The sequence below is a fragment of the Pinus tabuliformis genome, chromosome J (genome assembly GCF_031772625.1).
Source record: "Pinus tabuliformis cultivar Carrire ecotype Pingquan chromosome J, CPIR1, whole genome shotgun sequence".
Lineage (NCBI taxonomy): Eukaryota > Viridiplantae > Streptophyta > Pinopsida > Pinales > Pinaceae > Pinus > Pinus tabuliformis.
The window spans coordinates 360,607,865-360,679,953 of NC_142295.1; the positions used below are offsets into that span (position 1 = coordinate 360,607,865).

At 38.6% G+C, this 72,089-nt stretch overlaps 1 protein-coding gene across 4 annotated transcripts; it reads right to left on the reverse strand.

Annotated features, from left to right (window-relative positions):
- Nucleotides 1-23,234: 23,234 nt before the first annotated feature.
- Nucleotides 23,235-57,767, reverse strand: LOC149227236 (uncharacterized). Of its 4 annotated transcripts, none has more exons than XM_089377721.1 (3): nt 57,304-57,767; nt 56,869-57,169; nt 23,235-23,530 (listed from the first exon to the last, which is right to left on the reverse strand). In XM_089377721.1, exons 1-3 carry the CDS (start codon nt 57,587-57,589, stop codon nt 23,515-23,517), a joined length of 603 nt encoding a protein of 200 aa, XP_089233847.1. In that variant the 5' UTR covers nt 57,590-57,767; the 3' UTR covers nt 23,235-23,514. The 4 variants fall into 4 exon arrangements, with proteins under 4 accessions (XP_089233847.1, XP_089233850.1, XP_089233848.1 ...); XM_089377724.1 differs by having other exon boundaries at nt 56,864-57,169; nt 57,304-57,766; XM_089377722.1 differs by lacking the exon at nt 23,235-23,530 and adding an exon at nt 55,943-56,260 and having other exon boundaries at nt 57,304-57,766.
- Between the last annotated feature and the right edge of the window lie 14,322 nt (nt 57,768-72,089).

Below are 72,089 nucleotides of genomic sequence, written 5' to 3' on the forward strand. Positions count from 1 at the left end.
ATGTGATTGCTAATCGGTGGAATATAATAAGAAAAAGAAGTAAATTGTTATAAGCATAGAACATACCATAATTTAACACACAATGATGATGGGATACCCACTTGGTGATCTACTCAGTCGAATGACACCATGTTCCAATAGATGTTGCAACTTTTTCTTCAATTCACTTGCTTCTATAACAAACTACCTATATAAACCAATGTTAGGCATGGGGAGTCTGGAAATAGTTGGATCTCATGCTCCATGTCCCTCTTGGGTGGTAGGTTTTAGGATTTTGGAACACATCCCTTTATTCCTATAGAAAATATTCCATTTTTTGTTTCTATTTCTTAGTACACCCCTCCAAGGATGTATTTACACTCACTGACTCTTCTGCACACTGAGCTTTTCTTAAAAATAGTAAAACATACTTCTTGCTAGAAATGATCAGTTTCTTGGCTTGGTTGGCACTTACCAGTGAAATTTTCGACTTGTCTTTATGCACATTGATGGTGAACGATTTTCCATCCTTTATAAGGTAGTATTGGTTGGATCTCCACATGAAAATTGAATCCTACATGTACATATAGAGACGTCCAAACACCACTTCACATGCATCAAAAAAAAATACATCTCGTTCTACTTCATCAATAAAATCAACATTGATAGCAAATCTAATTTTGCACTATTATGATACCTTTATCTTTGCATCCTTATTTACCCAACCCAATGGATATGGACTTGAATAATCACAAACTTCTAATCCCAATTTGTTGACCATCTCTAATGCAATGAGAGTTGTCTATGATCCTGATTCGAATAACGCATAAACATTGGTCTTTTTAACTTGTATTTTTATATGGAAGGGTCTAGTATTTATTCTCTTCTTGTTGCTAAAGGCTACTCAGATTCACCTCCTTCTAGACTGATGTACATATGATCTTCTCATTTGTTTCTGATATGTTTTTAACCTAGTTTCTCAAATTAGTTCCCATGAGATTGTTCTTCTTGTTATCTTTCTTTATGTTCATTAGGTTAAGCTTTGGATGAAACTTCTGGCACATCTCCTCTGTATGATCGTCAATGTTATAGTAGTTGCAGTGGTTGTTGGGATCTTTACACTGGTTTGTTTTGGTTGCCACCTTTTTATATTTCCCCCCTTTCCACTTCTTCTTCCCCTCATTAAAACTATCTTGGTGCTCCTTCTACTTCAATCCACTTGATTTCCCTTTTTTCTAGTCTATGTTCTCTAGGTATTGTGCATGTACACAAGCCTTGTCCATCGATCTAGGCTTGAAGAACAGCACTTGCTTCCACAGATGGTTGTATAGGCCCCATATATACTTGAGGAGTACATATGGGTTCTTTAGGGAGATACCCAACATTATGGCCATCTTTATAAATTATGTGGTATTCTCTTGTACACTGTGCCCCTACTTCTGCCTAAAGTAGTACCACGGGAAACATTAGTCCTCTACATACCTAATAGGGTAAATTTTGACTTTATGAGGATTTCAAAGTCCTCCCACTTAGTCACTAGAGGATATCCTCCAATCTCAAGGTCTTCAGAAAGGTTTTCCCACTAGGTCAAGGCATGGCACTCTAATTTCAGCTACATAAATGAAATTTTTTATTCTTCCTCTATAATGAACACTGAAATAAACTTCTAATTACTAAAACTAGTGATTAAGCCTCAGAGGATCAATATCAACCTTTTCTTCCATTCTAAATAGGGATTGTGAATGGTTCACAGCTCTCAAACTGTGTTGATTTTGTTGGACACCTAATCCTCAATGGGTTAGTGTGGAAGCGGAATAGACAAAAGGAAGTCCAAGAGACCTTGGGATGTGGAACCCAACGATCAAACCATGTACTATAAATGTATATTAGTTGTTAATAAAAATGTACTCTCATGATTTAACTTTCATATTTTGTTGCTACCCATGTGTGTGTTTAACATGGTATCAGAGCAGGTCTATTCCTGCCCTACATAATTTCTTTGAGCCATTTGTTTTATGGTCTTTATGAGCAAGTCCTATTTTTAGTATTCTTGCCTTTGTAACTCCTTGTATCAGTCTTTCTACCATAATCATTGTCTGCGCCCTCTGCGCTCCCTGGGCTGTCCATAATTGTCCTCTTTGCGCTCTGTGGGCTTTTTGCCATAATCATTGGTGGCACGGTTTTTTCTGGATGGGTGTAACGTTTTCTTTACCCACTTCCATCTCTCGGTTTTCCAGAAGAGGCGCAGGTTGGGGTTTGAGAGTAGCAAAATCCATTAATTATTGACGAGGAGGAATCTGCACCTTCTCCAGTCGAGCGAGTTTCGATTTGGCTTTGGGAGGGAGCAGCGTTTGGAGGTTGTGTTTAGGAGCAGGCGGAGCAGCGTTTGGAGGTTGTGTGGTATACGTTGTGGTATACACCATTCTACGATTCTCCATACCCTGACCACTCGCATACATCATTCTTTGCCGCCATTACCATACCTGGCGCTGATTCCACCACCGCTACCTGCCGGAGCAGATTCCACTTGTGTGACTGCTACAGAGGAACTCCATGTCCCCATGGCGGGAGGGTTGAGCAACTCTACAAATTCGGATTACCATACCTGTTGTGCCTGTTACGCTGGAGCGAATGCCTGTTATGCCTGGTGATGTTGAACCTTCCTTCATTATGTTGATCACACTGGTATCTACTCCCCGTTATCTCATATTACGATATTGACTATCTCGTGAACGTAGAGTGACTCTCATTTTGTTATAATCGCGTCCATCAACATCCATCCATTCGTACTCCACATGCCGCTTATTAAGCCGATGTCAGTTTATTACAATAATGGTTGTATTGTTACTAAAATACATAGCACTTCGAATATTGGATCAGTTCCTCAATAGCATCTTCACTGTGGCTCCCAAAAAAAACTTTGATGCATGAGTTTCTCAAGTAGGAATGTAGGGAATGTAGGCAATGCTGGGCAACCATGATGACAGTTCGAATGTCCCCAGGCACAGTGTTTTGAATAGCCTTCATAACTTCCTTCCCTGAAGGAATGTTCGGCATTGCGTCAATAAGGAAAGATTCGCATTGTGTTCCCCGCAAGATATGCAGATGCAAAAGATGCACGAATCCAGTTCTTATTTTTTCTGTTTTCAACATGCCGGAGCTCCTGATGATCTCCTCCACCTGTACGAAAAGCTCTGCGAATTTTCGGCATTCTGAAAAGACTTTTGAGCAGCATTGGTTTCGTCCAGTGCTTTCTTGTTGTGACTATTTTGCAAGGGTGGAAAATGTGTTCCTGTATATCTCGTGTGGAAAATGTCCATGTTCCATGCTAAGAAGGTTGCTCCAGCTGCAAGAGGAGGAACATGATCAAATATATGTGCTCCACCATTTGAGTTTGAATTGGAATTATTCTCCATGTATGTGAACCGAGAAGGGCAAGAGGCATCTTGTATTGCGGTAGTTGCACTTGAAGGAATGCTAGTAGATGCAAGTTCTTCTAGCTTTTGATCATAAAGATACTCCTTTGGCTTAGTTGTAAGCTTTTTTTACACCAAGCCCACCAGTTTTATTTCTAACAATTCTATTTGCTACCAGTGGTTTTTAATTGTACTTGCAATAGCTGGAGGTGGAAGACCTACTTCAGCTTTAGAAGGAACTGCTTTAAGTGCATTAATTTCATCGTTGAAAAAGAAAATCAGTTGCTAAAGTTGAACTCTTCCCAACATTGTTTTTGAGTTATTTTGGATATAACTGCAAACAAGTTGTATGATCGTTTGGTTCTTTTATAGAGACATTGTTGCAGTTTTTTGATATTCTATAAGACTTATATTCAAGAGATAGTTTTGATGAGTTAACGAAATTGGGTGCCAAAACTTGGTCTATTCTAGATGCTATTAATGAGATTATATGGCTATATCAGGTGTTGAGATATAAAAGTTTTCAATAAGAACCAATCTGCATTATCTAGTTTGTTGACTCCTTGCAAATTTTGAGAAAGAAAGAATTATAGTGTTGAATGAATACTTAAGTTGCTTCCTGGTATGCTTCAAGACTCTCTTGGACTACTGTAAAGCAATTCAAGTTGATCCAGTTGCAACATCTTCGAATCTGGCTGGGAATAACCGGCAATGACTGGATTGACTCCTCCTTCCTGTATTGACTAGCCACTTGGTTGGCCCAATCAAAATACATAAAGAATACCTTGCCCCCCGGAGGGACAAGCGGCTTCGCTCCTTCTTGATTCCCTGCCTGAATGGATGAGTGGATACTAGTTCAATCATGATAGCAGCCCGCTAGTTGTTAGTTGGTTAGTTGAGATAAATAGTAAAGAAAGGGTAGTGTCCACCGCACACCCAACATTGGAATCACCATACCCCTACCTATAGAGGTCTCGGGCGGATCATTTCACTGGCTTAAACCCTCCTTCCTGTCTATACATAATAGATAGTTGATGCGGTTCACCTATCAAATAAATAGAGGCGATTACCCGATCCGATAGATAGCACCTTCCTATATGAATCATGGCAAATGGATAGTTTCATCTCCGAGCAAGCAACAGGGATGGTGACCCGCCTGCCTATGGTTTTTATATGCATGAAATAGCATTCCATGGGTAGTGAGGGGACTCTCAGTTATACTATATAACGACGTATATATATATCCCACCCAATGAAGAAAGAATCGGTAAGTGGCACTGACTGACCTTCACTCAAGTACTCCCGACGAGTACTCTTTCCTGTCTATCGGAACTTTCTGGGAATGATTGATTGGGAATGATCTTCATTCAAGCGCAATGACAACAGGCTATCAGTGACCACAGGCTATTGATTATGATCAATTACTTGGCACAGACTAGAGCTATATGCCCTGAGTATACCTTTGATGAGTGTAGCCATTATGAGTATAGCTTCCCAAGAGTATGGCTTCTACCTGTTGCTTCTTGTTGCACACTGATCATTTGTTGCACATTTATAAGGATATTACTGTGTACTGTGAGTCGGTATTACTTTTATGCATTGAGTAGTAGTTGTGATCAGTTTTTAAGATATAAATCTGACATAAACCAACCAACCAAACAAAAAAAAAAAGGCCAGAATCAATGAAGTATTAAAGTTCCTCAAATCTCTGATATTGTCTACCACTCATGATACATTAAAAATCAGCAAAGTTTCTCTCACATACATTCAGGTCTGTCTACAAAATGCACAAGAGAAAATTGATTTTTTGCAGCTCGAATCTCAGCTACAGCAAGAAGAATTAAAACAAAGGAGTCATTCTGAACATGTTTCTGTTCAGAACATTGAGACTGCGACCCATCAGAAGCAAGTCAATAATGTTAGTATTGGTTCAAATTTAGTATCCAATAAAGCAATAGTTGTACATGCAGATGCAGAAACTCAATCTACACTTCCCAAGCCCATCATCGGACCTTGGGAACAGCTTGTCCACAACAAGCACAGAACTGGTCTTGGATATGACAAGGACTTGTCCTTTCATATTCCATACTACTCAAAGCCCATTCAGTTTCAGAGTGTTGGATTCATTCATGACAGTTCACCGCCAGCTGTTCCAGATTTTTCCCCTCTTCCATAGCAACAACAACAACAACAGATTGTGAAATGCCAACACTGTGACCGAGTTGGCCATTTGAAATATCACTATTTTGATCTTCATCCATGTAAGCACTGTCATAAAACCACCCATTCTTCACACAGATGCTTCAGAAACAAACGTCCTGCAAGAACAAAGATTCATCTTGGATGGATCGCTTCTTGGCAATGGGCATCAACAGCCAAGAAGATATTCCAATCACATGTCAGAACTTGTTCCATAGTATTTAACAGTCTTGCAGTTGAGTTTTCTCCATCATCTCACCTTGTATCTGACAGGGGGGGGGGGGGGGGAATGATGGTCATCTACAAGCTTCAAAGTCACATCAAGCGAGCCTGAGCCACAACCTGCCACACCTGTTTCAGAGTTGTAGCCAGAGAGCATGCCCCTGAGCATGCCTTCAGTTGGTAATCTAGGACACTTCCTCTAGCAGAAGACTTCAACTTCTTGCCACTTTTGCAAGTATTCCAGGAACGAAATTGAGGACACTTCCTCTAGCAGAATACTTCATCTTCTTGCCAGATTTGGAAGAGTTCCAGGAATTGCATTAAGCATTCTAGAGTTGTTGGTCATCCTTAAACCATCACAGGTTGAGACTTCCCTTTTTAGGTTGAAGTTCTCCCTTTTATGTAGGGTAAGACCTCCCTTTATTGGTTGAAGGTTTCCCTCTTCAAAACAATAGGAGCAATTCCTCTAACAAAATACTTCAGCGTCTTGCCAGTTTTGGAAGAGTTCTGGGCACTAAGCGTTCCAATGTTGGTGGTCATCCTTAAACCACCACCCTTTATACCAACATTTCAGAGAGCACATTTAGCCTAGTTCTGCCATGCATTGTTGCACATTTTGCATTACAACTCTCTTCTTGGACTCATACATAACCCTTCGGATTAAGGGGGGGAATTTTGGACACCTAATCCTCAATGGGTTAGTGTGGAAGCGGAATAGACAAAAAGAAGTCCAAGATACCTTGGGATGTGGAACCCAACGGTCAAACCATGTACTATAAATGTATATCAGTTGTTAATAAAAATGTACTCTCATGATTTATCTTTCATATTTTGTTGCTACCCATGTGTGCGTTTAACAGATTTTTTGGGGGTTTTTTCTTCATCTCCTTCTCTGTTTCTTCATAATCTCTTGGTCTTCGTTCTTATCGAACTTCTACATTAGAACCCCCATCTTTTATGAATAGCCCAAGTTTATTGGTCAAGGTTGCCATGAGAAGGCTCACATAATGGTTTATATCTACAGCTTGTGCTTCCAGTTGTGAAAGCCTCTCCTCTACAAGATCATAGGGTTATTCAAAGATTCATCACTATGACTAGAGTTTTGTGAATTTCAGCTTAATCAATATGGATCCTATTATGAATATAATTCATAACAATTAAATAAATAAAATAAATATAAATATTAAATAATTAAATATTAATTAGGTTAAATAGTCATTAGGTTAGGTGAAAAGGCATGTCTAAAAGACATGCCCATTCACGAAAGGTCACCTGCTGAGGTATAAACGTAGGGCCTCATTGTAACATTCAAATCATCTTATATCATCTTATACAATTATATATATATATTAATAAATTATTATTAAAATACCTCTCGTGTTTTTTTAACAATTAAATCTACAAGCTATCAGTTTTCATACTTCAGCCATAGTTTTTATGCTTCAGTGGTATCAGAGCCATGGCGCACAATATAATGATGCGAGTCTTTGAACGTTGTTCGCCGCACAATGTACCATTACGTTCACGTCCTGATTGCGTTGAGCAGTTTAGTATTCAAGAAGCATTTCAGCGATTAGAAAAATCATTTGCAGAAGTTAAAGCATGTCAAAAGGAAATCGATAATAAGGAAGAAAACCATGATCAAAATGATGAGATTAAGGCACAAAACACTACTTTTAATAAAGGTGAAAATAAACCTGGTCGTAGTGAGAGAGAGCCACATGAAGAAAATCTCAACAACGGTTGTGATGAGGAAGATAGTAAAAGTAGTTAGTTATATGAAAACTGGAAATGATAAATCTGAAAGTTATGTCTTCAGTGGAGATTGTCATGAGTATAGTGACGACGGTAACAGTGATGAGGATAGTGATGTGAGTAATTTTGCTATGGTTGTCTCCATTCAAAAAGTGGAACTAAAAGAGCCTGAATCTTGTCCAATTAAGGTGGTGCCTGTTACTGACAGCAATGTCGTGGTATCTATTCCACTGCATGATTCCACAGCCACTACCATATCTGAGAATGCAAGAAATGCTCAAGTTTTGCATAATGCTAAAGAAGAGTGGAAAAAAACCGTTGGTCAGAAAAACAAAACTACCTTCCTACAAGCACGACATCTTAACACCAAATATTGTAAAGCAACTCAAGGAATGTTGGACAAAGATAAATTGCCTGTTTCAGGTCTTGATCAGATTTATTCTGCAACCTCTCCCAAACAAATATTTATTAAAAAGGATATTTGTAACATTCCAAGGCTGCAACACCACAGATTTTTTCAAGCTACAAATTGGCGTGACGATAAAAATGAAAATAGAAATACAGAGATCATTAATAATGACCATAATACAGGATACTTTTTTTTCGAGCGCTGCTGCCATCGCTGCGATCTGCTCTGCGCAGACTGAGTCTGGGCTCTGCCCTCTCGGCCGACCCCGCCCCTGACCCTGGTCCTCCTGACCGCGGGGTTGCTCGGATCTGCTAGGTCCCTACCTCCTGCTCTTTTCCAAGATCTCGATGAGCCTCCTGCTCTTGCCAGATCTGCTTGGATCGGTGCCCTCGGCTCCTGCAGGGTCTGATCGGATCCCTTTTCCTTCTTTCCGGTCTTGAGATGCCTCGCTTCCTGTTCTTGCTTGGTGCAGATCGGTTTTGTTGATTTGTGCTTTGCCATGGAGGCCCAAGGCTCGCCTATCGGTCCCTCGCAAGCTCCATCCCCAGAAGCTGAAGCAACCTTCTCCTCTCTCCTTGCTTCGCTGCCTAAAAAGAAGAAGTCCGAAGTCTCTAAATTCGTCAAAAGGCTCGACGATGTTCCGGAGGTAAACCTCCCTCCTGAGGGCCCGATCCAGGTCGCTTTGTCCCTGGCAGATCGTGCCCTGGTGGGTCAATTCACGGGCCTTTGGCCCTCGCCAAAATCGACGGAAAACTGGGTCATCAAGAACTGGGTTCCGCTGATCGAAAACAATGTCACCTCTTATTTTCTGGGTAGAGGCTTCTTCCTGTTCGAGTTCAACACAAAGGAGGACAAAGATCTGATCTTCAGGAATGGGCCATATTTCATGGGACCTCAGGGTCTCTACCTCAACAAATGGACCCCTGACTTCGATCCGACCATGGATGTCCCAACGGCAGTCCCTGTCTGGGTTCGGCTCCCTAATCTTCCAGTGCATTGTTGGAACTGGGAGTCCCTCAAGCACATAGGAAATACTTTGGGAAAATTCATTGATAGAGCAAACAACAATGATCAGTACGATTGCGCCCAAATCTGTGTCGAGGTGGACTTAGAGGTGGGGCTTCCGGAGGCCATCAAATTAAAGGTTGGCAGTTGGACGCATGTGCAAGTGCTGGACTATGAGCAACTCCCTTTCAAATGTCGTAAATGTCATATCTATGGCCATTTTGCAAGAGGGTGCCCGAACAAAGGGGAAGCAGAGAAAGGTAATGAAGAGGGCTGGAACCAGGTCAAGAGGTCAAAGACATCCCAAAAGAAATCTGGGGTACATGGCCCCCAACCTGCCTCCACCCAGAATGCTCCCCCGCCAAAAAGCCAAGAAAACAGGTATGAGGTCTTAAGCTCCGCTGAAGAGACTCCTCGGGAAGAAGATAAGCAAGATAAAACTCCGGAAAAAACAACTTCGGCAGATGCAAGACCTGAAGAAAGCGCCACGGCAAGAAACAAGCTAAAGTAAACAGAAGCATCCGAGGAGGAACATGACTTGGAGGAGTCTGAGGAGAATGGAGAAATAGGAGATATGCAGACATCAGTCAGAAGATCTGCAAGAGGCCGCAAATCTGCTAGAGAAAAGAGAGATCAGGAAACTTACAAAGACAAGCTTCAGGGTAGTCAGCGCACTCTGGAGAAACTCCTTGGCAAAAATCCGAAGATGACCAAAAACCAAGTGCAGGGCTCCAAGGGAGCCCATCATCATAAAAATAAATGATGAAGATTGTCTCCTGGAACTACAGAGGAATGGGGAGCAAAGTGAAAGAAGAAGCAACGAGAAGCCTTATAAGAAGAGAAGCCCCAGACATTCTTCTGATTCAGGAGACCAAAATGGAGGACAAGGAGTTTCTCCAAATCAGTAAAAAAAATTGGAAAGGAAGCAGCGGACATGCAGTTTCAGCACGAGGAGCCTCTGGGGGTCTGGGCTCCCTTTGGAATCCTCTCAAGTATAGGCTGGTCACCGAGTTGCACAACACCCACTGACTTTTTTTTAAGCTCCAGCCTTTGGACTCGAGGGAGGCAGTCAGCCTTTTCAATGTCTATGTTCCAACAAATATAAGGGAGAAAAGGGAGTGTTGGGACTCCATCAGACAACTTTCGGAGTCAGAAAATTTGGAAAACATCATTGTGGCAAGGGATTTAAACTTTACCATGCGCATGGAGGAAAAGTGAGGAGGCACAAACATAAGTGATCCTGCAAGGGAATGGGTGGAAGACCTCATGCAGGACTGGGATCTGCTTGACATCCCCCCAGAAAATGGTAAGTACACCTGGTCTAACAAAAGAATAGGTCCTGGTCACATTGCTGCTAGACTTGATAGATGTTTGGTGCAGAGTTCCTTCCTTCTGCTGGGCTTAGAATCCAGATTGCATATCCTCCCATGCAGTGTCTCAGATCATAAGCCCATTTTGCTTGAGATGTTGGGCCACAAAGATCTTGGACCCATCCCCTTCAGATTCAACCCTCTTTGGGTCAAGGAACCAGAGTTTCTGAAGCTGGTTCAAGACTGTTGGAATTTGCCAGTGAAAGGTTCTCCTTTCTTCATTTGGGAAGAAAAACTTAGAAGACTAAAAGCAGTCCTTAAAACTTGGGCCAAATCCCTCCCCTCCCCTGCAAAAGAGAGAAAGCAGGCCCAAGACAATCTCGCCCAGCACCATGCTCAAAGTGAAGATGCAAAAATCACTAAAGAAGTTCTAGACAAGGAAGCTGAGCTCCAGCAAATCTTCCATAAAGCTTGCCTTTCGGAGGAAGAGCATTGGAGACAGAAGTCTAGGAGTTTATGGCTTAAAGCAGGAGACAGAAATTCTGCCTTCTTCCACAAACAAGCTCAAGCCAGAAAGAGCTTCAATTCTATCGCAGAAATCAAAGATGGAAACTCAACTCACAAAGACTTTGATAGCATAAAAAGAGCAGCTTTCAATCACTTTCAAAACCTGTATAGAGAAGAGGGTGTGACGGACCCAAACTCCAAATTTTTGGAGGCGGTTCCCCCTAGGATCTCTCCTTCAATGAACCAACAACTCAAGGTGAAGATCTCTATACAAGAAATAAAAGATGCTCTCTCTGATATGGAGCCTGACAAAGCCCCGGGCCCGAATGGCTTCACTGCAAGATTCCTTCAAACCTGCTGGCAGATTGTGGAGAAAGACCTCTACAAAATGATTTTGAAATCCCAAACTTGCCAGAAAATTGGGGACAGCACCAATTCAACTTTCCTTGCCCTCATCCCCAAGGAAAAGGGTGCTAAAGAATTCAATCGGTTCCGCCCCATCTCTCTTTGTAATATTGGATACAAATTAATCACAAAGGTTATTGCCAACAGACTAAAAGGCATTCTTCCAGCCATCATCTCGGAGAACCAAGGCGGATTTGTTCATGGGAGACAGCTTGCTGACAATTTCATCCTGGTGCAAGAGGCGATTCACTCGAGCCAGCTTCGCAAAGAGAAAGGTATGGTAATTAAATTAGATTTAGCTAATGCTTTTGATCGGGTCACTTAGCTTTCTTTGGGAAGTCCTGAAAAAATTTGGTTTTGGAATGGACTTTTTAAAATGGATCCGTGCTTGGATTGTTGATCCTTGGATCGCCCCTCTGGTGAATGGGAGAGCAGTTGGTTTTTTTAAAGCCTCAAGAGGGCTTAGGCAGGGTTGCCCCCTCTCTCCGCTCCTCTTCGTCCTTCATGTTTCTGTCCTGAGTTTCTACCTGGATCAGAAATTGGTTGACCAAGAGATCTTGGGGCTCAATATAGCAAGAGGGGTTAAAAATGTTAATCACACCCTGTTCGCGGATGATACCCTCTTGTTAGGGGCTGCCTCCGCCAGATCTGCTTCAAGATTCAAGGAGGTCCTGGACGACTACAGTGAAGCTACAGGCAGCAGTTTAAACAGTGGTAAGTGTAAAATCTTTTGTTGGAATATTTCGGCTTCCACCCTTTCTGCCATTTCAAGAATTCTGGGCTTTACTGCTTCCCTCAACTGGTCCTCCTTTACATATTTGGGCCTCCCCATCTTCCGCAAATTGGCTTACAGCAGAGATTGGGTCCCTCTGTTGGACAAATTTAAGGCCAAAATCCAAGCTTGGGGGTTCTCATGGCTAAATCTCGCTGGCAAAACTGTCCTCATCAAATCCGTTCTCAGTAGCCTCCCCATTTTTCAATTCTCTGTAATTCTAGCCCCTTCAGGCATCATAAAAAAAATGGAAGCCTTCATTCGCAAGTTCTTCTGGAAAGGGGGCAATCATAATGACAGGAAAATCCCTTTGGTAAGTTGGGAGAAAATCTGCAAGCCCCAGAGCGAAGGAGGCCTTAACTTTAAGGATCTCAGCCTCCAAAACATAGCCATGGGAGCCAAGATCTTCTGGAGAATCATTGGACCACACCCAGGTTGGGCGCAAAGAGCTCTTTGGAGGAAATATTTCATGGGAAAGAGGAAGAGATGTTTGGACGCCCTTCTACCCACCACAGGCTCGCAGCTGATCAAACTCTGCCACAAAGCAGCCCCTTTAATCAGAGATAGAGCGTATTGGATTCCAGGAAACGACAAAGAATGTAAGATATGGGAAGACAGCATTATGATGCACCCCCCTTTATCGTCTCACAGCTCTCTTCATGCGCTGCGTTTGTGGTTGGACAACGCAGGTTGCAACACTCTTTGGGACATCTCGCAATGGGAAGGCAGAATCTAGTTGCGCTGGAGACTCCCTCCTGTCCCTCCTGAGCTGTCTCAAGCACGCGACCTTCTTCTTTCCTTGTTAAATGGTATGGCGCCTCTGCGCGTGGGTAAGAAGGATGCCCGTGGATGGGGAGCCGCCCCAGGGCTTTACATGGTGGCGCAAGGTTACAAGTGCCTTCATGATCGTCCTTACGTCCCCCCTAATCCTGTTGTTTGGAACGGGATCTGGAACTTCAAATCCATGCCTAAGGTCGATTCTTTTTGCTGGTTGTTATGCCACAGAGGGATTTTAACAGCTGACAGATTGCAGAAGAAAGGATTTCATGGTCCCTCTCGATGCCATTTATGTTGTGACAGTGAGGAGAACGCTCAGCATATCATTCTGGACTGTAAATTTTCAAGAGAAATCTGGCAAGGCCTTTTGAGTTACTGGAAATCTGAATTCATTTTACCCATGTCTATATCAGATCTTTTTGCAAATTGGCGGAATTACTACCCAGAAACGCTCCCAAAAAATGAAAGATTCATAGCTGCATGGCTCTCCTTGCCGAAATTCGCTTGCTGGCAGATCTGGCTCGAGCGTAATAGAAGAGTTTTCAGAGATGAAAGTCTAAACTCACAGTTCATCATCACCAAAACAAAATGCCTTTGGAAAGAAAGCCTTGGGGATTATCTGTCGGATTTGAATCTGAGCCAGCATGACTTAGATTGGGGTGCCTCGATGGACCTCCATTTCTCTGGCGAAATAAGGCATCACAAGGCCATAAAAGAGTGGCAATTCAGAGGGAAGGAGAATGATCTTTCGGATTTGCTCCTCAGGCAATCCAGATTCTCTTTGTTCTTCGACGGAGCAGCGAAAGGCAATCCTGGATTGGCTGGGGCAGGAGGAATTATAAAAAATAAAGAGGGCATAACAGTGGCAAAGTTCGCTTGGGGATTAGGGCAGTCCACCAGCATGCACGCTGAAGCCTTGGCACTTTTGCAAGTCTTAAGCAAGCAAAGGCTATTGGTCTCTCAGAAGTCATCATTATAGGAGATTCTCAAGCCATTATCAAAGTCTTAGTAGAGGATTCCTCTCCTGTAGACATTAGACTGGCAAGAGTCATTTCAAGAATCAGAACCTTGATGAAATCTTTCCGGACTACAACTTTCCTCCACGTTTTGAGGGAAAACAATAAAGCTGCTGATTTGGAAGCCAACAGGGCAGTTCCTCTTTCCGCTGGCTGTCTCTTGGCAGACGGAATTGAGAGCTGGGACTCCATTCCATAAAGATTGTCATGTTTTTCTGCATTTTGCTGAATCAGTTTGTTTGCCTATTTAAGATAGGGAAAATAACGGAGATAGACTCGATAGTCTCGAGTAAATCTGGCAGGTACCCAGGATTTGGGGCCTTTGATCAGTTAGTGGAAGAAAGTTTAAGGGCTATGCCCGACCAAATGTAACCGGTGAAAGGCATTTTGGCCAAAGTCTAATATAATCCCATACCCGTTCTTGTAAAAAAAAAATGACCATAATACAGATGTCTCTTCTTCAATTCTGAACATGGAAGACGTGGAGAGTTTATTCTCCAGTCTCATTACGGAGGAGTTAACGGATTTATTATTTTATTTGAGTTTGGTGTCGTTCCAAACGGCAGCCATGTACCTACACATGTTTGACGCTTACCAAGTGCCAATCGCTCATGCAGCTTATTCTCATTTCTGCGTGGGAAAAATCTTGGGAGATGTTTCCGCCTCGTTAGGCCGACTGCAAGATCTCGGTATGCAGGGCATTCTCAACTATGGCGTAGAAGGCGCCCCAGACGAAGCTGTGTGTGACTCGAATCTTAGCCAGTTTTTTGGCACTGTCTCTTCATTGTTTTTGCTACCTCAAGCATCAGTAAATTTTTTTGTGCGTGATGACAACATTGTGCACTCCTCCACGATCTTCCTATGCCACCGTCCGCTGCCCCTTTTTCCATCCACTCCAGCAAAACCGCTACCATCTTCACCGTTGATGCTGCTCACCACTCCTAAGCCACCGCTGCTAACTCTCACAAAGCATCCACCGACAACCCTACCATGTTGCACAACCGCGCTAACACCAACCACGTCCACCATCCATGTGTCCCGCGACCACTATCCCTACGTCCTTTCGTTGTTGTTGTTGTTCCGCTTCCCTGTTCCCACTAGCCCCTACCTCTTCTTTTGTCTACCGCCGATCCTATGCTCCAGCCGTCCATTGTCGTCCTATGTTGAAGCCATCCACCGCCCATCCTATGTTGCAGCCGTCAACCGACTAATCTATCTACCTATGCTCGGCTCCAGTCACATCGGGCACCAAAGATGGTTGGCCAACCCGACTATCAAACCCGTCCAGCCACCTCTCCGACTCGGCGTGACGGTCAAACGGTCAGACATAGTCGTTCGGACACTACGTCAGTTTAAATTAATTATATTTATACAATATATGGATTATATATATATATATAACGTATATATTTATAATTTAATTAATTAATACATTTTAATTATTAAAAAAAATCAATTAAAAAAAAAAAATATATATATATATATATATATATATATAGATATGATTATAAATATATATATATATATATATATATATATTTAAAAAAATATATATTATTATTAAAAAAATAATAATAATAAATTAAAAAATAATAATAATAAAAATAAAAATAAAAAAATTCAAAGTTATTTACAAAAAGAAAAAGAAAAAAAAAAAAAAAAAATATATATATATATATATATATATACAAGGGAATATCACTAATGAGTTACATGACGAGAGAAGATGGTCAGATTATATAGATCGAGACGATAGACACTAAGTGAAGAAAATCCACAGCGATATAGCTTTGAGGACAAAGCTTCCGAAGGAAGAGGCTATGTTATGAATATAATTCATAACAATTAAATAAATAAAACAAATATAAATATTAAATAATTAAATATTAATTAAGTTAAATAGTCATTAAGTTAGGTGAAAAGGCATGTCTAAAAGACATGCCCATTCACGAAAGGTCACTTGCTGAGGTATAAAAGCGAGGCCTCATTGTAACATTCAAATCATCTTATATCATCTTATACAATTATATATATATTAATAAATTATTATTAAAATACCTCATGTATTTTTAACAATTAAATCTACAAGCTATCAGTTTTCATACTTCAACCATAGTTTTTATGCTTCAGATCCCCTACAAATCCCCACAATATACCTAAAGAAACCTACTCTAATACCAATATGATCTTTAAACTGCCATGGATATTATTGAAAATATGCAGTTGTGGTCGGTATTTTTATCAATAAATTCAAAGGAAAAATTAGTATTCTTTATGTTGTTCAAGTTGGACCCAATCTGACAGGTTGACCCCACCTCAAGAAGGGGTTTGACCCTTGGTCAAAACCACTTGTTTGGACGTATATATATTAATGAATTGACCTCCTCATTAGGCATCTAATTTCATCTTATCACACAAAATTCGGATATGCTCAACAAGAAGCTCTATGTTCACACGTATGAAGGAGGAAGAAGTCTCTTTGACTAGAAAAGTTTGACTATCTTATCTTTGTTTGACTAGCTTTGAATTTGGCATATTTTGGTTGCTTTGACTTGGAACCTTTGACTGGCCAGGCGCAGCATAAGGCCAAATTTTGGCCTCTTTGACCAAATCTGACTTGTCAACATAAGTTTGGCTTTCTCTCTCCTTTGACCAAAATTGACTTGAAAAGTGGTATGGTTATTTTGACTATGTTTGACTGGGAATTTAAATGTACAAATTGATTGAATTGGACAATTTTTCCTAAGAAAAGGTTGCTAGGTTTTTCCCCTGGTTTGGGATTTTCTCAGGGTAAATTTTGTGTCTCTAGTGCATCTTTATTTTTCCATGTTGCATTTATGGTTGAAATTTTCTGAAGTGTAATTGCTTTATGATATGAATTGTGTTAAAGAAGTAATTGTATCATTGGAAGTAATTATCTGGCAGAAATTTTTTTTCTTGATATTAATTGCACTACAAAAAATCAACATGGTATCAGAGCTTTGGCGAAGGAAAGGGAATTGATATCACTCTTAAGAGACGTACTTCTACAATCTGATAATTGTCCAAATCTATGACCATGGGTTCCTTCTAAGACACATAACAACTTGGAAGGTACTTCAAAGTTCAGGGCTTGAATAAAAGGATTGATCTTAGTCTTATAGAAAATGATGCCTTCGATCATGTTAAGGGAAAAGTGATTGAACCTCAAGACATTTAAGGAAAGGAAAGGTTCAAAAAGAATGAGATCACTGCGATGAGGATCATTGTTGAGTCCATCGGAGATCACTTGATCCCATTATATTTCATATTCAAAAACTCCAAAAAGCTATGTATGATGCTTTAGGAGGATTGTACTCCATCAATAACATTGGCCAGAAAATGAGTTGGAAGAATCAACTTTGTGATGTTTGAATGGCAAAGGATGATATTGTGGTTTCTTATTTCATGAGGATCTCTCAATTGAAATATCAACTTGAAGCTATTGAAGAATAAGCTTCTGATGCAAAGCTTGTAACTACGGCACTCAAGGGTTTTCGTTTTTCATGGGATTCATTTTCATCCAGCATTTGTGGAAGAAAGAAAGTTCCAAGTTTTAATGAATTATGGGCCTTTTGCACTCAAGAGGAATCTATACTTATCTCAGTAGTAAGGATAGAAACACCTCAAGATGGTGATCAATATTTGCAGCTCAATCTAGGAATGGCAGAGGAAGAAGGAATTTTGGAAGGTTTCAAAAGAATGCAGGAAGAAGGCCCACTCCAGGAAGAATACCACCTCCCTCTCAAGTAAGGAAGAATATGTCAAAAGTTCAATGTTTTCGTTGTCAAAAGTATGGCCACTATCAATAAAAGTGTCCTGAAAGGAACAATAATAGGAAGAGAAGGTGCAAGCAACATGTCTCAATTGCAGATCTTGATGATGGCCAAGCTTGATAACTATTTATTCTATTATGCTCTTACAGGTTCTATTATTGATAATGATGTTTGGCTGGTTGATAGTGGTGCTTCCATACATATGACAAGAAATCATGAAATCCTCCCAGAGTTGGTGGAAATGAAGACTACACAAAAGGTGGAGCTTGGTGATGATGGAAAATATGCAATCAAATGCATTGGTTCAAATTCCTTTTAGCTAGAACCAGGAGGCAATATTTTCTTAAATGATATATTATATGTACTTGGTTTGAATAAGGATTTTGTTTCTACTTGATGCTTAGAAGATAAAGGGTATAGAGTTGCTTCTGTTGATGGTCAAGTTCTAGTATGGAAGAAAGGTTCTAGCAAAGATTCTGCTAAAGTAATTGGTGTGCAAGGAGGAGGCTTGTATAGACTCCTGGGATGATCAATTCAAGCATTGATACATAATGACATTGATCTTTGTGAATTATGGCACCTAAGATATGCACACATTCACTACAAAGCCTTTCCTAGAATGAGAGAAATTGTTACAGGTTTACTAGAAATTAAGGTTAAGCGTGAAGGAGTTTGCAAAGGATCTGCACTTGGAAAGAATACCAAAGGGCCATTTCCAAGCAGTGATAGTAGGTCCAAAGTAGTTTTATATCTCATACATTTTTATGTGTGTGGACCCATGTTTGTGAAATCCTTGGGTAGTTTTATGTGCTATGTAACTTTCATTGATGATTTCTCCCGAAAGACATGGATTTATTTCTTAAAGACCAAGGATGAATTCTTCGACAAGTTTCAGGAAATCAAGGCTCAAGTGGAGAATTTTACAAGTAGAAGGATCAAAATTCAGAGATATGATGATGGTGGACAATATACCTCCAAGGAACTTATTTATTTTTGCATGAATGTTGGAATTAAGAGGGATTTGATAGTACCCTACAACCCTCAATAGAATGGGATTGTTGAGAGAAAGAAAAAAACCATTATGGAAGCTGCTAAAGCTATTATTCATGATCAAGACCTACCTATGTTTTTTTGGAGGGAAGCCTCCAAGAAAGTTGTATATGCCCAAGATAGAAGTCATCACCAAGTATTGGGGAATAAGACTCTTGAAGAAGTCTTCACGAGTGAGAAGCCAAAAGTAGGACATTTGAGAATCTTTAGTTGTCCTCTCTATGTTCATGTTCCCAAGGAGAAGAGGACCAAGCTGGAACCTTATGGGATGAAGGGAACATTTGTCAGATATAGTGAGACATCGAAGGCCTACAAAATTTATTTTCTATGATAAAGAACAATTGGTATTAGCAAGGATGTTACTTTTTATGAGGATGTTGCCTTCTGGAAGTCCAAAAGATCACATTTGGACACTGATGATGAGGAGCAAGAAGATCCCAAGAATGTGGGTTTAAGACTTGTGGAAAAAGACTTGTCACGATCATCCTCTAAATCAGTGATAAGAGCCTGAAGGACCAAATGAAACTGTGGACCCACCAAGGTTCATTGTACCAGAAACAAGAAAAAGGTCAACATGGCTTGAAAGAACATCGCAGGAAGCAGAGGGACATGCAACTCCATTTGAAACATTCAAGGAATCCAAACGTGTCAAGAAATACTCAAATTATGCAGCATTGATGTTGGAATTACTAAAAGGGGGGTGAATCAATATTTCTATTCAATTAGTATTATTTTTAACTTTACAGAGTATTAATTAACATTATCATCCAATATAACATAAATCAACAATAAACAACACCATTCAACAATGTGCAAATATCAAGACAGTTAACAACAGATTTTTAGGTGGAAATCCCTCTGGGACAAAAACCACCAAACGCTTATTAATATTTGTCTTCAATAAATGTACATCAATATTTTCAGCTCCAACTGAGGGAGGATCTAACCTCTTAGTTTACAGGCTTCAACATGTAGGATGTTGCAATGCCTTGGTTCACCATCTCTAACTAGGACACTCCAACACCCTAATTTACAAGCTCCACCTGACAGATGCCCCAACACCATGTTTAGTAACTGCAATTGGGAGGACACTCCAATGCCCTATGCAGGCTCTAACCTGCCCTAACACCACCATGCTTCCCTGAAGTGTTCTTAAACTCCGATTAGAAGGACACTCCACTCTCTTTCCTTGCACCACCCTACCACCCTGATCAGTTGGTGGACCATGTTTCACAATTTTCAAACTGGATCCACCTACATCAAAACAATACAAGAAAATACTTTGCACTCTTTGTAAATCAATTTTTCCTCTATGCATGTCAACCTAGCATCATCCAAATCTTCTTTTGCTACCAAACATCAAACTCTCTCACTACTCAGCATCTCTGCAACAATGCATTGTTAGTCCATATACAATCCCTGCTCCAACTACCCATTGTTGTTCCTGTTGTCATTATTGCTACTACCTTTGTCCACTTTTTTCCACAAGATTATGTTGTACTTGGTTGTTCGGCCTATTCAAGGAATGCATGACTAATACTTCCATATATCTAAGGTTACTGCCATCAAGAGAATGTCATCACTGTCATCAAGGTCACTGTTATGGAACAGGGTCATACTTCAAAGATACACTGCAATATAAACTTTACTTCCATATCAATATTACTGTCATTTTCTTCTGCACTCACCCAATAATTCTTCCAAAGGAAATATCAACACTCTCAAACGTCATAATCCTAAATTTGGCATTCAATTCTCAATCAACATTAGCATACAGGCCTTGGCTTCAAAAAACTTACGGGCCAGTAAGACTTTATGTTCTAAGGATTATTCATTTCCAATGCAACAATAATAATGATTTTAGTTATTCCCCGGATGCGGGTGTTACTGCTGCGCATTAATGAGGATTTATTCCTCGCAGGCAGTTGTCCCTGCACCTGGCTCGCAGACGAGGATCGCACATTTCCATGGCATGCGATATCAATTGGACAGAGTACAGAATTATGGTCGCACAGTTCGTATTCAATGCGCGCTTGGTTCGAGAGACTATGCTCGTTGTTTTATCCATGGCCTGGTGTCTGGTTTATGCCATTGCCCTCGGCTCTTTCCACCTCCGCCTGATTTTCTTCCCGCACCCCTGTTTCGTCCAGGCAGATAGGAAGCTCTCTTGGATTCTAAGTCTTGCCTGGTTCGTCTGCGCTCAGTCCTTCCCCCTTCGGCTCTGCCATTTTCCCTTACCTGGTTTCTCTGATAATTCGAAGATGCCTCGCCGTCGTGGAGTCTCTCGCCGTGGAGGTAACACTGGTAATCGAGGCAGGGCCTCTCATTCTGCTCCTCAGAACATTGTCCCTATTGCTTCTGCCTCCCCGTCCTCTCCGCCCTCTGGCCATGCTAGACCTCTCCCGCACAACTCCTTTCAAACAACCCGCTTCACCTTCCATAGCAGGCTCAATAGGCCAGTGTTGTCAGCCAGCATCACTGTAATTCTTGCTGAGGAGGAGGATAAGCCCAGCAGCTCGGCCCACACCACCACCTCTCAGTCTTAGGATGACAGTGTCCTTCAGGGGGAGATGGCTGGGGTCGTGTTCAATGACGAAAACATGCAGGAAGACAGCATTGTTCGCGAGCCGGTTCATCATCCAAGTAGCATCTTGAATCTGGTAATTCCTCCAGATGGCGGTATCGAGGGGAATGCAGATAATGAATTTGTCACATGGATTGCCTCTTCCAGCCAGGTGGACAAGGATGCGCCCGACTCTCCGCAACATGTCTAATGATTCTGGTTCAATGCCTACTGGTGGCACTCTTGCCTCTGCTCTGTTTTATTTTATGTTATGCGTCTATGTTTTGGGTCTCTGGATACTGTTCTTGTCTCAGTTCTTGTTTTGTATCGGTGCGAGCCAATATAATCTGATGAGCAGCAACAAATCATGGCTCAACAAGCCTTGTTTTTGCTTTAATTTTGTTTATGGCGGGTATGACAGAATGCTTATCAGCAAAGCCATAGTCGGCGATAGTACTGTTGTGCTAGACACAGAACTGGATTACTTTTTTGTATGTCAGGGTCTTACAAATCATGTTTCGAAGTCTCTCAATCCTGAAAGGGCGGATAGAAGGATCTGTATGTCTCAGAATCTCTGGTTGAGGGCTGGCTTCTGCCCCCTCTGAGGTTTCAACCTCTTTGTACATATTTTTCTCTTTTTTTTAATAGAAATAGTCTTTACGCAAAAAAAATAAAAAATAAAAAAATAATAATAATGATTTTAGTTTTTCATATGGCTAGTAATATACTTTGTTGTCAGTGATATATTACAGCATAACTTTTCAATATTCCATACGTTCTTCTTGCATATCATCCTTGTGCATGTCTTTCACAACGTTTTAGTCTTGTTTAGTCAAGGAAGAAGCTTGATCATACTTCTGAAGGAGTCTTGTGAACCACCACCACTACTACACACTGTGTATCACAATTCTTTTTATGCACACATAGTGCATCTTAGGTATACATGCACAGCTTCCAGTTCTTTATTGCATAGACAACGTTGCTCCAGATTTCACATTTTTGTCACCTAATGCACTAAAAAGGACTGTGTAATCTTCAGAACGTAGCTATCAAAAGTGTTGTTGGCTTACATTCCTTAGGCTACAACAAGCTTACAAGAGTTAGCATCCAACAATCATACATAAGCAGAGCTACTTCAAATTGGATCAGTCTTCACGTTGAATGTGTATCACTTTCAGCAAAAGGATCAAGTATTCATCCAGAACTCTTGATCAAGTCCTTCAAGTTAGACCACAGATACAACGTTCATATAGGTTGGCAGCTATTGCATTTCATCTTGGAATCAACTCATAAATTTGTCATGAACAAGGAGATTAATCCTTGAACAGAGCCAATGATATCAGAGGGTCTATAAGATTCATTTTCTGTGTACCAAATATGCAAACTCCAATTACTTTGAACCACACATAATCTCCAAGTATGAACAAAGCCAGGAAGTCGAAATCTTCTTTAAAAAAGGGGGTTGAACCTGTGTATAAATATTCACCTTAAAACATCATATGTTTTCCTTGAGATACCATAGACATGTTGCAAAAAGGAGGTCGCGGACATAATTTGGAGAGTTTGTAGATACACCCTTCAATTCAACCTCAAATTGGCTTTAGACAAGCCTACAACAAGCTATCATAGTGAATTTTAAAGCACAACGAATCCCAGACAATCTTATTTGTGTAGGGCGTAGACCACATATGAAATGCCATAGAGAATATTGTGTTCAGAAAGCAAGGCCACAGAAGACAACCGGGTCACGGGGGATAACAAGGCTGTAGTGATGATGATTTTTAGAACTGCAATGAGAAACCGCAAATTGTTGGGACTGATGAGTCGTAAAATTACCATCATTTGAAACCTTCCTTTCCTTCCTTTTATCCACTTTTCATTTACTTTTAACCATGTATTATCCTTTTTTTATGCTCACATGCAGGATTTAGGCTCAAGATGTTTTTCAGTACATTTCTTAGTATTTCATTTAATTTATGATTAACATTAGAAAAAATTAGTATATTGTGTATTTACTTTTGAAGTAACAACTCATGTGTGGACAAGATTTATAGGGTTTTGCTTCACATACTACAAAATTATGTTCACCATAAATCACGATTGGTGCACATCCCTTACCATATATTTAAGTTATTTTGTTGGCTACTACAACTATAGGGTTCTTATGTGTTTAAAACAGTTGCTACAAAATCAAAACTTTGCTGCAAAGTTAGACCTGTAACAGTTGCTGTGAAATCAGAACTCTACTGCAAAATCATACCTGTAACAACGTGCTGTGAAATCAGACCTATAACAGTCTGCTGTGAAATCATACATGTAGCAGCCTACTACGAAATCAGACCTGTAACAACCTGTGCATATTCTAATTGTCACTTTTGCATATGGATAATAATTGCAACATTTGAAGGGATATCAAAGGAGGTTTAAATGCATCATAAACAAAGTGCAACAACAATATGGATCACCAATCGTACAACTACTTGAGAAGACAATGAAATATGTATTTCATAAATTTAATTATTGAAAGGCAAATTTATATGTGATCAAGTGTGCATATCCACTTTTATTATGGATTTAAAGCTAAATATACTATGGACCTAGGGAATTTAATACCATTAATAATCATTTTTTAACATATTTTGAGCATGTTATTCTAGCCCTCATGACTAAATTCGAATTTGACAAGTAGGGGCATCCCAAAATATGTGGGAAGTTAGCAAGAATCTTGGAACTATTCTAGTTGTTGTAACTACTTGAGAATATCTTATCCTCAAGTGGATCTATATTTAGATATTTGTTGTAACCATTTGAGGATATTATCTAGTGGATCTATATTTAGCAAATTGTTGTAACCACTTGAGAATCTCTTATCCTCAAGTGGATCTATATTTAGATATTTGTTGTAACCATTTGAGGATATTCCCTAGTGGAGCTATATTTAGAAAATTGTTGTAACCACTTGGGAATCTCTTATCCTCAAGTGGCATTTTAGTTTCAAGCAATTTTTTTTATAAATAAGAGTGCCTCCTCCACTCCAAAGGGATGGAGGGAGGGGCTCTTAGAGCAATTGTCCAGCTTATGATGGAATAGTAACAAGTTTATTTTCTCATATTTTCATTCTCTAGTTTAAATGTAGAATCCTTTAGTTTAGTATTATGGGATAGCTTGTTACTTTTTTCTCAAGAGAAATGGAACATGGTAGCATTTTATTCCATTGCACACTTCCTTTTTATGTAATTTTACTTCTTGCATATTATTTCTTGTACTTGTGTGTTGTTCATGAACAGATTATCATAGAGTAGTTGCTTGTTTTGAAGACAAGTTGATTGATAAGCTAAGGACCAGGAGTGTCATCCACTACCTCTCTTGGTGGAAAAGGCCTTAACTCTCTCATAGCTTCTCACTTAGTGTTGTATCAAAAGCATCATAGTTTCCTGTTTTCCTATATTAATTTACTTTTTATTTCATGCAAGTGTGTTTTACTACTAGGATTTCCTTTTTGCAAGATATGTCATTTAAGAGTTTGGTGTAAATCTTCTTTCTTGTGTATACTGCACAGAGTGCCTCGCAAGCTTACTGACCCTGGTTTAACAAAATAAAATGCACAGTGTATCTCAAATTTCAATTGAAATAAAAAGCATATAAATACACCATCACTTTTGGCGTTGTTGTTGGGGAGGCACTCAAAGACTAGGGATTCTTTGTCTTAGAATTTAGAGAAGATACTAGGAGTAGAAGCAAACAAATGGAATGTTGACTACCCCTTTCAGTAACCTACGCCCTTTCTATCCTACACTACGTCATATAGATGCATGAATTAAATTAAAATAGACTTCTCTTTTGTGGTGAAGTAAGAGTCGCATGTAGTACTAATCTCTTAGCAGGAAGCTTGGAACAAGAAGGAAGTATTGATGAATGAAGATTCTACCAGACCAAAAATAAAGGAGAGGTTACTTTAAGGAGGTTTGTTTTATGAAAATTGTTGAGCCTTGTTTTCTTTGCGTGAACTGAAGAATATCAATTTTCAAATCCTCTAGATTTTTGGAATATAGTGTGGAAAAATTTCATGCATAATGAGACACTCCATGGACTCTTCAAAGTTCCCGTGGTGGTTATGTCAGGTTCTTGTTATGTCAGTTCAATACTCTAGATAATGAGATTATGAGGTCCTGACATAACCATCGTGGAAATCCTAGAGTCCAACTTCGTCCTCTTCCTCCTTGTGCTAGGAATTTGGGTCTTGGTGTGAGAAGCCCTCTAACCCTCGTCTTGTTCTTCCTGCTTGGCCTAGTCGCCCTACTCTCCACTTTGCATGACAATACTCTAACGCTTATGCATTTTCTCAACCTTGGGTGCCTGTTGTTGTTGAACCTCAACTGAAGATGGATTTGTGTTGCAAAACTTCCGAAGATCCCTCTCCTCTTCAAATCAAATCCCTATGTATCATTGTCTTCCTAAGAGCAGGAATGTACACTCTGTAGGCTTTTGATGTCTCGTTGTACCCCACAAGGATCCCCTTCTCTGCAGTAGGTTCCAGTTTCGTTATCTTCTCTAAAGGAACATGGCAATACTCAGCATCCAAAGATGTGAATGTGCCCTAGGTCTAGTTTCTTTCCTCTAAACGCCTTCTCAAGTGTCAATCTACCCAACACCTTGTGTGGGCTTCTATTCTGCAAGTGTACAGCAATATTACAAGCCTATGCCCATAGAAACATATGAAAATTCTGATCATGAAGCATAGCCTTGGCTACTCCAACAATAGCCATGTTATTCCTCTCTGCAACCTCATTGTGCTGAGGGTTGTATGGAACTGTTAGTTCCTTCCTGATGCCTTCTTGCGCACAGAAGTCTTTGAAGGCATTTGAAGTGTACGAACCTACATTGTTAGACCTCTGTGTCCTGATCTCCCTTCCATTTTGGTTCTCAACAAGAGCTTTGAACTCCTTGAATTGGCTGAAAACCTCATCTTTGTTGTTCACGAAAATGGTCCAAGTCTTCCTGAAGAAGTCATATATGAAGGTCACATAATAATGGTACCCACTTAAGGATATTGCTGACATGGGCCCACACACATCTGAGTGTATCACATTTAAAATGATTTTGGCCTTAGTATCACTGCTCGGAAATTTGGTCTTATTGTACTTGCCTAATGTGCATCATTTGCACACCTCATGTTGCTTGACCTTAGTTCTGGTAGCCCTTTCACAATCTCCTCGAGCACATTAAGCACTCCATGATGAATATGAGCCATACTTCTATGCCACATCTACCCCAACCCCTTACTACAAATAACTAGTGCATATAGTGTATTGGCTCAAACTACAGTCTAAACAAGTTTCCCTTCCTGACTCCTAATACCTTGGTTGCTCTGGAATTCTTGGTTCGAATGTATACTTTTCCCTCCTCAAAGGTCATCATGTAACCCTTGTCCTCCAAGGTAGCAACTAAAATCAGGTTCTTGGTCATGCCTGTAACGTATAGCATGTCCCCCACCAACAATGGTTTTCCAGACTCCCTCTGAAAGTTAATCGTGCCAACACCAACTGCTTGGTACTTAACATTGTCCCCAAGTTCTATGTAGAAATCCATGTCCTTCTCCTTCAGGTTGGTGAAGTACTACTTGACTCTCGTCATATGGAAAGAAGCCCTGTTATCAATGTACCACATGCTAGTGGCAATTGAGCTTGAGAGACAAGCAATAAGTGAAAACTCATTCTTAAACTTCACTACAAACTCGTCCACTTTTGCAGTAGTAGCAACCTACATCTCCTATTTTCCCTTCTTCTTATTAGGGCATTGGCTGGCGAAGTGTCCCGACTGATGGAATGCAAAACACTTGATCTTACTTAAGTCCTTCTTCTTCTCACCCTTTGAAGATGACCCATCACTTGGCCCCTTCTTGACCTTGGACTTACCCTTGCCTGCTAAGGCAAGATTCTCCTCCTCTTTGAACCTCTTCTTCTGGTCACCACGCTAAGCTCCCTCTCGAATTTCCTCCTAAATGAAATCGTCCCACATTCTCTCCCAAGAGTGTAGGTGCTCTCGGCCAACAATACAGTTGAAGAACACCTCCCATTCTTTCATAAAGCCATTTAAGGCTATCTGGACTAGCTCGAGTTATGGGATTGTATCCCCAACAACCTCCATTTCATCCCTCAACTACATTATCCTAGTCAAGTACGTGGCTACGCCCTCACCCTTGGGCATTCTAATGTTATGAAGCTTGCCCCTTAGTACCATCTTATGATTATGTTATTCGCTCTAGCATAACTTGGTGAGTGCATCCCACATCTTCTTAGCAGCATCTTTCTCCAATAAATGGGGTATCAAGTGGTCTTTGACCTCATCAAGAATAATCGTCTGCACCTTGGCCTCTTTAACCTATGAAGGTCTAAAGCAACATGATTTGAACTAGGCGGAACAATTGTTGTATTTATGAAGTTCCACAACTTGTTCTCCTTGAATACTATTGTGATTCAAACTCTTCGCTGAAGATAGTTTGAGGAGCCTTCTAGTTTGTCTTTGTACCGAACATTGGTGGCCATGGAAAAAACACCCTAGAAGCTTATTTGTTGAACTCTGATTTCTTGACCTGGTACCCTCTGTCAAATCGCTTGGCTTTGGATTCAGAGGCTACAACTCTTGTACCATGTTAATTTCTTATAAACCTAGCTGCAAATTTATTGTTCAATAAAATAAGCACAAGACAAAAATTAAAATGTTTTATAATCTGATTTCATAACAACAAATACTCTGGGTTCATTTACTAGGATGCACAACAAACGCAAATACACGAAACCACACACATAAAATTAATAACAACTTTTACCCTGGAAAGCCGAGTGTGGGGAAACTAGCAAACATTGGGCTTTCTATTCAGCTTCAGAATGAGGAATTTCAAGGAGAAAGCACATCACCAATCTACAACAACTACAGTCCAACAAAATTTGTGTACGACCTAACCCATAAATGCATTATACGACCCATAAATGTGTTGTACATCCTGTTCAAAAGGCCCAAAAAAGTGGCATGCTCATCCTAACAAGTATGGGCACTGTATAGCCTGTCTTTCCACATTGCTTTGATGATCTGAAATATACTCTTCTTTGTTGATCCTCTTCAACCCCTGCACTCCAGTTGAATGCCCAAGTGTGCCACTCGAATTGACTCCTCAACAGCGCCTCTTCAAAAAGTGGCTAACCTAATTCTTTAAAGAGATAGATGGTTGAGAATGCATCTCAATTTTTGAGATCAAGGGACACGACATAATCTGTCATTAACATTTTTACCCTTTACCAAAAAGGTGGCCAGAATGTCAAATTATTAAATTTAACTTACAGCCTAAAGTCCTGACTTAGGTAATAATTAAATAACGTTGTAGGAGTGAATTTTGGGTGGGTGGTTGCATGTCATGGCACTTGACCTATGCAGAACCACCTTCCAAACTACAACTTTAGCATGCACCCAACAATCAACTAAGTTGGATGTATAAGTCAATAGACTATATGGTTGAAACTGTAAGCCAGTGGATCGACCAAGGCAGTTTGACAATTGCAACTACCTTGTAACTAATTCTTCAAGTATAAAAATGTGACTTATATAGCAAGAAGAGAAGTTGTTGATGTTTTTTTCTAATAATAAAGTGGATATTACTAGTTCTCTCATTACTTTGTGTTCTTTTCAATCTCTTTTCTATGTGTGTACTAGTATAATTTTGTGTGTATTGTTATACATTGCTCTATTCAAGGACTAAGTCACCAGGTTCGAGTTCGAGTTCGAGTTCGAGGACCATGAAATTCGAATAAAGTTCGGCAACTCAAATTTTGTCGATAAAATTCGACATAAAATTCGACATATAGAAATTCGAAAAAAAAAATGTATATTAAAGATAGATATATCATATGCATATGAGAAATGGTATGGAGTGAGTTTTATCATGATTATCCTTATAATCAGACTATTAAAAGTTGTAACACTTACAATCTAACATTAATCTTATAACATTATCTGAGTGGTTATTCTCTTAGTGGCCATAAGTTATCATTAAATATTATTTTTAAAATAAATAATTTATTTATATAGTTAAAATATTTATTAAATTTTATGTATGATTAAATATTAACAATTAATTTTCGTTTGTGAAATAATTAGTAAATGAATTTAGAGAAAAAAAACTTTAAATTAATAAGAAAAAACAAATTGATATAACTCATTCATATTATATTTTTAGTGGACAAAAATTTATCTGAAAATTTTTAGATCTAGAATAGTTAAGGTATATTATCCAAAATTAAATAAAAAAATTAAACCACAAAATTATAAGACTAAACCGCTCGTGTCTCCACATAACCATTGACCATATTCTAGACCAGCGTTACAGAATGTTGAAGCAGCGGTGAAGTTCGTAGTCTTTGGCCGGTTTCTAGATGGCACGCCTTCACCGTCCCCGATTTCAATCAATTCCGACATAAACATTCCCCACATTTACGTTTCCGCGTTAAACGCGGCGGGCCGCGAAGGCGTCATTTCCTTACACTTCCGGAATTGACCCGAAAACAGTTCCGGAATTGACGGAAACCTAAGCTAAAACAGTAACACTCATACCCGCGGCGCGAAAAAAACGAATTTCAATGCATAGGTTCTAATTCACCAGGTTCGAACTCGAAATACGGCGAACTGGAACGAACAAATTCGAATGAGCTTGAAATACGGCGAACTTCGAATTTTATGGATTAAATACGCCGTATCCGGTGACTTAGTTCAAGGATGTTAGTTTTTGTAGCATCGGATGGTGTTCTAGTCTCGAGACTTTGGGGAAAGGCTAAAACACAAGAATTCTCAAAAACCCAAAAATTGTTTCTGGAAATTCCACCTATAAATGGCTTAATTAAATTAATTAACCATAATCAAAAATTTCCTAAGTCTAACTTAAGAAAAGTGGTTAATTAACAGGAATTAATTGAGAAAGGTGTGAATCATCTAGAAACTCACACGAATCGACTTGGAAATGATCTCCACCATCGATTAAGTTTTGATCGTGGTCATTGGAGTCCCAACTGGATATTATAAGAAGAGGTCGATGGGTAGATGGAGAACACACTAGTGCATATACTTAGTGATTTGGGCAGTTCAATTTTCCAGTGCATGTGAGCAAGTAGATCGAGTAGCAGGTGGCAAAGGGGCAGTAGAGCAGAATTCCAGAGAGTCAAAAAGAGGAGGCCGAAATTATTCTCCAAGAGGCTGTGTCAAGGTTGCGTAGAGCCTCAATTGGGCAATTTGATCCAACTGAAGACAAGCTCGTTTTCAGTTCCAGAGGCCGAGAATATTTTCCAAAGTGCTGGAGAGAGAGTTTCCCAGTCATTGGGGGAATTTTGAAGTCTAAAATGGGCCTCCTAAGGAAATTATAAAATAATAGCGGAAATAATAAAATAAGATTAGATCACATCATCAAATTTTAGAGGGAAAAAAGAAAAACCTATTTTTTCCACTCGTATTTTCAACTTATATCCTTTATGGGTTTACTCAAATTTCGAGCAGAAACACTCATTAGATGCAGAATTTGATTCCTCATCCGAGGAGTACCCATGTTGCATACTTTCGATGGACCCTGGTACACCAAAAATGAGAAATACATGAAAAACGTGATTGTTGCATACTTTCGATGGACCCTAGTACACGAAAAATGAGAAATACATGAAAAACGTGATTGCAATCACTTTTTTCATGTATTTATCATTTTTCCTGTAGCAGGGTCCATCGAAAGTATGCAACATGGGTACTGCTTGGATGAGGAGTTAAATTTTGTATCCAACGAGTACTCCCGCTTGAAATTTGAGTAAAACCTTAGGGAGATAAGTTTAAAATATGAGTTGAAAAAATCGTTTTATTATTTTATTATTTTATCAATTTTTAATATTTTTACTTTTTTACTCCAAAAATGGTGAATCATCCCCATGGTTGACATCATCATCTTGAATCCTATTGGTTCTTATCAAGTTTATTTTTTTGTACATTTTTCTTAGGGAGCCCATTTTAGACATCAAAATTCCCCTAATGAAGCAGCAAGCAAGACGGCTTGACTTGCAGAAGTTTTGGGATGAGCGTGAGAGGGTCTATGTTAAGGTGGCAGGGCCTGCGCAGAGCTAGGTGGACGACGTGCTTTTCAGAGGCAATGAAGTGTTGGGATTGTTCGAAGAGAGGGTAAAACCCCTCAGTATATTTTAGCCAATATTTCTCTTCGGTAGAATTGCCAGTTTGGCAACATTTTATTGTATTCAAAAATTTTGTTGTTGCATAATAATAAAAACCCTCACTGTTGCACCGATTTTCCCACATTGGGTTTTTCCGGGGACAAGTGTCCAAAAATAACGGTGTTATGATTTTTTTGTGCTAGCATTTTCTTTTCCACAGTATTTTATTTGTGAAGATTTTGTTGAGAAATCAATGCTAGTAGATATTATGGTTATGATTCCTCTTTCTTGACAATTACTTGTGAATTACTTGTGACAAATTATATTTTTAACTCAAAAATAATTCTTTTTACTTGATACAAAAGCCCAAAAAGCGTCTAATAAAAATGACAATGACTCTAATGACTCAAGACAAAACCTAGAAGCCTTCAATGGAGGCTTTGACCTAAAAAATATTGACCCAAGCATGAAATCCATGCCTTAATAAGTCATTTTTCTTTAATAATAAAATTTATTTTGACGAGTACAATTATGAAGACCGGAGCTAGTTACATTCTTCAACGCTCCCTCTTAACTAGGGAGGCATTCATAATTACAGTTTACACATATATACAAGTACATGGAAGGTTTCAAAATGACATGAACTACGAAGAGTTCTAGCACACTCAGTGCTATGGACTAGATTCCTGACCAAGGTAATCTATCTGGGTGGGACTAAGTTGGACTAAAGCTTTCCTCCAGTCTAGGTACCATCACGCTTACTAACTAACCATCAACCCAGGGATCAATGTGTGTATCCAAGGTCATAGCTCCAAGACCAACGCCACCCTCCCTCTTCAGGATCTAGACATCAACACACAGGTCGACCAAATGTCCTACCAAGCATCTGCCATTAGATGCTTCATCTCTCCCTATCAACTAAATTTGTAATATCAACCAACCCAAGCATGCTTCTAAAATATTCAAACTTCTTATTCGGAAGAGACTTTATCATCACATCAGCTACCTATTCATCTGTTGGAATATATTGTAGCTTTGTGACCCCATATTGTACCAAGATCCTAATGTAATGGTACTTGTTGTTGATATTATTTGTCCTTACATGTAATACGGGATCTTCAGACATCTTGATGCTTCTTTGATTATCACAATTTATCATAGTAGGATCCAAGGCTTTCCAAACAAATCTGACAAAACTTTCCTTAACCACATAGCTTCCTTTCCTACTTCACATGCAACAATGTATTATGCTTCAGCACTAATTAATGCAACAGGATCTTGTGTTCTACTCATCCATGAAATCATAGCAGATCCCAAGATACAACATCCACCTGTAGTGCTTCTTCCATCAATCTCACTGCCACCCCAATCGGAATTGGTAAAACCTGTTAACTTGCCTTACTTTCCATCATCCTTTAGGTAGTGATGTATAGTGCCACGTAGATATCTCAAAATATGCTTGGCAACTATCCAATGGTCATGACAAGGCTCCAACCGAAATTGACTAAGAACATTCAAGGCAAAACGTATATTAGGTCTTGTATTTACTAGGTACATCAAAAAACCCACCAACTTACGATAGCTAGTAGGATCGACGAGACTAAAGTTAAAGCTTCTCAACTTCTTGAAATTAGTGATCATGGGAGTAGTCATATGTTTGGAATCCATCATACTGAATCTTTGCAATATCTCGATTATGTATTTCCCTTGACCTAGAAATATTTCTCGATGTTTCTGCCAGACTTCCAAACCCAAGTAATAATGCATAAGACCCAGATATTTCATTTCAAATTTGGTTGCCAGCATCTTCTTGCATTTTTGTATTTTGTGCTCCATACCTGTAGCAAACAAATCATCCACATATAGTAGAATAATGATTGGTTCATTTTTCACCACTTTTGACGAACCCACTTTTTAAGAGATACGCATCCATTTTTGCATACCATGCCCTAGGAGCTTGCTTCATGCCATATAGGGATTTCTTGAGTCTGCAAACATGTGTGTCCTTACTATTTATTTCAAAGCCTTCTGGTTGTTCAATGTATACTTCTTCGTCGATGGTTCCATTTAGAAACGTTTTTTTACATCCATTGTAATATCCCCTAATAATAATAAAAATAATAAATAATAAATAATATAATATAATATTAAAATATAAACAAATTAATGATAAACAATAAAAAAGATAATAATGATAAATAAATAATAAAAAATTAAAGAAAAGATAATAAAAGTAAATAATAAATAATGAAGAGAATATAATAATAATAATAAATAAATAAAATAGTAAATAATAATACTGGAGTTCTAAATAAATATATAAATAAGTAAATTATAAAAATAAGTAAAGTTAACAAAAAGTAAAAAGAAATAAAATAAGAAAGAATTAAATTAAGAGAAATATTAAATTAAGTAAAACTTAAAATAAAGAAATAAAAGTTGCATGTTGACACATAAATATACAACTAATTAGATCAATTATGTGAGTTATAATCAAAGCATCTCTATTCAACTAATTAGCATAGAATTTTGAAAAATATGAGCAAAGACAACTTACTAGTAGCGATGATATTCCTTACTTGTAATTTCGGAGTTGAACGCTATTTGAATCCCGCTAACTGCAACGAAGTTTTGAGGACGACTCTCCATCCAATCATAGCCTCAGCTGCACGTAATCTTTCTATAGCTGACCACCCCCGAGCCCTCAATCAACATACTACTGCCAAGGAATCCTTTATCTCACAACACTTTTCTCCCAAGAGAATAGATAAAGGAATGATGAATCTCATCTTCCTCATCGTCTATTAAATAGACTAAACAATGGAACAATGGAAAGGGGTCTGCATACACACATTCCATGTGTCAAAATGCAACTTTTATTTATTTATTTTAAGTTTTACTTAATTTAATATTTTTTTAATTTAATTCTTTCTTATTTTATTCATTTTTACTTTTTGTTAACTTTACTTAATTTTACTATTTTTATAGCTCTCTTAATTTAACTCTTTCTTATTTTATTTTACTTTTTGTTAACTTTACTTCTTTTTACTATTTTTATAGTTTACCTTTATATATATTTATTTAGAACTCCAGTATAATTATTTACTATTTTATTTATTTATTATTATTATATTCTCTTAATTATTTATTATTTACTATTATTATCTTTTCTTTAATTTTTTATTATTTATTTACCATTATTATCTTTTCTTTATTGTTTATCATTTATTTGCTTATATTTTAATATTATATTATTTTTATTATTATTATTTTTTTATTTTTTTTTTTTAACCGAAACGGATATTTTATTTATGGATGGCCAAAGCCATATCAAGTTTTACATTTTTCTGTTTCTAACAGAACATTTTCTGCTTTTACAAGATCGACTTGCCCTTTTAAGGAATGGCTGCCATATTCGGTTCTCCTGCATTTATGCTGATCATGTTCTTTTCTAGATTACATCCAATATTTGCCAGGCTGTCTGCTTCTGTGTTTAATTCTCTGAGGATATGAAAGATTTGAACTGAAGCGAAGTCCTTCATGAGTCTATTCACTCTTGATATCTGTTTGTTCAGTACTGGATCCTTGAGCCCTTTCTTATTTAATAGAGATTTTATCAGCAGTTCTGAGTCTCCAAACACTAAGATTTCCTTTGGGTTTCCTTTACTGGCCAGTTGGCAAGCTTTTAAAAGACCGAGGACTTCTGCCTGATTGTTGGTTTTAATTCCGAGTCCCCAACTGAATTCCTCTTTTCTTCCATTCGGGAGGTAAATGACCCCCCCAGCTCCTGACCTGCCTGGATTGCCTTTAGAGGCTCCGTCGAAGAAGATAGTGCATTTTTCTTGAGATTTCCACCACTTCTGGAAGCTTTCCAAAGTATCTCGAATCTGCCAGTTTCCCTTGTGCTTTGGGCGAATGATTGTTGAAGGACTCGATGTAAGAGTGTAATCACCCAACCATGCTCTTTCTTCATCTCTTAGGGAGCTGTCTCTAACATTGGATTGTCTCAGAGTTTCTATTAGTAGTTTCTTGGCCTTTTCTGCGACATTTCCTGCAGACATTTCTTTTTGATTAAAGACAATTTCGTTCCGGGAGAGCCACAGCTTCCAGCACACATATTTTGGAGCTGCAGTCCACACCTTGTGCCAAAGAGATTTGTCTGCGATGCTGTAGGGATAACGAGCTTTCCAAGAAGAAAACATGTCTGTTATCGAACAATGCACTGGGGGTCTAACTTTCAGTCCAGCCAAGAAGCTAGTCCAGGCCTTCTGTGCATACTCACATTCAATAAATATGTGAACTGAGGTCTCCAAGGCTTTTTTGCAGAACACGCATCGATGTGGACCAGCTATGTTCCTTCTACATAGGTTATCTCCAGTCAGGATTTTGTTGTGAAACAAAGTCCAAAAGAAGAAATTGATCTTCGGAATGCTGAAGCTTTCCCAGATCTGCTTCCACACTGCTTCCGGGTGCGGAGAGTCCTTTTTGCCTTGCATCTGAAAGTACCCTTGTTTGGCTGTGTATACCCCTGTTTGTCCCCAACCCCATGAATCTTCCTCGTCCTTATGCACTGGAGTAAAGTCTGTGATTGCATCTATGAAATAGTTTAACTGATTTTTTAAGTGCGCTGGTATGTTGGGCAAAGTCCAACACTGCCAATTGCCTTTGTTATCCCACTCTGCGATGTCCTCGATTTTCCTGATTCCTTTTGATCTTAACCAGGCTCTTAAATCTGCGATTTCGTTTATGACTGAGAGTGGAGGATGGCCCATGATTCGATCTCTCCACAGCAATGTTTTTTTGCCGTTCCCTGGAATTTTATACAAATGTGTTCTGAAGAAATCTATCCCTTTGCAGCAGAGCCTCCAAGCCTGTGTTCCTCTAGGAGAAGGCGCTGGGTTGAAGGAGATGATCGACCGATTTCTGAGATATTTGAGATTTAAGAGCTGGCTGATAGGATGCGTGGGCTCAGATATTAGCTGCCACAGGAGTTTACAACCCAGGGCTAGGTTTGCTTGTTGGGGATCTCTAATTTGGAGTCCACCTTCAGCGATGGGACGCTTCACCGTTTCCCAGTTAACTAAGTGAAAACGGTTGCTGTTCCCCTTCCCACCATTCCACAAAAAATTTCGCATTAAACAAGAGATCTGATCTGCCATTTGCCTTGGAGCCATCAGCAAAGAGGCTTGGTAAGCAGGCAGCGCTGAAAGCACCGAACGGATGAGAGTGAGCTTGCCGCCTGTGGAAAGCCAGACTCCACCCCACGCTGCTATCTTATTTTTGAACTTGGAAATCACCTCCTCCCACAAATAATTGCGATTGGATCCCATCGTCAACGGAAGACCAAGATACTTTATTTTATCCCACTCTGCATAGCCTTTGAACCCCAATTCACTGGCTATCCTTTCAATTGTTTGTTGATCGGTATTCCATCCGTAAACTGCACTTTTCCTCTCACTGATTAGTGCTCCAGTAACACTGCAATACTTTTGGAGAATTGTCTTGAAGGATTTAGCAATTCTCATGGAAGCGCCCCCGAGCAGGAGTGAATCATCGGCAAAAAGCGCATGATTCACTGGGGCTACGCCTTGCACGATTCTTATCCCAGGAATGGTGCCGCTTTGTTGCTCTTGTGTCAACTTTCTGCTTAATGAATCCGCCATCAGAATATAGAGAAAGGGAGACAGAGGGCAGCCTTGCCTCAGTCCCCTGGTGGCTAAAAAGAACTCTGTTGGTCTCCCATTCACCATTGGAGCGATCCAGATGTTTTCGATGCAGGCTTTGATAAGGTTTATGAATTCCTGTCTGAACCCAAAGGCTGCAAGTACCCTGAGCAGGAAAGAACGGTTAACTCGATCAAAAGCATTACTCATATCTAATTTGATAATCATACCTTGTTCTTTCCGTGTATGGCTGGAATGGAGAGCCTCTTGGACTTGAATGACATTGTCCAAGATTTGTCTGCCTTTCACAAATCCTCCTTGGGCTGGAGAGATGAGTTTTTGAAGTAGTGGCTTAATTCTGTTTGCCAGCAGTTTGGCCACGATCTTGTATGATGAGTTACAAAGGGAGATCGGCCTATATTTGTCAAAGGATCCTGGGTTTGTTTCCTTGGGGATTAAAGCGAGAAATGTGGATTTTATTCCACCACCCACTTTTTCCTTCCTCAAGATTCCTCTTATCATTCTGAAGAGATCGATTTTGATAATCTCCCAACAGATTCTGTAAAAGTGTACTGTGAAGCCGTCGGGACCTGGGGCTTTATCTGGTTCCATGGACCAGACTATATTAGTTATCTCTTCTTCCGTTACTGGACTCATCAAAGTATCATTATCTTCCTCACTGACTAGATTAGGGATGGTTGTGAGAAACTCTACTTCATCCTCCTCGTTCCCATTTCTTTCTGCACTAAGAAGGTTCTGAAAATGATTTACAGCTGCTTCTTTGATTTGAGAAAATCCTTTATAAACCTGACCACTAGTGCTGGTAATTTCTGTTATATGATTGCGCGAGAGACGGGCCCTGCACTGTCTATGAAAGTATGAGGTATTTCTGTCCCCAGATTTGAGCCACAGACTTCGAGACTTTAAGCGCCAATATTCCTCTTCATTTCTAAAAGAACAGTATACATTCCTTTGAGCAGATTTTTCATTGGCTAAATCTGTGGAAGAGGGATCTTTCTCCTCCATTTCAAGTTGTATTCCTTCCAATTGAAGAACTGCCTCCTTCCTCTGCCTATTGGGGGATTGCATGGATTTCTTTATCCAATCTTTGAGTGCTTTTTTTGTATTTTTCATTTTTTGTTCCCACACATAGCTTGGGGAACCGAGTACATCTATCCTCCATGCTGCTTGAACTGTTTCTAAAAACCCTTCTTTACCTGCCCAAAGAGGGTTGAAACGAAATGGAAGGGGGCCTAAATCTTCTTCTTCTTTTAGGCATAAGAGGATAGGCTTATGATCCGATGTGAGCTTTGGAAGAATCTTGGTGAAAACTATTCTGTTGTCCATCATTAAAGAGCTGCTGATGAGAAACCTATCCAATCTGGCAGAGATATGATTTTCTCCGGTTCTATTGTTTGTCCAGGTGTATTTGCCTTTCACTGGTTTGAAGTCTACCAAATCCCACTGCAGAATCAGGTTGCCCATTGTATTGATCAAAGGATCTCTAGACTGAATCCCTCCTTTCTTTTCTTTGGGATCTAGAGTTATATTCAGATCTCCACCTATGACTAAATTGGAGGGGCTGATTTGCGCTATATAATCCAAGAGTGTCCTCCAGCACTCTCTCTTATCTTCATAATGAACAGGGACATACAAGTTAAACAGAGCGAGGGAAAGATTGCTTACGGTGTGACGCAGCTCTGTGAAGATCCAATGTTGGGTCGCTAAGAATCGTTCTAGTGAGAAGTCTTTTGTCCAAAAAGTACCTATTCCTCCAGTCGTGCCCCTTGCACTAACAGCCTTTCCTGAATCAAATTTCCATTTCATAGCGCTGGTGTTTAGAAGGGTTTCCCCTTCTACTTTGGTCTCTTGGAGCATAAGGATGTCCGCGGTCTCCATCTTCAATAAGTCTTTGATAGCCTCTGCCTTGTTGGGATTACCCAGACCCCTACAGTTCCAAGAGATCAACTGCATCATTTACCACTTAAAGGGGTAGGCCCTCCTCCTTTGGAGGCCCTAGGCCTGATATTCCTCCCTAGTGTCATTTCGATGGTAGCTTGACTGCCGAGGGTTTTTTGTCTTTCTGACTCCTCTTCTCTAGTCTCCTTATTTGATCTTCGTCCAGCCCTTTTTGTTGTCCTTTCAAATGTTTCATCATCTGATGATCCCATATTCTCTATGGTTTTCTTCTTTTTTTTTATTATATCTGCGTATGAAGGGGAAGAAATGTTGCTTGGGATGGGGATTGGGTTATTACCTGGTTCTATGATTTCAATATTCTCCTGCTGTGGTGGTTCTTCTTCCCCTGCTTCCGGAGGATCTGAAGGAGGCGTGAGGATTTCAAAGGGGTTTTTATCCCCCTCATTGCCTTTTGTTTCACTGCTTCCGGCGTTTTGATTACTTGTGCTTCCATTATCTACTTTGTTCTCTGTCCCTTTAGCCTTGTTTTTGTTACTCTGTCTGCTGAATGTTGTCTTCTTTGCCTGTTTCCATTGTTCTTCTTTTTCCTTCTCTGTTGTCTCCTCGTTTCTTTTTTTGCAGTATCTTGCAAAGTGCCCGTACTCATGACAGAATCGACACTTGAAAGGCAGTTGTTCGTAATCAAGCTCTTGTATGTGTGTCCAGTTTGCCACCGATAACTGAATCGCTTCGGGTAATCCTGTTTCCAGATCGACCTCCACGCAGATCCGAGCACAAGAGTATTGATCCTTCCTTGGGGCCTGGTCTATGTATTTTCCAAGTGCGTTTCCAATGGATTGAAGTGAGCTTTGATTCCAGCAATGCAGGGGAAGATGCGGGAGGCGCACCCAAACAGGAACCGCCTTGGGCACGTCTTGCGCTGGATCGAAATCAGTAGACCATTTGTTCAAATAGAGTCCTTGAGGCCCCATGAAGTATGGCCCGTTTCTGAAAATCAGGCCTCTGTCCTCTGTACTGTCAAACAAGAAAACGAAGAACCCTTTGCCTACAAAATAGATCTTGATTCCTTCATTTACCAAAGGTAGCCAATTCCTTTTGACCCATTCTTCGACTACTCTCGGTGATGGCCACAAACCGGTGAACTGGCCGATCAGACCTTTTTCTGCAAGATTCAGCACAGATCTACAGATTTCCTCCTCTGGTAAGGCCACCTTGGGTATACTGTCCAGTTTTTTGACGAATTTTTGCTGCGGTCCTGTGACCTGACGTTTTCCTGTTGCAGTTACAAGAGCCTTGAAGGCTTCGATCTCCGAAGGAAAGGGAGGAGGGGCCGCAGGGCCGCCTCCAGGCTCCATGAGGGAGAACGCTTGCGGGGTCGCTCAGAAGGCGCAGCTAAGGTTGCAGCGCGGCAGCTCAAAACTTTATTATTATTATTATTAGGGGAAATTATATCCATTTGATGAATATTCCATCCCATTGTAGCAGCCAGCAAAACCAAATATCTTATAGTAGCATATCTTGCAATAGGTGCAAAGGTTTCTTCATAGTCTATACCTTCCTTTTGAGAAAAACCCCTTGCAACAAATCTATATTTGTCTTTGTCAATACTTCCATCAATAGCATGTTTGATTTTGTTGATCCATTTTGAAGTGGCAACCAATTTGTCACTTGGTCTAGGAACGATTTCCCAAACCGCATTTTTCATGATGGAATGATATTCTTCTTGCATCACCTTCTTCCATTCTTCTTGATGAGCATCTTCTTCAAATGTAGTTGGTTCAACGTCTATTAATTTTTCCATATATGTTGCATATCCCGAATATCTCTTTGGTCTTTTTCTTTCTCTAAAAGTTCCTTTAGTAGTTCCATGTCCTTCGGCATCTTCAAGAGTAGTTTTTAACCAATTTGGCCTCTTCCTTGTTTCAGGTATAATCACAGGTTGAATAGGCTCACTTGGTCCTTCTTCTTCTTCTTGGTTTGTAGTTGTCTTATCATGATGCTCTTCTTCTTCAAATAGAGGTGTATCTTCGTCATCGGAATCTATTGGAATATCCTTGGATCTTTTGTAGGCATGATTTTCATGAAATATAACACCTTTACTTTCTTCAATTTGTCTTCCTTATTTGATGTAGATTCTATATGCTTTTGAAGAGAGACTGTAACCAACAAAGATTCCTTTAATGCTTGTAGAATCTAATTTCTTTCGCTTGTCCTTTGGAACATGGATGTATGTGGGACACCCAAAGATGCAGAGATGGTCCACACATGGCTTCTTTCTTGTGAATGCTTCTTCAGATGTCATATTCTCAAGAATTCTATGAGGACTTCTATTTTGTATATATATTGTTGTCATTGTTGCTTCTCCCCATAGAAATTTTAGTAGATCTTGATCAAATATCATAGTTCTTATACATTCTTCAATTGTTCTATTTTTCCTTTCTGTAACTCCATTCTGCTCGAGATTGTAGGGAACAATGAGCTTCCTCTTAATACCTGCTTCTTCACAATATGCAACTATTTCTTTTGAAGTGTATCTCCCACCATTGTCGGATCTCAAAGTTTTTATTTTTTTTTCGGTTAAAGTTTACGCGCCTTGAATTTTTCAAATACTTCATCCTTTGTCTTGAGAAGGTAGAGCCATGTCTTTTTAGAGTGATCATCGATGAAAGTCACATAATAAAGATGACCTCCAAGAGATTTGTTAGACAAAGGCCCACACACATCAGAATCAATGAGGTCTATTATTTCCTTAGACCTTGTATCACTGCTTGTAAAAGGCTTTTTTGCATTCTTCCCCAAAGCACATCCCTTACATACTCCTTCACGATCTTCCTTGATGTTGGGGATGCCATTTACCATTAGATTAAGATAGGGAATGATCTTGTAGTGTATATGCCCATATCTTCTATGCCATAGTTCGATAGGATTGATCTCCAAGTGAACTAGGGCTTAAGGAGATGGTGTTATGACTCTATATAGCCTTCCTTCATGTACTCCAATAACTTTCACCTTATCAATGCTTGAATCTTTTCCCCAAACCAAAACTTTTCCATCTACAAATGCAACCTTATCTCCTTATCTTCTAAACTAGAAATTGAAAGTAAATTATTTTTCAAACCTGGAATATAGAGTATATTGTTGAGATATAGTTTTTCTCCATTTTTTAGCTTCAATGATGTAGATCACAGGCCCTTGACTGCATAACTGTTGTTGTCTCCTAGTTCCACTACATGAGATGATGGTTCCTTCAATAGAGTATGAAGTTGTCCACTTTCTCCCATCATATGCCTTGATGCTCCACTATCAATGATCCATGCATTGTCATCATCAAGAGTACCTGTAAGTACAGCCAAGAACCCTTCACTTTTGACTTTCTTAGAGAGGTTGTAGATGGTCTTTCCAAACCAACTTTCTGAAATTCTTATAATATTGTATCTCATCTTCAAGTATTTTTCCATAGAGGGAATAACCTTACCTTTTAAGCCAACAAAGTGATCTCCAACCTTCTTCGACCTTAGCTCTAATACCATGTTGAGAAATCAATGCTAGTAGATATTAGGGTTATGCTTCCTCTTTCTTGATAATTACTTGTGAATTATGTTGGCCTCTTTTATTTCTTTATAAGATTATCTTTCATCAAGCAATTACCAAATTATGTGTATCAAGATCACGAGAACAAAAGACACAAGTTGTAGGTGCACAGTCAGGGCAAAACCCCTATAAGGGGAATACCCAACCAATAACTCTTCCTTCATTGATTCAATTCAAGATGAGACACTTCCAGACTTCTTAGACCTAGACAAAGACCTCCTCCAACCACCAAATCATCCCTTCCTCGTTGCAGATGTCCTTTGCTCACCCTTCCAAGTGACAGCTCTTCAAAGTCCAGCTTCAGATCAGAATTCCGGCCCTAGCAACAAATTTTCGTCCCCCAGATTTAGAACTTCAACCTTGCAACAAAAACAGATTTTCGTCCCCAACTTCAGCCCAGTAACTTCACACATGTGAGAGAAAGGAAACCCAAAAACCCGATTTTCTTCTTCCTAGCTTCTCTCCTTCTCCAGTAATTTCGCACTCTTTTGTAGCTACTGCTTCTTAGAGATCGAACTTGTTGATGATGCTCTCTAAATGAAGTCGAGTTTCTCAATATATAGGTTTCTTGTGAGGTCAAAATGTCCTAATCCAGGCCGACTTGTTGAGGGTAGAGCCAACTTGGTGTGGAGGTGATAAATTATATTTTTGACTCAAAAATAATTCTTTTTACATGATACAAAAGCCCAAGAAGGGTCTAATAAAAATGAAAATGACTCTAATTACTCAAGACAAAACCTAGAAGCCTTCAATGGAGGCTTTGACTTAGAAAACATTGACCCACGCATGAAGCCCATGCTTTAATAAGTCATTTTTCTTTAACAATAAATTTTATTTTGACAAGTACAATTATGAAGACCGAAGCTAGTTACACTCTTCAACAAATTGCAGTGTGATTAATTTGTTGTTGTCGTAGAAATAAACTGCATAATTAATTTTACAATTACAAGAACTAATTCTAGTTGTTGCAATAAAAATTTCAGTAGTGAAATTTTCACGAAAAATACTACAGGTAATTGTTTCCCACAAGTCCTTAGATTACAACAAGAAGTATAGAGAGAGGAAGAGAGGTGAAAAGGAGGTGGCTAAAGCATAAAATGCAACAACTTTTGCAAAGGTTGTAACTTATGGAGAATGGCATGAAAACATTGAATAGGAGCCTTTGGTAACTACATGGAGCCCTACAAGGAGTACCTAGGAAGAAAGACTTGAGATATTCCAAGGGAAATTATAAGAAGATTATTTTACATGCTTAAAGAAGACCTTGGACACTTATGAAAAGTTCTCATTTCTTATCTTCCACAGGTGGTTCTCAAGGTTGGTTCCAACACTTTATTATATTTCTACGCTTTTCTTGTATAAAACCATACTCCAATAGTACAAAAAATTGAACTCATACATAAACCAAGTCCAAAATTGTGTTTTGTGAGGAAAGTATAAAGGCTATGTTGTTTATTCTCAATGTTATTTTTACCCCCCTCTTTCTTAATTCATAAAACAACTTTCTATGTTTCCAAAATTTGAATAAGAATTTTAATGTAAATGGGCATCATGGGTGAACATTATGTAATGTATTCATGTAATAAAACATGGGTATGAATTTGGATACACATGTAAGTTTGGAATTCCCATGAGATGCTGGTCATAGTGATATAACCATGAGGAAGGTGGGGGGAAAGAACTAGAATCCATGCCTCTAAAAATTTTAAATGAGACCCCTTTCATAATTTTTGAAAGGTCAAAAACTCAAAATTCTTAGAGCACTTTTGAAGGGATACTTGTAGGAAGCACTTTCAACAATTTTGAGAATCTAAGATACAATGAACAAGCCCAGATGTGGGGAAATTTAGACTCACCCCTTCCTAATGCATTTTAGAGGCCTTAACCATGTTTCAGGGGGGTTATTATGCCTAAATATTGAGGAATCAACTCAGATTGTTAATGTTCTTTCGATCAAGCCAAAAAAGGCCCAAAACAAAGCACTGAGCAGAAATTTATGATCCCAAAACTACTCATATCAAGACTGTTTTTTAGATGGTCTTGATTGGCCACTTAGATCACTCAATCACCTCTTCTTGTCCAACATTTCTTCTAGCGCCTTTTTGCATAAACTTCTATTATACTCTCAATTTCAACCAATAGGATTCTCCAACTGTATTTTATCTTATGCACACTCAACTCATCATTCATTAGAAAACTTCAATCCATTCACATACATTGAGAATCTTTGATTCTTTTTATCATCATTGCAGAAATTTCTACCTTCCTTGAATTTTTAATGCAATTTTGAAATTTCAATCCTTTCATTAAGGTTTCCTAGATTTCAACCCTATGAATATTCATCCTTAGGGCTATTATGAAATATAAATAAAACAACATCAACAACTGACAATATCTCATCTCTTAACAACCCCAATCCATTAGGCGATTCAAGAGAAAAGATACCAATGTGTACCAACATGTTTCAACCCTATAAGGCAATATTATCATGCATATAACAGATCTGAGAATCACTTATGATAATTGTAAATAGAGTAGAAAATGTGCCCTATCTTCTTCAATATAAGGTTAAATCAGCTACAAATTGCAGCCAAAACTTATAACCAAACAGCAAGACATATAAGTGTTGGAAATTACAAAGCTATGAATAAATAAATGGTTGAAAATCAAGTCTGCAATTACACAAATATTGGATGATTGATAACTTCATTAACATGCATAAAGATAAAGTTCATGTACACACCATAGTCTTATCCCAAGGCTAGTACAATCCTCTATCCCCAAAACCTTAGCTAGGGAAAATAATGAAAACCCTAACTCACACCAAGGAGTTCCAAACTAGCTTCACACAAGCAAGTCCTCCAATACGAGATGTCTCCTCTTCTTATTGACCTCAAGAAGTAAAACTTAGGGTTTCATTCTAAAACACTAATCTTCCAATCTCCAAAGGATGAAACCTTAACCTTAGTATTCAAGAATCTATAAAAAGTTCCAAGAAACGCTAGAGACTCCACAACAAAAGAGATGAAATACAAAAGAAGAAACACAAGAGAGAGGAAGACTAGTTTACTTCTCCTAAAAAAATCACTAACACAAGAGGAACAAGAATGAATGAATGAACATATCGAAGTCTTATTCACAAGAGTAAACCCTTATATCTTACAAGAGAAAGCTCCCAATAAAGACATCTTATTTCCTTTTAATACTTCCCTAGGGTTATCTCATGAACTCTAGTGACTCTAAGCATCCAAGACTATCTAGGGCTCAACGCCCTCCTCTTGAGTGCCAAATGCTCCTCCTCCAACACGGGGAATTTTCCAAGCAAGCAGCCTCCTCCATGTGGGCAACATGTAGAACATCACCAAGATGTCTGAAGATCTCCAACATCCTAGAAAAGAATGTCATGCAAGCACCCAATTAAAGTCAAGCAACCATTGGCTAAGCCATCACCAATGTGCAAATCCATCATCTACCATCTAGGGATTGATCATACACCATGTACTGCAAATTTCATAAAGCACCCTCGAATATTGTGTAAACATTTTTGTAGTAACCCCAAAAGCTAACAATCACAACCTTTGCAAGTAGAAATTTGATAGAACTCCTCTATATATTCTTGCACACTTTGGTTTCTCTATCACAAGTTCTACCTCTATCTTGAAAGTATTTGTTTATAATCCACAAGCAAAAATGTCTCTCTCAACTTGGATTACAACATACTCCAAGTCCTTATATTCTCCTTAACCAAAAAAGCTCACTCACACTAGACAAAATCCCACCAAATCACAATTTGGTTTCTTAATATGGTAATGGAAAACTTCATCTTATTTGAGTCTTTTATCTTCTCATACATTATTTTTCCATTTCACTAATCACATCTACCAATTCTTCCTCCTTTAGACAATGTGAAACTTTGACCTTAACTTCTCTTTGACTTTTCAAACATTTGATTGATTGGGCAGGGGCTACAACATCCGCTTACCACTCAACTTATTGTTCCTCTTCATTCTCTAGTTCCAAAATGTTAGCTTCTAGTTCTTTACTCTATTGTCTTATTTCTAGTTCTTCAATTTTCCTTCTCAACTCTTGCAACTCTACACTTACACCAATTTTACCATCTCTTCTTATCATTATCATCATTCTCACTCATCTAATTTGAAAAAGCCTAGGGAATTTTGTTGAAATATGTAACTAGGTTCGGTCTTCATAAATATACTTGTGTCACAATGAAATGTATTTATCAAAAGAATGAAGAAAATATTATTATTATTAAAGCATGGCTTCATGTTTGGGTCATCATGTTTTAGGCCAAAGTCCCCATTGAGGACTTCTAGGATTTATTCTGAGTCATGAGAGTCATTGTCCATTAAAAGAGACCCTTCTTGGGATTTTGAATCATGTAAAAAGAATTAATATTGAGTCAAATAGGCTATTTGTCCCCTCCACACCAAGTTGGCCTCAAACTGGGTAATTCAACCTCACATGAAGCCTATATATTGGAGGAATTCACTTTCTCAAGCAAGTTCGATATCCAAAAGAAAGAGCTGGAAAAATGCGAAGGAAGAAAGGAAGGGAAAAGAAGTGCAAAGTTGGAAAAAGAGGAAGAAAAAGGAAAAATCAAAATTTTGGGCTATCTCTCTCTCTCTCTCTCATGGAGTCCTCTAGGAGATCGAAGTCTTTCTTGTTTTCTGTTGTTGTTGCTGCTTCCAGTTGTTGGGTCAAAGTTGCTACTGCAAGTTGTTGCTGCTAGGTCGAAGTTGTTGCTGGAGGATTGTCATCCGCATAAGGAAGAAAGGGCTGACTTGGTGTGGAAGAAGTCTTTGTCTAGGTCAAGAGTCTTGGATTATCTAGTGAAACCATTGAAGGAAGAATTGTTGACTGGGTTTTTCCCTGGTTATCCACCTATATCTGGTGTCTATGATCTTTGTGCTATTGTTTTGTTTATTGCTTGATGAACTAAAATATATAAGAAGAATATAAAAATAAGAAAGTCACAAATAATTATATATATATAAAGAAAATATTTCTGCCTTTTTTATTTTCTGACACCTTTTCAATTTCTTTCAATTAGCAAAACTCCTCAATTCTACCCCCAAGTTCTTATTCTTTTCCCATACCAAATGTTTTGAATATTGAGTTCTTATCACAATCTAATAACAAAAATGATGTAGAAGTGAAGGGCATGGATCCAACATTTATCTTACATGTATGATTCCAAATCTCATAAGTTATTGCAACAAAAAGATAAAGAACAAAAATGTAAGCAAACACAAGATAGAAAAGATACAATAAAATGCTCAATAAGGTTTTACTCATTCTCATTTAGGATTCGTACAAAACATCTCAAGTTTACAAGTCCCTCGAAATCCTATACTCAACTTCACTTCCTTTTGTAGATATTAAATCCTTTAGGTGCCTCTCCTTTTTACAAACTATTTGCAACCTTGGACTTCTCTTCTCACCAATGAGTTCCATTGATTCCACATAAACTTTTGCTCCTTCATACTCCTCCTCTTATGTTATCCAATCAAAGTGTCAATCTTCTTCTTAAAAAACCAATATCCTTTGTTCTCCTTCTAGAATCACTCCCTTTAGCCAGTACCTCCTGCAAACAACTATTCCTTCTCCTTCTTTAAAGCTAAATTCTTCTTGAGGACCAATTACATCTCAACAACCATGATTTTCACTACGACCACTTGATTACCATTGCATCGTACAGATTTATTCTCCTTTATTATGCCTCTTGGCCTTCCAACTATCTCAATCACTTTCACCTTCAACCCTTCTTTGTTTGACATGCTTGCCACCACAACCTTCTTGTTCCAGGCACCCAACCATCATTATAATAAATGTGCTCTTCACTTTCTCATGCACACACATCTTATATGCACCATCACTTTGTTTGTACCTCCAAAGTTGTTTCTCTTCTTCCACACACACTCATTATCTATAATTTGGGTTGTTGTATATGGACACATGTTCCAATTCACTACATTATTTGACAAAATTATTCTCTGAGGAATTTAGTGTGGATCTATTAGGGACAATATATCTCATACTATTATACATTGAGATTTCATAGTGATTGGCATAGAAATCATACAAATATTGCTAATACAAGTGCCAATCCTCATATAGAGATCTATTAGGGACAATATATCTCATACTATTATACGTTGAGATTTCATAGTAATTGGCATAGAAATCATACAAATATTGCTAATACAAGTGCCAATCCTCATATAGAAGTCAAAAGCAATGAGTCATCTTGAATTAGGCATAACTTTTGAATGGCGTGCTTAAATTGTGTGATTGAAAAGGAATTTGGAAGAGTAAATGAAGTAAGATATTTATGTAAAATTTGGAACCAATTTAACTAATTAATGTAAAGATATTTAATTTAGAATTGAAGGGTATGAAAAACACCCTAATTTTTAGGATATTTGAGCAACTATCATAAGATTAATTGCAAGTTTATATTAGAATGAGATTTCAAAAGTATTAAATGGGATGAAGTCAAATCACAAATGCAAACCAGAATTAAAGGATCAAAGAAAAGAAATGGATGGATAGTATCCCACTTTAGCATTAAAGCAAGAAGGAAGAGAAGATGAAAGAAAATCAATAAAAACTAATTGAAGTTCTAACGTGAGGTAATTCCAAATTTGCAAATCAAAAGAAAATATTTCGCAATTTTTTCTCAAAATCAATTACAATCAGTAAGCAAGCACATAGGCTAAAATGTGTCAACATACCATGAAGGAAGAAAGAAGATTTATGATAAGTTTACAAATACAAATGAAAACCATCAATATCAACATCTTTATTACTAACAAAATGTCTCTAAGAAAGATATGAACATATAGATCATGTTTTCTTATTAAAACTAATGACATTCATAGAATCAAAATTAGAAGAACAATTACACAAAATGATATTATTAACTACCCACAACTTCAAAAAATTGACAATGTGTGAAAAAAAATGATTACATCATATTATGAGAAATCAACATCAATACAAAGAATAGATAATCAAACATGAAAACAAGTAAGGATGAATCTAATGTAATCTAATGGTTCAATATCATCTAACACTTCGAGAGTGCAGCTCTTAAAGTGGGAGATCATCATGTATTCCTAACACAACATACTACACGTACAATATAATATAGTAGATAACCCTATGCTTGGGTGTTGTGCATATGGGTTAAACAAGCCCTATAAATCAATGTGATGTGAGAGGTCATTAAGGCCATTTTATTTTGTTAGATGTCATTGATATTATTTTATTAGGTTTAAATGTATCAAATAATATCAAGTTTAAATGTATCAACAATGATCTCTAAGGATCCTTTATACTATAAATATATACTTTTATATAATTATCGTTAAACCTTTTATGTTATATTTTTAATATTATATTTGTAGGATTAGGTATCCTCTAGATAACCAGATTCTTCCTATAGGCCCCACGAATCCCGAATCCAGCGTGTCCGACGCGATTCTGCCCTGATTCGTGTCCAAAAACCATGACACGTCATGTCCTTTCCTGACTCGTCGAATCCGAGGTCGTGTCACAATTTTGGCAGCGTGTCCTGTTTTCCAGGACTCGTTAGGTGGCAAAAGTGACCTGCACAGGTATGAAAAGGCCGCATTTGGTCATTACAGCCACGCATATTTTCATTTGGCAAGCGTTTTGGCAGCTTAATGATCAAGTCTAGGCCCTAGTATTGATATGCTATTCATGGTAATGTTAAATTCTTAAAGTAAAAGTGACATTCTCCTTAATCTTCATTTTCATCCTTTTACTTAAATTTTTAACATTACCATGAAATGACTCAGGATGTTTGAGAGTGGTTCCGGCCTCATTGGATTTCATATGGAGAAAGTAGAATTTTAGATTTTATTCAAAATCCAACAGACTTATCAGTTTTTCAGGATTTTAGGATTGGGGGATTGCAATGTTTCCATTGAATTTTGTCATGTATTAGGGTATGGAACTCGTATTTAATCAAGATCACCAATCCCTCTATGTACCTTGATGTTAGTGACATTGGTTGTCAAACTCATGTATCATGACCCTCCTAAAAATGTAGGCATCACTCAAACAAAATCTTGACTTGACATGTTATGCTTGTTCTATCTTATGTTAATGCTTAAAGGGTGATATTAATGACAAAGATCCCTATACAGATACAGAGGTAATGACAAAAATACCTCTGGATATTAATGCTTAGAGGGTGATATTAATGACAAAGATCCTGATTTTCCAACAAGACTAAAAAATTAGACATTTCTCGTGGTGGCGAGAGGACCAAGCATAAGAAATAGATAATAGATTGACATGTATTTGAATTTTGTATGTACTATGCATGCTAATAGTTATAGATGAAGATCTATATTTGAAATCAATAAATTTGTATCATTAATTAAAATTTTTGTAAGAAATATCTAATTTTTAATATATATATATATATATATATATATATATATAACGAATCCTACGTGTCCTGTTCCGGGGGGTCAACGTGTCTGAATGCGACACCACGAATCTCGAATCCTACGTGTCCCGAATCCCCGTGCCAGGTGACTTAGGGTATCCTTTATAATCATTTGACTTAGACCACTTTAATCATTGGACATTCTAGTCCTTTCTTCCTTTGACTTTCATAGTGTTTTGGCATAGAGTTCTTGTGTTTTGGCGTGGAGACCACCTAGTATTATAGTGCAATTTGCAGCAATTACATGCAAATCACATAATTTAAGTTGATTGAATAGGTTAGGTTTTATAGCAAAGTGTAATTAAAATCCTAATGAATGCCATTAGTCAATATTTTGAAAGTATGGTAGGAGTGGACTAATACAAGCAAAGTGTATTGCACTAAAGTAGGCATTTAGGTACTTCCATGAAATGAAAGAATTGTGGTGACCTTGTTTAAGAATGTTAATTTTTCCTAAATCTAGCACCCAAAATTCAATTAATCTAACAAATTACTAATCTGTTAAACAAACACGCAACTAGGTTCTTAACACAATTAATAGAAGTAAAATTACACCAATCACAATCACGAGTGACACAAACAAATTCTTCTCAATAACAGTTCTTCATTAATAACTCAAAAGTTACTTGGACTCCCACCTTGGTATAATGGCCCAAATGAAGAAAATACGCTTACCACATACCCTAGATCTTATCCAACAGATTAGGCCCTAGATCTATCCTAGATCTCCTTAGCTGATTTGGATCTCCTATGTTGCACTTCTGCACTTTCCTTGAACCCGGCACACTTGAGTATCATACTCCTCACTTAAGAAAATCCCTCTCTCAATAGCTAGTGTCGTTGTATTGTGTGTATTTCTCCTCTCCTTACCCTTGTTTTTATAATTTACATTGAGTTAAATGTCTAACCCTAATCTCCAAAGTGATTGATGGCCAATATTAGATCTCGCCACACTTGAAATCAACAGTTGAAATTAAAACATAATCACTAGGGTAAATACTTTACTTTTCCGAAGTTTCTTTAGCTCAATAGCCAACATAATTAATTATGTGTTTTTCCAAAGTTAAACTTAGGCTGTTACAGTAGCGACTTACTAATACTTGAGCAAGTATCCTAAGGAGACTTTGGACGACTTTTGTATGCCTATATACTGTTATGAAACCAACTCACAAAAAGATAGAAAAGATAGATGAACGCCTAAGAAATAAGCCTCTTCGAGGGGGCAACCTCCTCTACATTACACAAATGAACAATTCTTAGATGATACAAATGACAAGACCTCATTTCTATATATAGGAGTCTAAGGGGTCATAATATAATCAGGAGCCGACATAATAATAATAATGTAAGGGCACAATAATAACAATAGTGGGCTTCTATGGGGCACAATAATAACAATATGGGGACAACATGGGTGCAACAATATAATAAGGGGGTTGTACTAATAACAATAAGGGGTTACACTAGTAGTATAGGGACCTAACATGCCCCTTTCCTTCAAAAACTGTTGTCCTCAATGTTTAAGTAGTTCTTGATGCTTCTGTATAAAATTCTTGTCCTCCCATGTGGAATCTTCAGCGGGTAAGTTCTTCCACTTGATGAGATACTCTGAAATTGATCGATTTCGTAGCTGCTAGGTTCTTGTTTTTTGTGACTGCTCCAGGTTCCAATATGATTTTTCCTTCCTCTTCAAGTTTTGGCAATATTGTTTGAATTGGGATCTTCTGCAAATTTTGAATGAGTGGCCACCCTTCTTCGTCCTTCTTCCATTCATCCCTTACTTCGTTTATCAAATCTGGTTGGATAATAGAAATAGCACAAAACAATGCTTCCACATCCTCATCCTTTCTTGAGAGTGCATCTGCAACAAAATTCTGCTTCCCTTTTCTATAGATGACGTCAAAATCATAACCCAACATATTTGTGACCCATTTTTTCTGTTCTTCTAAAGATAATATTTGCTCTAAAAAGTATTTAAGACTATCATGATCCATTTTTACCTTGAAATGTCTTCCCATTGGGTAAGGTCGCCATTTCTTAAGTGCATGTAGTATTGCCAACATTTCCTTCTCATCAATAGTTTGCTTGAAATGTAACCATAAAATTACCCAATCACCTACATCAAAACATTTTTCACTGCGATATTGATCTACCTGTTGTTTCATTCGATTCTGCACCAAAGTGGCGTTATCCTTTAAAAGTTGGAGAACTTCTTGTTGATGCTCGATGTGATCTTTCACTGCTTGAACCTTTTTCTTCTTGATATGTCCTTCTATCTTTAGAGTTTGAGGAGTGGTAATTCCGGCCAATGCATTACAAGATATGGTTGGATTCATTTCTTCTTTCTCGATGTGATCTTTGACTTCTTGAACCTTTTTCTTCTTGATATGTCCTTCTATCTTGAGAGTTTGAGGAGTGGTAATTCTTGCCAATGCTTTACAAGATATGGCCAGATTCATTTCTTCTTTCTCTGGGATTGGTTCCTGGTGTATATCCTCTTCTTTTGATGTTTCTTGATCCTTTTCTTCTACCTCTTCATAATCTATGTAAAATAATTTCTTCTCAGCACACTTATGACCCTTAGTGCATTTGCTATCACAATTGTAACAAAGCACTTTTTCTCTTTTTTCTTCCAATTGTTGTGGTGTAACCCTTGTAGGTGGTGGAAGGCTAGGAGAAACAACACTTCCATCTTTTTAGTTGCGAGGGGTAGACTTCCTTGTTGCCATAATTTTGCTTTCCACTTTGTAACAAAGTCCTTTTTCTCTTTTTTCTTTCAATTGTTGTGGTGTTGCTCTTTGTATCATCAGAATGTGCTATCATTTCCTCCGTGAAAATTGACCACGTAACAAGTTGTTTACGAAAACAAAGCCCTTTATACCATAAAAATTGATCCGGTTCTAAATATGAAGATGCAATACATACCTTTTGTAACAGTGGTACACCATGTAGATCAAAATATTGCTCCATCTGTAGTATCCAATTTGTCGAATCCTTGCCATCAAACTTCCTCATCTCACTTTTTCTTGATTTTAGGAGCTTGATCTTGAAACCACTGTAACTCTGTACTTTCAAATCTCAAAGTTCTAAAATTGTCTCCTGCAGTAGCCCTCTGAGTCCTCTTTCTAACCTTGCAAGTCTGATCAGAATTTGATTCTCCAAGAAAGAGTTATGTCCAATCTCCTAAGATGACCTGATTATATAATGTTTCAATAGAGCGAACTTGTACAACGTACCACGTGTCACTCTTTCGACCTTCGGATCTGAAAACTATGCACAGAAAACTACAGTCCGTCCTCTTTTTGTAACTTCTTACGAAATTTCAATTTGTTGCTCAAAGAGAAACAATTGACAAACAAAATTAATAGCGTTGAACTAAGTGGGGGTTCATAGCTAGTAAATGAAAACAGCAAGAAGAAAGTTCACGAAATTTTGGTAAATCACCCAAAGGAAGAATGTTGTTGGTGTTGAGTCACTGAGTTATCATGTCAACATGGCCATAGAGGTTGAAGTCACAACAAGGCCAACAAAGTTGGTGGAGGAGTCATTTGACAAGTGATCAATGCCAATTATGGTCGGTGGTAATTTACTAATAGAAATAGGGAACTATCACACTCCTAATTAATGGAGTGTGGAGATAGATTAGCAAAGCAGCATTGGTTGGTGGTAATTTACAAATAGAAATAGGGAACTATCACACACTAGTAATTACTGGAGTGTGAAGATAGATTAGCAGAGCACTGTTTTTGGGTTATAAATGTAGTGTCATTGTAGTAATATTTATGGTACACTATAGACTTAATGGTTAGCTCAATTGGTTGAACAATTTGCTAAAAAGCATGTAGCCCATGAAGAGGCCATAGATCACAAGCTCAAATCTGGTTAAGATAGCAACCGGCAGTTGAACCACCCTCCATCTAACTATTGCAGGGAAGAGGAGGAAATCACATAAAGTTTTACTTATTGGGCATTTTAAAACTGTTTGCTTGAGACAATGATGCATCTTCCCACCAAAATAGTCTACACCAGCTTCAAATAATGGTTTCAGCTTTTGATTTTTCTCACTTTGTTTTATACCCTACATCTATTTTGAACTATGAAAAAAAAGGCATTAACCATCAGTACGGATTGCAGTTGTAGTGTCTCAATCATGCCATAAACAAATCAACTTCTTCATCATACTCAGGTAAATAAAATCAAACCCGATATGTAAATTTCAAGAAAAGCAGAGGATTGGTAAAACCATCCTTAGCCTGCATAGTTTTCATTGTCGAACATAAAAGGATTTCAAGAAATGTTTGAAAGGGATCAACAAAAGGTACGTTCAATTGTTTGTGTTTCTACTACATGTAGATGTATAATTGTCCATAAGCTGATCCAATATTCTCAAGACTATGGGCTACTATGTTCCGGGTAGCTACATCTGTTTAAATACAAAACTTCAAGAAACTCCGACAAGCTATGGACTTTCCCACTTACTATCATCACTGTTGAAAGTGATTGTGATATCTGATGCACAAGGGCTAGTAACAGGTAAAACACTACCCCTCAGTTTGGTTCATTTGAGAGCATCCAGGTAATTAGAACGACTTCCAAACAATATGTGCTGAAATTACAATCTCACAACAAGCTGGCATCATAAACCTGTTGAGCATTTGCATCCTAGTTTTCCTATTTCTGTTTCAGTGTGACCCAAAGCAATCCATCTGCTAAAAAATTGACTTGACATAAGCTTATCATTCTACATCATCCTCACAGAGTGGACTTTTTGTTGCTCCAGATCATAACAGAAAAAGTTGCAGAAGGTTTAATAAATGGTGCTTTCTCAGTTTTTCTTCACTTTCAACCATTTTGCATTTCCCCTTTTTCGCTGTTGTCAAACCATTAGCCACGATGTGAACAAATATAAAATCTAGGATATTTCTTCTCATTGCAGGCCCCCAATATAATAAATTGGGAATCTATATAGATTCACAGAATGTGGTGATGACTCTTATAGTAAAATATTACTGAACTAAGTAATGGCACCTTTTTCCTTTTACTAAGCATGGCACAAATGTTGACTTTCTGTTAATGCTCTTACCTACATTAAAATAGGGAAAAAGTCAAAAAAAATACTGATGATATATTGAGAGAGACCAATCTCAATTTCTCAATTGGATCCAGCACAGGTGGTTGAAAAATAAATGTCCTCTTCCCCATCAGCATCAATTTCTGCAAATAACATATTCATTTTTTTTAACCAGCAATTGACCTTGAACCCTTACAAATTGCAAAAATTCTTACTTCCAGTTTTTTCATTTTCTATGCTAGTATATATTACATGACAAATCCAAAAAATTCACACCTCCAGTTTTTTCATTTTTCTTCATACTTAATTAATCAAGGTTAATATTAATCTGTGCTAGTATTATTAATATTATCCAATTTTAAGGTCACAGCCAACCCAGACAGACACCAAATTGGTGTATGAGATCCCCTTATTTGTGGGACAAGGACCACCAAATTGGTGTATGAGACCCCCTTGTTTGTGGGACAGGGACTCCATGCATCGATTTGACTGCTAAGTCTACAAAGGCATACATACTCTACCCTTCTGGTTAGGCATGCATACTCTACCCCTCTGGTTGTGAACCTGTGACCTCTTAGGAGGAAACACGTGCTCTTAACCATTAGGCCTTCTTAACCATTAGGCCTACTCAAGCGACATGTATTACAAAATTAATCTATACTTAGAAATTAAGTATAGTTAAATCCGGAAAGCACACCTTCTTAAAGATTAAAAACTAAGGGTTACAAGTACCCTGGGCTACTTACCTTACCTATTTGATTGAGTTGCATCGCTGCTAAAAGGATCCCAAACACCCATGCTGCTAGAAGGATTAGAAGCAGGCCAATCCCCTGTTGAATTAGCACTGATAAATGGACTCCAGTCATCAATTTGATAATTTCCTTCCTTGGAAGAATGGCTAGCACCCAGATACCCTGAACATTGTTGTTGGTTTGTGGTAGAGTCCACAGGACAAAAAAAAAGCTTTCTTTCATATTTGTCTCTGATCCACTTTTCCACCACAGAATCCGAAGCTTCTGCAGTGGGTATGATGTACCCATTTGGCAAGTTCTCTGTTAAGATTCCAACCGAATCTCAAATGAGCAAAATTTTCTCTGCAATTTCGGTGCAGGGCAGCGAATAGGGTTTTGGGGATACAATTTAATAATCAATTCAATAAGAAGAATTATGTATATATAATGCTTACTTTGCCAAAAAGCAGCAGCAACAGCGTTTCCAATGGATTGCATCCATTGAACGTCGTGGGCGCTCCAGTTATCCAATCCCACACACTTAGTACGAGTAATATGGGTCCCAATAGAACGGTGGATTCCATAGCAGCGATTGCAGATGAAAATCCCCAGGGTAATGGAGGCGTATCTGGGCTTTGCAGCTCCACAATCCGCACATCTAGAGTTCGATTCCTGCTTCAACAATTCTCGAAGTTTCGCTTCTGGATCGTCGGCCGTATGTCTCTTCTTCCTTTTCTCCATGGGTTTCTGCTGGAATCTGAAATCTGGCCGACCAAATTGAAGATTGTTACGCTCGATCGAGGAAAAATGAATAATTGGCCGCTCTCAAACGAAATGAAAAATCTTAATTGATGCCTTCATCGATTTTTCAAAAATACCGATAGTGAATTAGTAGGCTGATGGGAAACAAAACAAAGAATGAAGGAAAATTATTCGAATATTTATTGGATTAAATATGGTTTATTAGATTTGAAGTATCTTCACAATAAATGTTTTGAGACAAATTTTTTGTTAAATAAATTATTCTAAGAGCTAGTTGTCAAAATATCTGCATACATTCTATAGTGTTTTAAACTTTGTTATTCTAAAATGAAATGCTTTTATGTTTGCACTTTTCTCGAAAAACAAATTTGGCAAAGTGTTTTAAACCCAAGTTATTCTAAAATGAAATGCTTTTATGTTTCCACTTTTCTAGAAGAACAAATTTGGCAAATTAAAAATGATGAACCTCAAAGGCTTAAATGGTAAAAAAAGAAATTTGGTTTTTTTCCTAAAAAAGAAATTTAGTGGCTTAACCTAATAAGAATGAAAATTTGGATCTAGGACCAAAATCCACTTTAATTTCTAACTGATTTTAAAATTAACATAATAAAATTAATTAATTAATGTTTGTGGTTGAAAATTTAATAAATTAATGTTAGATTTAAAATAATTAAAGTTTTTTTGGAAATTTAATAAATTAATGTTAGATTTAATGAATGATAAATTGAGCTCGTGATTTTTATAATAATAAATAATTTTTTGTAAGGCAATTTTTTTCGTAATTTCCATTAATATTTGAAAATTATATATTGTATATGCTTGAAGAAGCATATGTTGTAAGTTGCGGCGAACCACCATTCAAATGTTCATGTACAAAAAACCCCGTTGGGTATACGCGTAGGGCATACTGGTAGTATGTGCATAATTATGTAACAAAGATAAATATATACATAAAATTGTTCTGTGAAAAAAGTACTAGTAGTAGCTCGAAAATCATGAAATGAAGCCCTGTCAAGCCCCTATATTCTGTGATCGATGTATGGATGATGGTAGTACTTATAGTAGTCCATATCCTTCTGTTTCTGAATCATCCATAGACCCCGAGGCTGGATCGTGGCCTCCTTGGATTGCTAGTCGAAAATTTGGTTCGCTCCCTGTAGATATGATGACAAACGATGGTGTCAAATTGGGATCTTAAAAGCAGTGCATCATCTAATATATGCCTGAGTGTGTGTGCATGGCAGGTAGATATGTTGTTGAACCAATTTATGATGATCTTGGAATCACCAAAAACTTGAAGGTGCCTACACTCTTTTTCTAAAGCAAAATGCAAAAGATGTTTGAGTGTGATCAATTCTGCAAAGTTATTGGTGTCATTGCCCAATCCCATCTGAATTTTAAAGAAGTGGTTCTCTGATAGGTGAAATAAAGCCCCCCCCCCCCCCCACAGCCCCGTGCTTGGGCAGATCCATCGAAATAGGCCCAGGGAATGCTTTTGTCAATGACTTCAGGGGTAATGGATCGATGGGGTGCAGGTCTATCATCCTCAGGTATATTGGAGTAAATGGACAAGACATGTGCTAAGCCTGATTCTAGTGAGGCACAATATCACTGAAAATGAATTTATTTCGTGTCAGCCAGATAGCCCAGCAAACCAATAGGGGGAGATTTCTAGCTTTATGAGGTTGGGCCGATGACCACCATGTTTGCCAGGCTTCTAGGATGGTATTCCCCTACCATCTGAAGGTAATAGAGAGAGAGGAGAGGATCAGGGCCCAAAAATCCATGATGGTGGGGCAGTGGAGGAAGAGATGCCCAATGGATTCAGAGGCTTGACGACATAGGATGCACCAAGTAGGGCCATGGAAAGATCGCTTCATAAGGTTTTCAGTCGTGGGAGCTTTGTGGTGAAGTACAGTCCACATGAAAAGTCTGGTACGGGGGGAAGCTTTCAGTTTCCATAATAAACTCCACCACCAGTCAGAGATTGGTGGCTTATGTGCAGAGTATATAACAGGGTAGCCATCCTTGGGAGAGTAATGACCATGCTTGGCATGTGCCCAAATAAGTTCATCTTCACCTTCAAGAATCCTAACATGTGATTCAGTAAGTGCATTAGTGTAACTATGCCAGTCAGGATGCCAATTGTCAGGGATGCCAAGATGTAATGCCAATTTCCAAGCCTGAGAAAAAATATTAGTATTCTCTGGGTCTGCAATTTGATCAAGATAGATAATACAAGCATTAGTTAAAAATTGAATGAGATCAGGTGGGAGCCTGAAAGCATTACCACTACCAGACCATGGATCCATACCCACACAAACTGAGGTACCCGACCTAATTCTCCAGGCCAGTCCATCACGAATATAAGATATAGAGTTTAATACAGCTCTCCATATGGATGATATGCTTGTCCTATTCCAAGTAGGGAGTCGGATCCAATCAAGAGTGTGTAGGGGCCAGATGTATTTTTGATAAACAACCTCAGTCCATAAGCTTTTTGTTGTGAGAATCTGCCAACCCATTTTGGCAGCAAGTGCTTTGGAGAAGGACTCAAGGTTTTTTAGTCCCCAACCACCCCATTTCTTTGGAAGTGCAATCAAATCCCAACGAACCCATGCATAAATGTGACCATCCTGCTTCCCTTTCCATAAGAATCTGCAACACAACTATTGAATCCTTGAGAGTATACCTTTTGGGATCCAGGCCATGGACATCCAGTAAACTGGAGTCGCTTCCAATATAGATTTAATTAATACCAATTGTCCAGCTCTGAAGAGGTATTTGTGATGCCAAATATTTAGTCTTCTTTCAATCTTGGCTACCAGCCAAGTCCACTCAACAATCCTATAATGTAGGGGTTTGAGACAAAACCTAAGGTACTTCAAACCATCATCCAATGATAGGAGAGAGTAAGGGAATCTATGGAGAGCGAATTGGATCTCATGGGGTGTGCATCCTGAAGAGGTAATAGTAGATTTCTGGGCATTACACTCCATGCCAGTAGCAAAACAGAATAATCACATAGTAGTAAGACTGATGTATCACCAATGCCCCCATTGAAAAAAATTAAAACACCATCTACAAAAAGTAAATGTGTTAGGATGCAATTGTTGGTGATCTTAATACCCTGGAGTCGACCCAGTCTGCGTTCTTTTGTAATGAGTCGGCTTAGGCCTTCCATAACAAGCAAGAACAGTAGAGGGGAGAGGGGACAACCCTGTCGAAGACCCCGTTCTGCATGAAAAAAGGGGGAGGCAGATCCATTGATGAGTACACTAAAAGAGACCTTGGTAATGCAACACATGATCCAGTTGACAAATTCCAGAGGGAACCCCAAGTGGGTTAAGAGCATTCTCAAGTAAAGCCAATTTGTGTGATCAAAAGCCTTTGCAAGGTCAATCTTGAGGATCATGCCTTTCAACTTCTTAATTATGATGGAACGTAAAACTTCTTGTGCAGTACCAATGGCATCATGTATTTGATAATGATTAAGAAAAGAAAATTGTTCAAGAGAAATATGAGCAGATAAGATGGGCTTAAGGCAAACTTATAAAACCATAAAATATTAATAACATTTAATGTGTTAGAGGACTTATTACTATAGATGAGATTATGGGTCTAATTAATTAGAAAATCAAAGCAAATTAATATTCAACCACTATGGAGGTGGAGATTTCCATACTAGAGATTGTTTAGTTTTAATGAGAAGTACAATTTCCATTCTAACGCCACAACAACATTAATGATTATCACGTTGAAAAATATTAGTTGCCATGGAAAAAAAAATGGTTTCATTTATGTGAAAAAAAAAAAAAAAAATTGTTTAAAAAATCAAAAAGTGAACAAACTTGAGTTACATTTGTTATGACTTTTAGATAATAGCAATATGGTATTTTTATTCACTTGTCCATATTATATGGAGACAAAAATGACTTGGTTTTATTATGATGAAATTAGGTTGGATGAGTCTCCACTCTTCACAAACTATGCTTGTCTCGTTTATCCTCTTATTAAACCTAGGTTATATTTTTTCTTTGCATTGAGTTACAAAGGTTTTGTTAGTTATTGTTATTATTAGTTAGAATATAATGAATTGATTTTGATAGAGAAATCAACATGTAAACAAAAAAATTCCTCGATGGGGTTGTACAAGTGGGTGCATTTCTCCCTTCAGGATTAGTGTTGGTCTACCACCTGGTTGATTGCCATGAAGCGGTGGATGCAGGTAGTTAATGTGAAGGTTGTAAGTATTTGTGCCATTAACTATTTTAAGATTTGCTTCCGAAGGAGGGATGTTTGTTGGAGGTGCCGTTGAGGATTTGAGAGCGTGGGTTTTACCTCATCCTCTAGTTCTCAACGCTCCTTTGCGTTGGCATGGTTGATGGTTGATAGTTATGTAGTTGCACTGGGAAGTGGAGGTGTTGTGTTGGTTAGCGATCCTTGCTTGGTGAGCCATTCTCTCTGCACCTTAGTGAATTATCATTTTCTTTGGTTCTGGAGGTTGACAGTCTAGTTTTTGGGATATGGATTTATCACCTTTGTTATAATTGTTCCTTTTCTATTGTTGAGTTTATTTGTATGGTCGTATTGGTTCAATTATCGTATCATCTCTCGTCATTGTGTTTATATGTCCACTCGACCATTTATATTGCTTTGGGGCTTCAGTTTAGAGGTCTTGTCTTAGTCTCTTAGCGTGGTACTCTGTAGTTTTCATGATATTTTCTGTGTCAAGTGTTGTATGTGGAGAATTAGGTTGTCACTTTGGATGTGTAGTGAGTTTCTCAGTCTTCTGGGATGGGGTCCTGTTGAATGGTACATTGGTGATGACCTTCTTATCTTCAAATCAGGTTATCAGTGCATCCCTCCTTGTCCTTTAGTTTCCTTCATTGGGTGTTGTTCCTTCTGTCTAACATCCCAGGCTTTTATGGCTCCTCGCCAACATATGCCCAGTCGTCAAGGTGGAAATTCTTTTGCTAGATTCAGGAGGTCTCATCCCTTATGACCCTTCTCCTATCACTCGGTTACCTCTGCTTTTGATTTGTTCCCGTCAATGGTTCATTGTGAAATTTTGTATTTGGAGGATTTGGAAAATGGTGACCATCCATACACTTTGAATTCTAAACTGATTGGTGTGGTTGTTAAGTGTTTCCCAAATTTGGGCACTTTCATAAGAGGAGACTGCATTTTCCCAATTCTCTAGCTATGAATCATCAAAACTCCACCTTCATGTGTCTTCTGTTTAGGCAGAAGCAGATAGAGAATCATAATGTTTTCACCTCCTTAGAGGACCTCAAGCATATGGTTTGAAATTTGTGTTTTTATCTCAAAAATGTAGACTCTCATTTAGAAAAGGTCGAGTCTTGTTTGGTCTTAGACTATGGTTCTGGTGACCTCATTAATCCCCCTGCTCATAGTGGGTACACACCTATTCTCTTTTTGTTGGATCATGACTCATCTGAAGTGGACAAATGAAGGTTGTGGCTTTCAAGTTTAGTTTTTGGTGAATGCACTTAAAGGTCTGGTGGGTGTTTTGGTTACTTCAGGCTTTGGTTTTGGTCCATGCAACTACGTATGGTGTTGGCATTATCGCTATTGTTGGGGTAATCTTTGTTGGAAGTTTTTCTTTAATTCTCTCTGGATATCAGGTGCATATCGGTTAGACGCTCTAGCTACTTCTAGTCTCGGCGTTGGCGTTATGCAAATGTGTAAGGTGTTGGCATCATTGCTCATGGTTTTAGGTCTTTTTGCTGCTAATATGTTTTTATGGCTCTCAAGTGTTTCTTTGTTCGACCTTGGCACGAGTATTATGGGATTCTATGTTAGCGAATGTTTGTACTTCATGTTTTGTTTTAGGTTCTGGCAAGAATTGTTTGTGGTTTGTTGTTGTTTCTCCTAGCGTAGTGTTTCTCTAACGTTCATGGTTAGTGTAAGATTCCTAATTGGATTTGTGTGAGCTCTTTCCCCATTTAACTATTGCAGAGGACATCACATAAATGGAGCGCCCTATCACTAAGGATGAATTCCACTTTGTATTAAAAGAACTCGCCAGAGGAAAAATTCCTGGTGCAAGTGGATGGCCATGGAACTTTTTTTACATTTCCAGGAGATCATGATTGATGAGCTAATTGAGATGGTCGAATAATCACAAAGTCTTGGATGGGTCTCGGGAGCCACAAATGCAACCTTCATCTCCCTAATTCTGAAGGTTCTTAAACCTACCACTTTTTTCTAACTACCGACACATCTCATTATGCAACACCATCTATAAATTGATCCTGGAAACCATTGCTAATCAGCTCAAACCTTTCTTGTCCAAACATATTTCAGCCGAACAATTTGTTTTTTAGAGCATCAACAAATTCATGATGTTGTTGTTATCACTCAGGAATGTATACATTCCACCAAGACTTGTCATATTGACGCTTGCCTCATGAAGATTGATCTAACAAAAGCATTTGATTGTGTCAACTGAGAACTTTTGTGGATGATCCTACATAATATTGGACTTGGAACTACAATGATAAAATGGATCAAATCTTGCATTAAGACAACTTATTTTTTTATAATTATCAATGACACTCCCATGTATTTCTTTTCGGCCTCCAGGGGACTCCGACAGGGTTGCGCTTTGTCTCCTCTCATGTTTCTTATTATTATCGATGGCTTAAGAAGAAAATTTATTGATTCTCGAGCTCAGGGTCTCTTAACAGGTTGCAGGATCACAAATGCAGTTCCTCTTTCCCACCTTATGTTTGTTGATGATCTGTTGACGATTGGGAAATATGACCCTACAAAATGGCAGGTGATTTTTGACATCCTATATGATTTTGGTCTTGTCTCAGGTCTCATCATGAACCAAGCGAAGTACATTTTGATTTCAAGCAAACCTGATGCGGACCAAACCTTGGAGATTGACAATATGCTCAGGGTTAATGTCACACACATGGACAAGGGGTTTAAGTACCAGGGATTCCTTTTGAAGTCAATTGGCTATAAAAACAAGGATTGGGATTGACTTGTTCTTAAGAATGTAAAGCGCCTCAATCAGTGGTCACATAAATGGATTTCCATGGGGGGTGTCTTATATTAATCATATTTGTTCTCCACAACATTCATATTTTCTCGATGCATATATACAAAGTCCCAAAGGGCATTTTCTGTAAAATCAACTCTATAGTTTCATGTTTCTAGTGGGCAGGCACTCAAATAGATAGTAAATTTCATATTCTTAGCTTGGAGATGCTTAATCAACCTATTGATCATGGTGGTTAGGGCCTTAAACACACTGCCTCTTTCAATTTGACATTGCTTTTTTAAAAAATTGAAGATTTGTTTGCAGTAATGGCCTTTGGCATCAAATTATTACAGTTAAATATCTCCAAATAGGGACCTCTTAAGCTGGCTTCATGCAGGCGCACCTTACCACCCTCTTATCTTCTTATCATGGTGCAATCTCCTTCTGACTAAGCAATGGTTTTTTGGTAACTTCAGATGGATCTTGGCTCGAGATCTATCCCGGAAATTGGCATGGACTTGTTCTCTATCATGGCAGGTTTGCATACACTATCTCTTGCCCTCATTACTTTTTTGCACAATCAGGGTATTTATGTGATTAAAGACATTTCCATCGCTTCTCTTTCCTCTTCTTTATCCACACATTGGAAAGATGCTAATGAGCTCGAGATGTCAGAACACCTGGTTCTGGAATGGAAAGCAAATATTTCCAAACTTAAACTTTATGGGATTGTCCTCGCTCCTAAGGAAGATAGACTAATCTGGTTTGGAGGCACATAGTAGGGAAGGGTAATTATCTGTGAGGCATACCAGTTAACCACCCAGCGCTCTAAACCGATAATGTTTTTCTCTTGGCTCGCTCGGTCCTGGAAATGGAATTTTCCACTTAAACTCAAGTTTTTTTTCTTGGTTGGTGGTACACAACCAAATTCTGACTTGGGAAATCCTATGTAAGAGGGGCTATTAGGGCCCAGGAAGATACAATTTATGCCAATCTAATGGCAAAGACATCAATCATATTTTTATCCATTGTCCCTTTGCTTCATCGATGTAGACCTGAGTGCTTAACTTGCTAAACTTTCCACCTGATTGAGACCGCTCAGACATTGCTTCATGCCTTAGTAGGTGGGCAGTGGATCACAAAATCATCTGACATTGGCTTTCTTTATTATTTGGGGTATTTGGAGGACTACAAATACCCTTATTTTCAAAAAAGTGAAGCTCGATATTTGGAGGACCAATAGTAGAATTTTATCTTTCTACCTGGAGTACTTCTCTTCTTTGACAACAAATCCTAGAAGTCCACCTCCTCCTCGAAATTTATGGTATGCATTCCATGTAGGTTTCTTCGATGGCACATCATATTTTGGTCTATGTGGATGCGGCATACCCATACATTTAAGGCCAGTGTGCTCCTTCAGATTTCAATGGCACCGTGGCAATGGTTCCAACACTCGTGCAAAGTTACTTGCACTCTAGGGTGTATTACATTGTGCTATCTAGCTCGGTCTTAGAAAAATTAGCGTTTTTGGAGATTCCAAATCAGTTATTGAATGGCCTAATGATAGAGGCTCTTTGAACTCGTTGGCTCTCGACACATGGAAACTTTGAACAAGGACCCTAATTAATGTGTTCCAACATATCTCTATCTCCCATATCTATAGAATTCAAAATAGTGAAGTCGACATACTCTCAAAGGATGGATGTAGTACAAAGCCAGACATGATACTCTTCCAATCTTTTCATAATGGTGTGTTGCAGGGGTCTAGCCACATATCAATCTAAAGATCTGGTTTTTTTTTTATTACAAGGCTCATTATTCCTTTGTTTTTTGACCATGACATCTGCATTTTATGAGAAGATTTTTTTTGCAAATTTCTATTTTGTATGCCCATATGAAACATCTCATAGTTGAGGTCTATCTGAAATATGTAATTATGGTTTTTCTCTCTCTCATGATAGCGAGAAGATCTATTTCCTAAACGATGTACTTTATTTCCAAAATTAATGAAAGTGTGTGTGTGTGTTTTTTTTTTGAAAAAAAATTGTAAGATTCCTAATAGGAAACAACAGTGATAACAAAAGGAAATAACAACATGCACACACTAAAATTCAACCCATGCAACAAATACAACATTAAACACCGGAAATTGCGCCACGTTAAGCCATTTTATTAACTGAATAGGAGAGAGTACAATATATATGGAGATAAGTGAACCTGGGTTTGTTATGGCAAGCAAGGCAATAACCCAGGTGGAGATTAAGGCACTCAAGTGCTTAAATGGCTTTTCCATAATGCTTTCACCCAAACCAAGAACAATCTATTGCCATGCTGAGAAAGAATTTTTGTTGTAGCCCTCCAAACTGCTTAGAAAATTCGGCCAAAATAGCCATAGCCTCTAGACCCAAAACCCACAAAAACCCAACAAGAAATTGGGCTACTTCCGGCTAGCTCAGTGATGAGCCTCATAAATGGGTAATTATATGGGCTCATTTTACCTCCTAATCTAGTTAAACCAACCGTTCTCTTAGCTTATTACATGATATTTTGATTATATTTATGCTTATAGAGTGAGTTGAGTTAGTTATTGTGCCATGTGGTCTAAAGTGTATTTAATGTAGATTATTTATGATTTTTGAAGTCAAAGTCAAGGATCCAGTGGAAAAATGGCAGCAATAACTCGAAGTGGACAGAGGAGAGGACTTATAGGAGGTAATCCCCCTCATTTATTACTCCTCACTTCGAATTCCCCTTCATTCAGCTCGGAGTACAAGCAGCCAAATCATGCACTGGAAGGCAGCCGAGCAAGTGGAGGATGACTGATGATTATCTCGAGTTTTGGGAGCCAAGCCTCCCTGATTTTAAGGAAGTTGTTGCTAGCTTCATTTGTATAAGTAGAGAGGCCTATGGCCTCACTAGGGTCGGATTTTTGTTGGACTTTTTCTTATGTAAACTTTGCTCAACTTCGAGCTTATTATTTTGTGACAGTTTCATGTAATCTTGCTATTGTTTTGATAATAAAGACGGAATCCTTTTTGAGCTAGCACTGAGTTACCTCAGAGGGTTGAAGCTCTTGGGTTAGGGCTCAATCCAAGTAGCCAAGCTCCTCTTTACTTGTATTTGTATGTTTTATTTCAGTTTGTAGATTAGGTTTATGTTAAATGTATTTCTTTTAATGGTTAAGCATAGGTTGCTTTTGATGATTCAGTAGTTTGCTTCCATTTGTGCTTTATATAGCAGGTTAAGCAGTGATAAACAGAAGATTCAAAAGGCTAGCAACTGTGCCTTGGCCTCTCTTTCTCCCTTTGGGACCATGATTTGAGGCAAAGACCCTCTTGTTGCCCCAAAAACACAGATTTTCCTCATTCATAAGACTTCTAGTGTTTGCAGCTTTTTAGTAGGTTAATAGTCTAGCTTTTCTTTGTTGTAGATCTTCTTCATCATGCTCACTTCTTGATTTGTAGTAGTCTTCCTTCATGCTTTCCTTTCTTGTAGCATTTCTCAGCATTTCCTTTCATAGATCATAGTTTAGACTATTTTGATGCAAAACCCTGCTTTTCTAGATGCACTCATTTCATTGGTTGCTTGATCTTATTGGTTGATTGTCAGTTCCTTTGCAGCAGATCTCTTCTTGTAATAGGCCATCTTATCAGGCATCACATCCTCCATCTGATCCATGCTCTACAGGTCGCCCAAACCTCACCTCAGTTCTGCCTTAGTTTCCTGCATTTTCCATAGAACTTCTTCCTCTCTCCTTGAGCAAATCCAATCATCTTTCTCTCCCTGGTGGTTCATGGTAGACCATAGGTGCCCTAACACCTCATTCCAACCTTCATCCACCTTTTTCACCCACTCTCACACCCTCAAAACAGTGAAAACTGCTCTCGGACTCCTCATGTAGGCCTCCTGTAGAACGTTGTTTTTCCTCTTGTAGATTTAAAGGTCGAGTGTGGGAAAAGCCTCCAGAAGGCCACCTGAGACCTACTAGGACCCATCCACACCAACCTACATCCTCTCAAGTACCAAAACTGCCCTCCAACGCCACCTATTTGCTACCACACTCACACACAATAAATTGCATGCATGTCAATTTCACATAAAGATACATAAAAATCCAAAAGTATGTTCTTTGCTTATTTACTTCTAGAAATAGCATAGTTAGATATTGTTTACTTCTTTGAGTAGGTAATGGCATTCCTTTCATGGTTTTCATAGTGCTTTCTGCAAAAGTAGGATTAGTTGGTTAATTAGGGTTTACTAGGTTTGCTTTACATTTCAGTCTTTCTCCTTTCTGCAGTTAGAGTAGCATCTGTAGAGTAATCTTTCTCTCCTTTCATCACATATAGAGCTTCTTCTAGAATCCATAGAAGTTGGCTTGAGCTCCTAGTGATCTTACGTCGGCTGACCAAGTGACAACTTGCAGTAAGAACTAGTACTTGTGCATATAGCACCGATGCTTCCAAGTTTGTTACGAACTACCGGGTTGATAAGAGTAAAGTAGGCAGCCCAGGAGTTGCAGCATTATTGTTGCAATACTGGTGCTCACTACTCGGGAAGCCCTAAAAATTCACACTCCCTTCCTTAAACTGGTATACGCACAGTTGAGAAGAAAATGTTGCTACCAACTAAACTCCCTTTGGAAATCCCTCTAAAAACCCCTCTGCAAATGTTTCAGCAATACCTCCAATATTCCCAACAAGTATCTCTCCCCAACTCCACAAGTCCAAACCAAAAGCAGGCCCAACCAAATACCCCCTACACACAACTAAAATGCACCAAGAATACTTCCACAAAACTCCCAGCACTTCAACCCTGCAAAATACCCTAAGTCTTCGACAATTACCAAGACCAACTCCTCTCGAAAATCCCTAAATCAAGCGTGATATATAGTTATTTTCCCAAGGGGTGTGTATTCCTTCTTCTACACCCAGTTTGCTCCAAATGATGGCCAAATATACCTACAAATCCTCCCATAACACCTATGAGATGTAGCAATGATATCCCCTAGAGTTGCACTCGAAGTCCACTAAATATGGAGGTGAGACTCCCTCCCGGAAATCTCTTGTGTTGAACAACACGGTGTATACTTGGCTCAACAGCTCAAGCATACAAGGGTTTCAATTCTCAAATTGGCAAAAAGTCCCAAAATGAGGCCTTCCAACTCTATTTATCTTTGTTTCCCCCTTTCTTCCTCCATGTGGGTACCTTAAGTCGAATTCCCTCCTTTCTCTCTTCCCATAAGTTCTAATTCTCCTAAGGGATGTGAATTACCTTCTAGAGTGACCCCCACATCCCACTTTAATCTTTAATTTATCTTACTTTCTAATGTTTGGGAGCCTTCTTTCCTCAAAAAGTTAAGTGGGATCCTCCTAACCCATTTTCCTAAGTCAAGTATGCCAAAAATTGTGCAAAAATGTATTTATTTAGCAAAACCTGTTGAGTGGGGAAATTATAGTACTCCCCACCCAGATGTTGCTTTCCCTCAAGAAACTATAGTAATGGATGTTTAAGTACATGTTCCCCTTCCCAAGTTGCATCCTCCTCAAGTAGGTCCTTCCATTCTACCAGAAACTCTCGAATAGTCTTATTTTGGAGATTCCTCCCCCTCGCATCCAAAATGGTCTCTTGTACCAAAACCAGATGCCCCTCACCATCTAAGGGTAGTAACTCCATAGTAGTTGTCAGCTGTTGTATGAAGGCCTTTTTCGGGTATGAGACATGAAACACGTTGTGCACCTTACTCCCTAGTGGGAGTTCCATCTCATACGCTACCTCTCCAACCCGTATGGTCACGATGTATGACCCATACAAGTGTGGCTTGAGCTTCTTAGCTCCCTTCTGCTTCAAGGTGGATTGTCTGTATGGTTGGAGCTTGAGAAAAACCAAGTTCCCAACCTCAAAATTCCTCTCAACCCTGTGCCCTTCAGCATACTTCTTCTGTTGATTTTGGGGAGTTTGTAATTTGTCTTTGAGATCTCTAAGGATGTCTTAGCTCTCCTGGATCCAATATTTGGCCCATGGGGCCCTATTGTCTCCAAAAATCATTTCAGAAAAAGTTAAAGGGAAACTTACTAATAGACACATGATAGGTGGTGTTGAAGCAATATTCCCCAAGATCTAGCCACTTCACCCATGCACGATGTTGCCTCGTCACATGTTGTGCAAGTACCCCTCCAACTATTTTTTCACAATCTCGGTTTGTCAATTAGTTTGGGGTGGTAGCTCGTACTAGGTGTGAGCTCGGTCACCACCAACCGGAGAAGGTCTTGCCAAAATGCTCTAATAAACGGGTTGTACTGATCACTTACAATGGTTTTTGGAAGACCATCCAATATGAAGATCTCCCTAAAGAAGGGTTTTTCCACCTGTGATACTGAAGATCTGGTTGGAATGGCGAAGAAGTGGGAAAACTTGGTCGACTTTTCCACCACGACATAAATGCAATCACGTCCCTATACCATGGGTAGCCATGTGATGAAGTCCATGGATATGCTCTCCCACTTCTCCTCATGAATAAGGAGAGGCTAAAGTAGACCTACCGAATGTGTCAACTCCCCCTTATTCCTCTTACAGACATCACACTCTTGCACATGCCTCAAAACATCTCCCTTGAGGCCCCTCTGCACGAAGCACTCCTTGATGGCCTTGTATGTCTTAGGGAATCCTTGAAGACCTGCTAGTGGAGAGTCATGTGCAACATGCATGATCTTCTCCTACAACTAGGAGCTTGACACCAAATAAATCCGATCATTTTAGTAGATCATGTCATTCATCACTATGTATCTATCATCCCCTGTTGTGCCATCCAGTAACTCACACGCATGTTGGTTCTTGGAGTACTCCACCAGTAACTATGCCCTCCAATCTTGAGCAATGCTCATGAGTGAAAGTGTAGAAGGCCTCCTCAACAATGAATTGGCAACCACATTGTGCTTGCCTTTGACATACTCAATATCAAAATCATAGGCTTGGATTTTACTGACCCACTTTTGTTGATGCTCATTGAGCTCTCTCTGCTCCCAAAAACATATAAGATTGTTGTGGTCAGTCTCCACCTTGAATTTGTTTCCCACCAAGTATTGTGGGAACTTGGCCAGTGCATACATTATGGCTAGCATCTCCTTGTTGTATATGGAATACAACTTCTCATGAAACTCTAGCTTCTGGATCTTGAAAGTGATTGGGTGTCCCCCCTACATCAAAAATGCTCCAAGGCTCTCTCCATATGCATCACACTCCAAAACAAAGGGTTGCAGAAAATCAAGCAAAGCCAACATAGGGCAACTTCTCATAACCTTTTTGAGGTGCTAAAAGGCCTCTTGTGTTGTATTTGTCCATGCAAACACCCGCTTCTTGGTTAAGTCTGTGAGGGGAGCTGATAACTAGGAGAACCCTCTTACGAATCTCCTGTAGTATGTGCATATGCCTAGAAATCCCCTCAACTTCGTCACGTTTCGAGGT

Coding starts and splice junctions, on each gene's coding strand:
- LOC149227236 (XM_089377721.1), bottom strand. CDS start 57,589: ATGGAGAAAAGGAAGAAGAGACATACGGCCGACGATCCAGAAGCGAAA. Junction 57,170..57,303: donor TGCTGCTGCTTTTTGGCAAA/GTAAGCATTATA, acceptor GAATCTTAACAG/AGAACTTGCCAAATGGGTAC.